This window comes from Rattus norvegicus, chromosome 2 (assembly GCF_036323735.1).
Source record: "Rattus norvegicus strain BN/NHsdMcwi chromosome 2, GRCr8, whole genome shotgun sequence".
NCBI lineage: Eukaryota > Metazoa > Chordata > Mammalia > Rodentia > Muridae > Rattus > Rattus norvegicus.
In genome coordinates this window covers 46,877,721-46,949,809 of record NC_086020.1, presented here as the reverse complement: position 1 = coordinate 46,949,809, position 72,089 = coordinate 46,877,721, and the positions used below count along the sequence as shown (strand labels likewise).

The window sequence follows — 72,089 nt, the reverse complement described above, 5'->3', positions numbered from 1 at the left end:
GGAAGTCTCCTAACCCTGCCTCAGTGGGAGGTTCTGTGTGTCTCCTATTGCAAAGGTGGAGGACTGAGGATCGGGAAGTTTCAGGAAGATCCCCTACATCCCCCCTCTCCTCTATTCTGCTTCTTTGCTCTTTGTTTTCTAGTGTTTAACACCGTTCCTGGCACATTGATTTAAGAAATAAAGAGTGTGCTTAAAGACCTTTTCACCCTTAGGTTCTAATTGCCATGTAGTCCCAAGCAGAATGATTTAAAAGCTCAGTGGCCTTCTTCCTCTCTCCCTTCCAATTCAAATTTGTTGGCAAGACATAAGCCTCTCTCTCAGGCAAAGTACAGAGTCCTCAGCATCCATTGTCACAACACAGTGTTTTACCAGGCTCCTGCAGGTGGGGGTTCCAGCATCTGCTAGGGCTCAGATGTGACACGAGTATGCTGGAGGCTCGGTAGTGTTGAAGGTGGTATAGTACCTATAAGAGACGAGGCCTAGATGGGTAAATCATTGGGGATACCATCTCTGGAAAGGCATACTGTCATTCTTGGGAGTAGCTGGTTTTCATGACAGCAGTTAAGAAGAGAATGAACCCATCTCTAAGTCTTTCTCTGGCTGCTCGTCTCACATTCGACCTCCTCCACACATGTCCATGCCATCGTGATACCTGCTATCAGCAGTCTCTCCCAGGCAGCTGACCAGATGGGGTGGTAGTCTTTGTTAGGATGATAGGAAATTAACAGGTACTGTTGCTTACAGACTGTTGTTGCTGTTACAAAGGATGCTTCAGGGAACACCCTTACTCATTACATTAGCTGTCTGCTATTGTTAGAACAAACCATCACAAACTCAGTTACTCAGAAATGCATTACTTCATAGTTCTGGACGTCACAGTCCAAAATAAATAGCACAGAGGTCAAGGTGTCAACAGGATTGCCCTTTTCTTTGGAGACTACAAAAAAGGAGGTTTTTTTTTTTTTTTTTTTTTTTTTTTTTTTTTTTTTGCCTTTTCTAGCATCATGACAATGCCTTCATTTCCTGGCTCCAGGTCTCTCCCACCTTGACAGCCCACACACTGACGGAGTCTTTCCTAGTTTGAATCACTGTGACTCAGTTTCCTCTGCTGTCCTTATTCACATTTAGAAGAACCTTGGGACTACACCGGGCCCAACAGGTATAATCTAGGAGACTCTTAGTAAAGCAAGCTGATTGGCAACCTTTATGGAGGATGCAGCCTCTGTTGCCTCTTGTCATGAATGTAACAGAGTTACAGATCCTCAGATTTATGATGTAGACATCTCTGGGGACAGCCTTATTTAGTTTACCATAATCATCTATCTTTGAATGTTTGTTTGATGATCTCTGTAAAATAAACTACCTAGAAATGAACTTGCAGAATTGGGGAAGATTTGCACACTTCATTTGCCTTCATGAAGGTCTAGAGTTTTACCCCCTATACATGCGAGTCCCAGGCCTGTCACCCTCCAGCCCGAACATTTTTAGAGCACTGATTCATTGTCAGCTTTACTGGTAAAAGTGATTTAGTACTGCAGAATATGAGAACTAGTAAAATCTGACACGTCTATTTCCCTACAAGCTGATGTAGCGCAGATGTATCCAGAATCCAAAAGCCAGTTGTGTTAGCCTTTCAGAGGATTGTATTTTGCTTAAGTTGTCACTCATGTAAGTTCACATGGTCTGAGTACCAACAGTCAGTGACGTACAGGGTCAAGAATTAGGGAATACTTACGATAATTTTCTGGCTAAGAATACATACTAGGATTTGAATCCACTGATTTATTAATGTATTGATTTGTGCATTCATATTCAACACACACCTTATAACTGCCAGGCATTCCCAATTTCCAGGAACTTACAAATCCTTAAAGGGGCTAAGATACAAAGGCCAGTACACAGCAAGTGATTGACACTTGATGATTATATTTGTATAAAACCCATCCATTTGGATGTGTACTGTCCTGTTACAATGGACCACTTTTATTCTGAACATTTCTATGCTGTTAGGCAAATGGCTACACAATTATGTAATATGAAGAATAGTGGCCCAAACTTTTGTCTAGAACAAACGTTTGTCAAATATCAAAAGGGTAGTCTCAAAAATAGACTCTCGGAAATAAGCCAATCACACAGTTTCAGCAGGTAGCACAAGGTGCCTAGAACAGTCAAATCCACAGACACAGAAAGTAAGATCATAGTTGCTGGGGTTGGAGGACAGAATGGGAGTGAATGGTGGATGGGCAGAGAGCTTTAGGGTTTTAGTTTTACAAGAGGTTGGGTGTCAGTTGCTTGACAGTGTTAACTCTCTTAGTGCTAGTTAACTCTAGACTCAAAGAAGACTGAGAAAGTAAAAATTGCATGTCATGTGTTCTACCATTTAAACCCTTTCAAAAATGCTATCTTCCAAGCAGTCTTGGGAGCAAGTTACTGTAAGCACTCAAGGGACATGTCTGTTAGCTACGTCTATTCCTTGCCTGGGTAGTACTTACCCAAACCTCTCCAGTTAGATATTGACTGATCTATGTGGCAGATGAAGAAAGCTCCATAACTCTGTAGTCATAAACTAGAATTTGAGCCCAATTTGCTTTTCTCCTCTCTACTCATGCTTTATAACTAAAGGAGCCCAACTGATTTGCACAGAATATCACCCTTTATAGTCTCTAAGCCAGAAAGACCCATATTAAAATTGAGCTGGTCCTGTTGGTGGGAGCCTGTAACCTAGGTACTTAAGAGGTAAGAGATGTGTCGGAGGGTCAGAAGCTTAAGGACACCGTTGGCTACGTAGTGAGTTTGAGCCCAGCCTGGGATAAATGGGCCTTGTCTTAAGAAAGACCAGGATAAAAAGATGATTCCCACAATAGGGCACAGTAATTCACACGTGTCTAGCTTCAGTAGTCATGAGGCTGAGGTAGGAGGTTGGAAGATTGTGAGTTTCAATCCAGACTGGGCTATTTCATCAGAACTGTTTTCAAAACAACAACAAAAATCCTACCAAAACCATGAAAAGACCCCCCCTCTCCCACACAAGCACAAACCACCACAAGCTTATTTATTCAGAATGTCAAGGCCTTGGAAATATTCAGCATCGACAAGTTGCTGTTACTAAAAAAGTTCTTCCTTCCTCCTCTCTTCCTTTCCTTTCCCCCTGCCCTTCTTGCTGGCAGTGTTAGCGTCCTGCCAAACAGCAGGGCCACCAGCATCCAGGTGACCTGTAACTACACTATCTTCACCAGGGCTCTTTTGTTCAGAAGGCTAGGGCAGACCTGTTAGAGATCACACAAGGGACATGCCCCGCCCACTTCTCCTCCTACTCCCGGCCTGGATGACGTCGTATAAGAAGTCATTTCCTGCTTGATCCTTATCTCTAATGCTCACTAAATTAATGAGAATGAAAGTACAATAACTTCCTAATGAGGTTTATGCTTATGACCCTGAAAGGTCATGCATTCGGTTGGTTTTCTCCTCTCAAACGAACAAACACCAAAACAAAAACAAAAAAAAAACAAAAAAAATACCAACAACAACAACAAAAAAAAAACCCAGAAACAATAGTTTGGTAGAACAAACGCTGCTGAAATCCAGTGAGCACTACGGTTGGATGTATTTCCGACCCACAAAATTTGCTGAAGATGGGAAACAAGGCCTGACAGACAGTAAGAAGCTTTACAGCTGGTTGAAAAGGGGGGGCGGTTATTAAAAATATCACTGCGAGATGCTCTGAAGCTGATTGTCCTGTACGGGAAGGGACGATGAAAACAGCAGCAGAACGATGTTCCCACCTCGCCACCAGAATCCACAGTTGCCCGTTGCAGAGGGAAACTGGATATCAAGTGAGAAACTGTCAGATTCCTTCAGGGCGATTCAGGTGACTAAGAGGAGCCAGCTGTAAACTGCAGCCATCACCAGGGCTGAGGTGGTTATGAATAGTTATTACGAATGTTCGCGTTTAGACGACTCCACTCCGGAGTCAGGCTGGCTGACCAAACTCACTGAAGACTGACACGCCTCACCACTGTTAATTATCACAAACGTTTCCTTCTGTGCCCCAGAGGTTTCGGGGTATCCTCTTTTTTTTTTCCTTTTTTTCTTTATTTTTGGAGCTGGGGACCGAACCCAGGGCCTTGCGCTTCCCAGGCAAGCGCTCTACCACTGAGCTAAATCCCCAACCCCGGGGGTATCCTTTCGTTGTCAAGTCTTGACCAGGTGCTCTCTAATGCAGCAGAGTGACAGGATGTTTACTTTATACGTGTGTTAGTGGTTTGAAAGTGAAATGATTCTGGGCCTCGGGACTCCTGCCTTTAACGTGAGGGTTATGCTTCTTTCTTAGTCCTATCAACAGGAAGCAGGTATATGGCTGACAGAAACGGACAGAAGGCAATGAGTTCTAAAATTTGAAATTGTTTCATTCGATCGTGATTATTTTGTTCAGAGGGGCAAAGTTAACAAGCTGTTTGGATTGTTCTCAATGGAGGCGTTTGGGTTATTTTTTTATTTATTTATTTATTTATTTATTTATTTATTTATTTATTTATTTATTTATTTATTTATTGTTCTTTTTTTCGGAGCTGGGGACCGAACCCAGGGCCTTGCGCTTCCCAGGCAAGCGCTCTACCACTGAGCTAAATCCCCAGCCCCGGGTTATTTTTTTTTTAATGAGAAAATTAATACATGGCAAATGACTTGGAAAGTTTAGGAAGGGGGAGGGAAAACAATCACTATGGTTTTAAGCTATTTTGTTTTGTGACCCCTGACCCCTGCTGAGTCCGTGGCTACCAATCTCTTTCGAGCCTCAGATACCCATGTCACTCTCTGCTGTTGGGTACTAAGAACAAATTTACAGAAGGTCATATTAGAAAGAAGTGAGACAGACATGGGTTTTCTGAAGCTAAACTCTGATTAGCAGGTTACACATATATGCAATATTTGTACATTGTATATGTGCGATTATATATGTATATATATTTATATGCATGTTTGGTCTTTAATTTTCCTCATAACCATTCCACAAATTTAAAACTCAAGCATCTTATTTACTCGTATAAATGTGACATTAACCACTCTCTATTCTGTTGTTATTGAATGCTTACATTTTTCCATATTTATACTTGTAGAGATGAGTACCTTTTTTGATACAGAATATTAGCTTTTAATTTCCCTTGTAGCAAATTACTACATACTCGGTGGCTTAAAACATCATATACATGTTGCTTTCTAGTTTTAGAGGACAGAAGTCAGGACTGGGTCTCACTGGACTAGAAGGAAGGTGTTGATAGGGAAAATTAATCCCCTTCCGCTTTCCGGCTGGGCTCATGGCTACCTTCCATCTTCATAGCCGGTACGGGCTGATGAAGCGCCCCTCACAGTGCATTCCTCTCATTGACTCTCCTGACCTCTTTTCCTACCAATAAGCTCCTTGGTGACTCTGTTTGGTCTACTTGGGTAATCCAGGATGAGCACCAAATTTCAAACTCACTTGCTTTGCAACTTCAAATCCATGTAACCTAGTTCCCTCTCACTCTTTAATATAGCACGATCATAGGAATCATCATTTTGGGGACCCCTGGGGAGAGACATCATTCTGCCCCACATGCAGTATTCTTCTAGAAGTCTATCCAGCAGAAAGAATCAGAGGAGAAGACACAGAGAAAGCTTAAAGGCTACCATGTCAATTAAAACTCTCAACTTATATCGCACTTGGGAGTTTAAGGGTTCCCAACTTCATCATACTACTGCAAGGCACTGAGGAATACTGATTCTCAGTATCCTCCAGGTTGGCAAGATTATCAATGCTATATCTGTGTGTGATAGGAAATTCAGAACATGAAACTGTACGTGGTGGAAACTGTACACGGTAGGCTTCTTCCTGACCTGTATACTCCAAGTTCCTCTACGATGACTCTGGGCTGACAGTAGACATGTTCCGTGTACGTAGAAGCCCGTATGTGATTGTGTAGCTCCTTTGATATAAATGGTATATACACATTGTTCTGATAGCTTTTGAGGCTTTTACAGTTAATGTGGGAAACACAAAGACCATTTTGGATCTAGAAGTTCTATGCAAGACTGCCACAGTGAATTAACATTTATTTGCTTTAGGCATTTTGACTATATAGAGACTTCTTATCTCTTACTTAGAGGACTGGATGTGAAGAAACTCTACTTAGTATGGCTATAGCATTGCAGTATGTGGAGGCACAATGGGACAGTTCAATTCCAGAAGAGGCATATATGTTTTCCTCCTCAGAGCTCAGCGTTGTTCTTACATGCTGAAAACTGAATAATACACTATGTGATAAGAAGACTAGCTATTGCTGGCTGAGAAAAAAATGTTGGTGTAATATGGAAATATGCAAATATAGCACTTTGAATTCATGCTTTTACACAGAATACATGATCACTATATTTAAGAATCACTTTATGAAACTGTAGTGCTCTGAAACTGGTTTGGAAGATAAATAGATGTGATGGGAAAAAAACTATGATGAAATCGATTCCACCCAGCTTTCCTACAGCCAATCAATAAGCAGGGTGGGTCTTCCAACCTCATTTAAACAATCAAGGTAAGTCCCCACGTGCATGCCTAGGGACCTGTCTCCCAAGTGCTTCTAGATTCCATCAAAGCAGCAATTAACACTAGCAATCACATGGTCTAATACAGTTGTGATGACAGAAGTCATGTCTCAGTGTCAAAAGACTGGACACAGTACGGGGAAGATACTCTGCAAAAGAGTAAAGCTCTGATTGGCTCCGTGGCACCATGTAAAAATGTAGTGTACACCTGTACCCCAGTGCTGAGGGGTACACAGTGGATTTTGGGGGCTCACTGGCCACCAAGCCTCACTGGAATGGTAAACTGCAGGATCAGAGAGAGATCTTGCCTCAAAACCTGATGCAGAGCAATAAAGAAAGCCATTTAGGCATCAGCCATTGACCTCCGCACATACCCACACAGGCCAGTGTACCTGCGTGTATATATGCACATCTGTGTAACACACACACACACACACACACACACACACGTGTGCATGCTCACACACACACTACTCACTGAGAGTTTTGACAGCTCTAAGCAATAAAGTCATAGACTGTTTATAGGAATATAAATTCAGAAGCTATCAATTTGTTTTACTTCAAATGTCAGCACATGAAATTTACAAGCCCCTTTCACGTTTGCACGGGTATTTCTCTAAGCTATTTGGTTAAAAACAAGAACTGCTAGACTAAAGATAGCCATAAATGACACCTATCTCGGTGTTCTTTGTAATTTCGAAGCATTTGATGGTAAAATGAAACTACATGTAAAGCTTGGAATACTATAAAACAATTTTTAAAAAAGAAAAGCATATAATTTTATATAAAAATGTCCATCCTAATATTCTACAATACCCTGTATATCTAAAACTGTATAAACCTTAAAAAAAACGGTCATGTATGAGATTGTAGGGATTTGGATTTGTCAACAGTGGAGTGGGGAAGTTGGGGTCAGGCACAGCAAGGAACGGCTTTATACATATACGATCCACGTCTGTTCGAAACTTTACTCACCCAATGAGCTGCAAAATTATTATTAAAATTAGCAATAAACATGACTGGTTCAGGGTACATTGGCAGCTTCCTTTGTTCCACGAGGTCACTCAGTTCCAGATTTCCTCCTCCTCTTGTCACAGATCGAAGATTGAGGTTAAGGACCAGATTCCTGGGAAGGGGAGATTAAGAATCACATGTGCATTGTCTTTAAGGGTAAGGCATGAATTGACATATTTCCTCACTTTCCATGGAGGACCACACACACACACACACAGAGCTATACCTCGGTGGAGAGGTGCCTGAAAATGGAGGCTCTGCTCCCCCAGAACCCAGCCAGTGACTCATTATTATTGTGGAAGGAGGAAAGATGTGGTGTTGGTCAGCAGCTGCCTTCTTCTCCCCACCTGGTCTTGCTACAGAAGTAGAAGTGTTCCACAGCTATCTCCACTTCCGGGAAGGGCTTGCCGTGTCACTGAAGCTCCCACAGCACCTGTAGTCACTCAGACAGTCTTCAGTCTACTTCTCTTGTTCTCATCTTTTCTGGGAATTGAGATGGTGTCAGTCTACCTCATACTTTTGTTAGGTTTATCAAATCTGTGCTGTCACAACCAATCCTTGCTAGCTCCAGAGCAAAGATAACTTTACTTGTAGAACTGAATATAGTCATTTGGAGCAGAGGCATAATTCCTGGGTGTGTGTATGTGTTGTGTCTATATGTGCATATGTGTGTGCATGTGTAAGCATGTTTGTGTTTGCATCAGCATTTATGTGTATTTGTGCATGCATGTAAGCGTATGTCTGTATGTGTGTGCATGTGTAAGCATGTTTGTGTGTACATGTGTGTCTATGTGTGTACACATGTGTATGTCTTTATATGGGAACATGTATGTTTGTTTGTGTCTGTGCATGTGTGTATGTCTTTGTATGTGTGTGCATGTGTGTTTATGTGTATCTGTGCATTGTGTAAGTGTATGCATATATGTATGTGTGTGCATGTGTAAGTATGCTTGTATGTGCATGTATGTATCATATATAGATAGTTCTTATCATATATAGATATGTCTGTATGTACATATATGTATAAGCATGTTCATATGTGCATGTGTGTTTATGGTGTCTGTGCATGTGAGTATGTATATATGTGTGTATGCACATGCAGATATGTGTGTGTGTGTATGTGTGTGTGTGTGTGTTTGTGTGTGAAGAAAGGTGTGCTTAGAACCTCAGGAACTGGATATGAAAGTCAATATGACATATGTTAAGAGTCAGGCATTTTTCTGGCCCAGAAAATGCTGGTGAGATGTGAAACATGAAGAAAGGAAAGAGACTGAGCACACGCAAAGGTGAAGCAGAGGGACCTGGACCAGGCACAGGGATGCTTTGGTGTCTGAGAACTGATGCTTTATTCTAGGATTGGAAGAATGCAGGCATTGGCTGGAGGGAATTATGATTTCATCTGTTCATCTTACAGCCTTAGAAAAGTGAGACCTGGGTACAAAGTACATTTCTAATTAGCAGGGGGTCTGCTCAGCAGACATGGCTGAGAGATGTTTAAGAACTAGAGTGACTTGTGCCTCAGCAGACACTCAGAAAGCTCTCACCTCCACTCAGTGTGGCCCAGAGGACTGGCACACCCCTTCCTGCCTGATCTCTGAGTCTCCTGCCACCTTCCCAGTGCCCACTGTGCCTGGGCTTTTGCTCCGGAATGTTCTTGTAGAAGTGGGCAGTTACTGCTACAGGGGAAGCACTGGCTGCATGGCTGGCACTGTCCTCCCTGCTTAACGAGGGCCTCCCTCCTTCACTGATGCACTATTTGCTTTCAAAGTTTCCATAGAAACCATGTCTATAGTGCTGGACTCAGCCTTGGCCCCATTCAAACTTTTGTGTGTGTGTGTGTGTGTGTGTGTGTGTGTGTGTGTGTGTGTGTGTGTGTGAAAGTCACAAGGTTTGGTCCTTTTGGTTGAGCCCTCTTCACGTGTCCCTGATTTCCCTCTGCTTCTAACATGTGGTTATTCACTCGGGCCAAGGCTGCCTTAGTCACACCAACATTTGTGCCTATGCTCTTGGCAGGACTGCATCTGAGGAAAAAGATGTGCTCTGTGACTCGCTTCCTGTCAGCATCTTTACTAGTCACTGGATGACATCAGAGCTCACACACCTGACCTTGTGGTGCAGAGGGAGCCTCCATTAACCACATAGGGATGCACATACTAGATATTGCCCTGTTGCCAGAAAGATGTTCTCTGGCAGTCACTCCTACATCCTTCCTTGCCTTTTCAATCATCTCCCCACCCCGTGTTGACACACAACCACTGCCCACTTCCAAGTCCAGAGGGATGGTGGTGAGCCCAGACCATCTCCCTTTCAACCAGGTCTCAGCCATCATTAGAAGCCCTTGGCTTGCATCTGGAATCACAACCATCATCTTTCAGTGTGACCTCCTGCGAGTGGCTTCTATTCTTTATTCACTTAAGCAGTACGAACTCACTGTAGAAAGTTCAGAAAACAAAGAAAGAAATAAAGGAGAACATTAACTTTGCCTCACGTCCGGAGTAATCCCTGCTCACTGCTAATACTTCTTGTCTGCTGGACTGTTCTGTGCACGCATACACATCCGTACTTTTAAAAATGTAACTGTGTTGTTCATGACACTTGTCAAATATCAATCCATTATCTATTCCCGTGCAAAATCAGACTTCAACTTAGAAGGGTGATATCACAACGGTTTCTTATACCTCGTGAATCCTGTGTGTGTGAGGCGAGTTGAAGAAATGGAGCATGGCACGTAATTGCTCCGTGAGGTCTGGGGTCTCATCTAGGGAAAAAAATGGCTGGAGATGATTGCATTGTTCAAGATCTGGAGACAACTGGAGGTTGGCACTCAGATTCCTGGATTCATTTGCAGCTGTTGGCTATGGTGTCTTCTTATAGCTTCCCTTTTGTGGTTTCTTCCTAACTTAGTTGCCTAAGGGTAGTTGGATTTACATGGTGGTTCAAGGCTCTAGAAATGGGTGAACAAGTTCAAATTTATGTAATGCCTTGTGTGACCCAACCTTGTATGTCTCTGATCAAAGGAGTAACGAATCATTATGGATTGGGCATGAATGTTAATCTCCAGCTGGTGGTGCTCTTTAGGGAGGCTCTGGGAACTTTGAGAGTCACAAACTGGCTGCAGGAAGCAAGGTCGCACTGGTGGGGAGTCCTTGGGGGAGTTCTTATCTCTAGCCCCTTCCTGCTCACATTCTGTCTCCTATTGTGATACGAACAGCCAACCTCCACCACACACCTCTGTACGTCCCATGACATGTCCAACTACAGAAGCCAAGTGACCATAGACTAGTCTTAGATAGACCTGAGAGACCTGTGATTAGCATGATATCTTATCACCACTATGATTAGCATGAGACTATGCAGAGGCATGGGAGACTCACGATTTCCCAGAGACCCCAGTAGTTTCTTCCACAGGGCTGAGCACAGCAGTGGAGTTTGCCTTCAGTAAATATTGGCCTACTTGTTACCAGACGCAAACGATTCTTAGACAACACAAAAGTCTTGCTTAAAGGACTTCCAGAGAACGTTAAAACCTTTATCCTGAAAGAGAATTCCTTACAGCAATCAACCATTTTAAATACATGGGGAGTGGGGGTGGGGGTTCATAGTATTAAAAGGCTAAACTTTATGTCTTATAGGTATAATCCTTCCAGATCTCCAGGTACAAACACACACACACACACACACACACACACACACACACACACAACTCCCCCCCCCAAAAAAAACCAAAACCAAAACCAAAACCAAACCAAAAAAAGTTTTAAATATCCAAACCTCTTTTCCAAGTTATTAAATGACTCAGAAATGTCAGAGAATGTCAGAAACACACTTCTGTGGTATAGGCCTGTGCCTTTTAGGCTTCTCCTAATGTTCTTATTGTTTTTGAGTTGGATGAGGCCCCTTGGTTTTTCCTTCTCCAGGGCAAGTCTCTCTTTCCTTGGCCCCATCTGTGCCTTTTCTATGCAGAAGGAGGGGGAGAGGCAGCCCTGGAGAAGAAGCACGGAGCCCCTCCCAGTCCCTTGGGTGGGGATGTCAGAGCAGTCTGCAAGCTGTTCTCTCCGCTGCCACTGCGAAAGTGTCTGTAGGAGAAACACAGCGAGCTTGAATCTAAGATACTTGGGCCTGGCTTTGGCCATTTACAGGGGATTATTACCTGCTCCGAAATAACTGTCTAGACAACTGTTGAGAATGTGGCTAGAGGGCATTCTCAGTTCCTCTTTCAGTCTGATTAAGCGCTGACGGAGGCTAACTGGTGGACTGGTGGAGCTTTTCATGTTTTCTGGGTATTGGGAAGCTTGGGTCCTTGAGACTTCTCTGAAACCTGCCCTTTCTGTAGGGTGGTGAGTGGAAGTGGGTTTTGCATCTGATGGAGAGCTTCTTGGCCATTCTCTGAGCTAGCTCTGAGCTTGGATGGGCATAAGCATTCCGATGCTTCTGCTTCCCACAGAATGGGAGGACCCTTCCTAGAGACTGAGTAGAGGTCCTTGGCTTCCTAGAGACTGTGTGCACTACACTGCACCATTCCCAGTGTTGCTCCCCAACAAATGACAAGCAATTCTTTACTGGGTCCTTACTGTGTGTCAGCTGTAAGATTAACCAAAAGATAAAGCTGGCAAATAGGAAGGATAGCATCATAGTCTTTTCTCAGGATCTAGTCCTTTACTTCTGTTACCAAGACCCTGGAATATTTTTTCTTTTAAAGGTGGAGATGTTGGCAGGAGTGGAGGCGGGTGTTATGGGGGGGGGGACCAAAGGCTATTGGCTCAGTCCTGGGTGATTGATTTACTCATGATGATCTCCTTTTCACTAAAGGTGACAATGTGTCAGCTATGAGAATTAATGACTGTTACCCTGGGGGCAAAGAAGGCTTGCACTTTGCCTAATAAAAATGTAATATATGAGAGTAATAAGATGGCTTCTTCTCCTTCTCCTCCTCCCCCTCTTTTTCCTTCTCCTTTTCCTCTCCCCCTCCCCCTCCTTCTTCATTTGCCTGGAACACAGACTTGAGATCTGGAGTTATAGCAACTATTTTCTGATAGATAGGAATATGGAGAAAATGCCTACGGCATCTCACAATGACAGGCTCTGATGTCTGAAGCCCTCAATCAACAGTAGTCAACTCCCTAACTTCTCATTTGTTGTTGTTTAAGTTACTCTTGACCCTTGATCACCAAAAGTTGGCTATAATCCTCAGCAGTAAGTGCCTGCTTCCCAAATTCTACACTGAAGTCCATTGCCAGACGTGTAGTTAGCTGTAGCCCTGGAGTATGACTGCTTTTGTTTTGCTTTCTATTCTAGTATGTATGTATGTATGTATGTATGTATGTATGTATGTATGTATGTATGTATGTATATATATATATGGTCTGTGTGTGCATGCATGCTTGTCTGCGTGTGTGTGTGTGTGTGTGTGTGTGTGTGTGTGTGTGTGTGTGTGTACACTTCTGTGTGGAGACCCAGGGTTTGTGGGAATCATCCTCAATGTTCTACTTCATTCATTGACAAAGTCTCTCAGTCAAAACTACAGCTTGCAGATATAATCTTGTTGATCAGCCTGCTCTGGCATTCCCCTGTCCCTGCCTTATGAAACTACCATGCCTACCTGGCATTTAAATGGGCTCTGGGGATCTGAACTCTGGCCTTTACACTCACTAGGCAAGAGCTTTAGCCAGTGAGTCATCTCCCCAGACCTTAAAAACGAACTTTTACCAGCAAGACCTGATCTATAATTCATCTGACATATGCTCCTACATATATGTATGTGAGTTAAATTTTATTTCACAGTATGTTAGTGTTTGTAACAACATATAAAATGTTTAAATGCTATTAAGAAAAATGTTAAGCCTCCTCCCCCTGCCTACCTTATAGACATGATACTCTGAAATGAAGCAGTGTCTTTACTCTGGGGCCTGAATATCCCTGTGCTCATGTTTCCTGTATGGACCTCCAGAAGAGCAAATGGTATGATTTGAGAAGGACCAATGGAAAAAGTAGCAAAGACAAAGATAAAAAGATAGAGCTGGGGTCATGATACTGGGAGGATGTCAAGATAAGAAACTGGGCTAAGCCAGGCTTGGTAGCACAAGCCTTTAATTCCAGCACTTGGGGACAGATGCAGGCTGATGTCTGATTTGGAGACCGCCTTAGTTGACAGATCGAGTTCCAGGACAGTCAGGGCTACACTGGGAATCCCTGTCTGGAAAAAACAAAAAAAAAAAAAAACAAAACACAATGAAAGAAAGGAAGGAAGGAAGGAAGGAAGGAAGAAAGAAAGGAAGGAAGGAAGAAAGAAAAAAGAAAAAAGAAAGAAAGAAATTAATTGGTATAAAACTCCTTCAGAAGAAGTGAGACACTATAGAAGACAGAATTTCGGGGAAACCCACAAGGCCAACTTTTCCTGCTGGCTACCAGTGTACTGTTAGAGCTCAGCATGCTCACACATTTCCTGCAACTTCTAGCACGGCCTGGGATGGCACCGGATGTATTTTAGCCAAGCTATGTCACCACAGTTCCATAGTGAAACAGCAAAAATGAATATAAAAATAAGGAACCATTCCGTTTGGTCCCCCTTCATCATTCTTTGTGTTTGGTCTCTGGTTTACTTGGCCAGCTGAAGGGAACATAAGGGTCTAGAAAGCGGAAGTGCAGAATGCAGGGCCCACAGGAGGCTTTTCTGAATCAGCCCAGCCACAGCTGCCATTGTGGGTGCCATCTGAAGGAAAGTGAATCAAAGATGGGACAGAACTTTCCTGTGTCCCCAAGAGGATGCTCCCTGCAAGGTCCTGGGAGGCTTTGGCAGTAAAATGCATCCTCTCCCCTTTCAAGGAACTTATCTTCATGAAAAAGGCTGGTTTCTCAGAATAAGAACCAAAGGAAAGAAATCCATTTTACTGAGGAATAAAATAGGTGTCTGCATTTCACAGAAAAGCCCAAGTGGATCTATATACCCCAGCAAAGGTTACAGTGGCTGAGGCAGAGAGTTTTTGAGCAAAATGGAGAAAGACGGAGAGAGAATTCTTAGTCAGGCCCTTGCCCGGTGAGGCTTGTAAAACTGACCAATAAAACCCAGTTACAGAGCAGCTTTGTAGAGGTCTGCCACAGAGAACACTGGCCTCTGTCACCTTCCCTCCCATCCTCCAGCTCATGTTGTCTTTCGTGCTCTTGTAGGCTGGTAGCATTTAGCAGAATGCCTTGAAAAGTGTGTTTTGATGATGCTTTTTTGAGCTTTTGCAAAAGAAGTGATTCCTCCCTCTTCTCTGGTTCTTTTTCTCTTCTCAATCATTTTGTTTTGGTTTTGTTAGGTGCTTTCTTTTCACAGTTTGCTCTTTTACTCGTATTTTTTCCCCGAGTTCCATAACTGCAAGCAGTTGTGATTTTTAAATTAGTTTAGTAATTTGATGGCCAATTAAATTTAGCTAGACTAGAAATGAATATCTATCTATATCTCTATCTATCTATCTATATATCACATACTACACATATATGTTCATTTTTTTTCTTTTCAGAAGTGCTGTTAATGCTCATGTATGCCTTTCACTTTGAAATTGTGAAAAGATTTCAACTTGTTTCTGTATCATTTGCAGGGGTCCTCTGCAGGCACACATAAGGAGATTTATACACAGATTACAAACAATGAATTGGAAAATAGGGCACCTTTTTGATTGCTTTCCCTAAAGACATTCATTGAAAACATCCTGAGTAGTAAATAATCTGTCAAAGAAAAGAATGAGAAGCGGTCTGACAGCAAGGCTCTGTCTGCCAGAGGTGTTCCTGCCCAGGATGGAAAACTTGGGCTTGGTAAACTAAAAACAATCAAATAAAAACTTACATGTCATATATAGTAAGAGATAGTCTAGATAGTTTCACCTCTGTTGTGGGGGAACTTTTGAGGAAGCACTGACAGTAGTTGTCTTGGATTCCACTTCTGTGATAAAATCATAAACCACGACTATAAGCAATTCGGAGAGGAAAGGGTTTATTTCAGCTTACACTTCCAGGTAATAGTCCATCACTGAGGGAAGTCAGAGCAAGAACTCAGGCAGGGGCAGGAACCTGAAGGCAGGAACTGAAGCAAAACGCACAGAAGGATGCTGCTTACTTGCTTACTCCTTGCGTCTAGCTCACTTTGCTTTCTTATATACCCCAGGGCCATCTGTACAGGGTGACAGTCCTTATACTGGGCTGGGCTCTCCTACATCAATCATTAATCAAGCAAATGCCTTGAGCCAAGCATGATGGTACAAGCCTTTGATCCCAGCACTTGGGAAGTAGAGACTGGTGGTTCTCTGTCGGTTCAAAACCAGCCTGGTCTATGACTCCAGTTCCAGGACAGCCAGGGCTTGTCTACAGATAAACCTGGTCTCAAAACAAACAAACAAGCAAATAAAAAAGAAGCATGTCTACAGACAGAGGTAATTCCTCAATTGAGATTCACCTTCCCACATAACTAGCTTGTGTCGTGTTGACGAAACCCAACCAGAACAGTGGTAAAGAATGTGAAGCTATGGCTGACTTGGTGGTTCCCCAGGAAAAGGTAATATAATACCTCTGCCTGAGGGAGCCAAACTGGATGCTGATACTGAGGATGACTTGGTTTTAAAAAGACTGAGAGGAGTAAAGCTGACCCCACAGCAGCAGAAGGTGAGGGCAAGGGCCTTGTGGGAAACCAGACTGAAGAGTCCGTGTGGCCAAGCTGTTGTATACCACTGGATGACACGTTAGTCCCCTGTGTTCGCTCTGTGTCAGGGGTAACATGAACAGATCCTTTATAAATATTGTTGTGTCATGTTATATTTGGGAAGATTAATTTGGTTTCACTGTGTGGGAACGATCAGAAAAGGGAAGAAGCTAGGGGCGGTGGCAGGCCAAGTTAGGACATGATTGTCCAGGAAGGGAATGAGTATTTTAGGAATTTAGCTGGGGTTGTTATTGCTCTGAGGCTAAATATTCCAAAGCAACATACTGCTGAAAGGAAACTTTTAAAAATGTGATAAATTATGTATATTATATATTTATATATACACATATACACATATATAAATTATAAAACCATGCCTGGGTTTTACTTGGGAGTGAGTCAGGATGTCTGATCTCTCTTGGACTAACTTGTTCCTCCCACTCCCCCCTGCACCCACTCACAGGTTTCCTTCTCTTCTCCTCCCTTCGTTTGGGCTCCGGAACTTAGAACTTAGCACTAACCATCAGCCAGCGGAGCAATGGCTTAGTAAGACGAGTTGGCAGCATGGTTTTCTGGATCGCCTGTGCAGATGGAGTCTTCCTAAACCGATGTTCCTTATCACAGTCAGAGGGGAAGCTGTTTCCTTGAACCTGATGTCCGGTCAGCTAATGTTGCAATTTGCAAAAAGCATCTCATTGTTAGTGTGTGTTTCCATCTAGCTGTGCTAAAACTCACTGTGTTGGGGCGGGGGAGGGCAGACACACGAGCATCTGCACCCATCTGGAGCTGACACACATCCACCACACTGAGTTCTGGTAGTCACAGCCAGCCCTTTGCAGAGTGTCATTTGGGGACCTGAACGCCAACATACTCAGGTTGGATGTCAGACTATGTCTCTTTGTCCTGGCCCAGCTCTTCACTGAGAGCACGGCTAGAAGTGGCACATGGAGAACTTTGTCATCTACAGGTCAAACTCAATGGGAAGATGACGGGTTCTGGTTTGCTCTCGGTAGAGCCTCTATCTGGACCCTTTCCTTTCTTCGATTTCTAACGACCTCTCAGGTGGGGGTAGACGACTGCATCCTAAAGGAACTCTGACCCTGACAGAGCACAAACTGGAAGTCAGGGCAAGTCCCCCGAGTACTGCCTGGGGATACATTCAGTGACAACATGTTTTTACTTTTTTTTTTTTCTGTTTATATAATTTTTGCCTAAATATAGAATCTGTTTGGAATGAAGGGAGGAAAAAAGAAAAGAAAAAACCAAAGCTCAGCGAATAACTCATTACCACTGACTTTGAGAAAAATCAACCAACCACAGTAATTTCATTTCAGGAGGGGCTCTTCGTAAGTATGGAGTCTCTTCATTATTCCCCCCCCCCTCCTCGTTCTTGAACATTTGAACAGGATCAAATCTGTTCTTTATAAAGCTTTTGCTGTGTGGGCTCGACCCGCATCCTCCTCCTCCCTAACTTCTATGAAGGTTATGGACAGTACCTGGAGTGGTTTGAATGAGAAATGTCCCCCACAGGTATGGGAATTTGAACACTAGGTCCCTAGTTGGTGGTGCTATCTGGGGAGGTCTAGGCCTTGATGGAGGAAGTACGTCATGGGGGAGAGGCGGTGGGATCACATGGTTCTCCCCACTTCCGGTTTGCCCCTCTGCTTTGTGCTTGAGGTGAAGGATGTAAGTGCTTAGCTTCCTGCTCTTGCCGCCATGCCTGCCTGTGTGCTGTGATGCTGGCCTCGCCACCATTGACTGTAACCCTCCAATTCCACAAGACAAAAGAAACTCCTCTTATACGTTGCCTTGGTCAAGGTGCTTTAGTACAGGCACCGGGAAGTGCCACAGTTCTGTGTCATTTATCCCTCACTTTGCGCTGCCTTGCTGCACCGCTCACCGTTATGTGTTTGTCAGACGATGGTGACACATTTTAGAAAGTGGGTTCCTGGGTTGGGGATTTAGCTCAGTGGTAGAGCGCTTGCCTAGGAAGCTCAAGGCCCTGGGTTCGGTCCCCAGCTCCGAAAAAGAAGAACCAAAAAAAAAAAAAAAAAAAAAAAAAAGCAAGTGGGTTCCAGACTGGAGAGATGGCTTGGTGGTTAAGAGCACTGACTGCTCTTCCACAGGTCCTGAGTTCAAATCCCAGCAACCACACGGTGGCTCCCAACCATCGGTAATGGGATCTGATGCCCTCTTCTGGTGTGTCCAAAGACAGTGACAGTGTACTCATATCCATAAAATAAATCTTAAAAAAGATTTAGAAAGTGGGTTCCCTAATCGTCTTTTGGTGAGCACCCCAGAGGCTGAGCATGTAGATGAGAACTTGACAATGACATCATTGTGTAGCTACTTGGGGGCTCATTTCAGGAGCCAGATCCCGCTCTGGCCTTCACTTTACTGCAGGGTTGGCACGATTCAGTGGTTATCATGAAAAACAGCTGTGCCGTGGTGGAATTCCTCCCTCGTTAAAAGACACAAAAGAGCTGGGTGGTGGTGGTAGCCCACGACGTTAATGCCAGCACTCAGGAGGCAGAGGTAGGTGGATCTCTGAGTTCGAGGCCAGCTTGGTCTACTGAGTGAGTTCCAGGACAGTCAGGTCTACACAGAGAAATTCTGTCTCACAAAAACCAAACTAAACAACAGCAACAAAAAAAGCCACAAACAGCTATGGCACAAGAAGCAGGCATAGGCTTTTGGGTCAGTAAAGTCCAGGACTTGCTTTCCCGGGCAGCATTAGACAAATATTTTTACCAGAGTATAACTTTCCAAGTGTATAAAATGGGAATCAACTTCCTTACTTAACTTCCCGGGATTTGTTGGCTAAATAAAATAAATTATATAGAACTGTAGATCCTAGGAGCTCTGTCAGGTATGTAAGGAATGTAATTTCTTTGGTCAACTTAAATATGCTACTTAGGAGCTGGGATTAGGAGGCCCAGGATAAGTTCCTTCCACATGGATCTTCTGTGATGGAGATTTCAGAGAGTTTACTTCAAGGGTCAAGGGTCAAGGGTCAAGTCTTTGGTCATTGCTATGCGCTCCAGTCTGCCGTTGTGCTACTGCCAAGACCTGCTGCTGCTAATTCATCACAGATAGGAAGCAGAGCCCTGGCCATTATCAAGGTCACAGTAGTTCTGGTCATTTTTAGAGAGAGCTTCCATGAAGTGTTTATGTTTGTCTTGCATCGAGAGGGCCGTAAGTGTATATGTCGTCCTAATGTGTTGATGGAGATGGATAGGGAGGGCACTTCAACTGAAATATAGTCTGATGCAAGAATTTTTAACCAGGCTTCATGTAGCTGGGGCATGACTGTCAGTGTCCTTGTAACAGGACTGATTTGTATTTACCCAAGACATGGAGTGGCTGTGAACTCGGAAATAAACGCAGAAGGACGGGGCTCTCCTCTCTGTGCATTGAGAGTGCAGCGTTTTGAGAATGCAGAGTTTTGGCAGGATGTTTCTCAGCCTCCAAACTGGGAGGGTGTGCCTGTTCTAACGCCAACCACCAGGAGAATGGAGACGAAGAGCCCGACCTCACACTGATGGGTGGTCTTGGAAGAAGGCCAAAGCCAGCGAGCGTTTGAAGGCCGATCCTAGGGAGCCCAGAGGAATGTGTTATTCTAGACTGAAGTTTTGAGACCAACACATACATACCTTGGACCATGTGCCTGAAGCCTTTGCCGTTTGCTCAGTGGATAAAATGTAAAAAGAAAGACAAATATATATGTTACTGTGATTTGCACATCTGACAAACTCCTTGGGTCAGCTGAATGGATCAACAGTGTATCCAGAGAACTGGGCTGTGCTGTAGCATGCTGGGTTGGTAGGGTATGTGGAACACGCCCCAACTGGCTTGACTCCCTGGCTTTTAAGAACTTGGATAAAGAGCAAGGATTTCCCAGGGATTAGATGCCTTGAAGCTGAGATTGTCTTGCCTGATTTGTGTGCACTTGGTAGAAAAAAGGAGACTGACTGACCCTATGCAGTATGGTGGTGGCTGGGGTAGGAGCTCAGATAGGGAAACTGTCTTAGTAAGGGTTTCATTCCTGAGCAGGGACAGCATGAGCAGGGCAACTCTGATAAATGAAAATGTTTCATCATGGTTGGCTTGCAGTTTCAGAGGTTTAGTCCATTATCATCATGATGGGAAGCACGGCAGCGTGCAGGCAGACATGGGGCTGGAGGAGCCAAGAGTTCTGCATCTTCTTGATCCGAAGGCAGCAGAAGGGGACTGGATTCCTCAGATAGCCAGAAGTAGGCTCTGATTCCACACTGGGTGGAGCGTGAGAGAAAGAGACTTCACAGCCAGCCTACGCAGCGATGCATTTCCTCCAACAAGGCCATACCTCCTCCAACAAGGCCACACCTCCTAATAATGTCTCTCTTTAAGACCAAGCACTAAAACACATGAATCTATGAAAGCCAAACCTATTCAAACCACCACAGAAAACATAAGGAAGCTTCTAGTGGACACCTGGTGGGCCAGATGCTCCTTCCTGCCTGCCTCTCACACTGCACAATCAACAGGTTCCTGTAGCATACAGATGTGTTTTTAAGGTCTAAGGGAGGTTAAGAAAAGATGAGTCTTCTTAAGGGCCGACCTGTCTGTCTGATGCTCCCTTTCTAGGAGAAAAATGGAGATCAGCCCTCAAGACAGGAAGCAGGATGGGGAACCAGGGAGCACGTTATCTTTTATTTGGTCTTCCTCTCCAGTGGTCTCTGACAATGGCCAAATAAAATCCCAGGTTTTAAATGTCTCTCCTTCACAGTAATTCCTGTATGAAATCAACTAAATTCTTTACTAACAAATATTTATAAGTACAGCCTCAATGAGATGTCTTGCCTGATGTCTTGCTCTAGAGGAGTAAGGGACAGAGGTGGTCCTCGTGGCACAGCTGGTCCTTGTCACCTCTTTGGGAAACCAGCCAAGTAAGTTAAGACACTAGAGACAATATGATACAGAGGAATGAGGCCAGACTGGTAAGAGGTACACACATCACAGACAATAAAGGAAGGGTGCCAGGCTGTGAGTCTGCCCTCACCGCTGGGATGCCTGAGTACCACTGGCGATCCACTTAGGGGAGGCAGAGCACACAGTCTGTAAGAGGGGGTCCTATACTGTGTTTTCCCAAGTGAGAACCAGCAGAATCTGAGATGGATGTTGTGGTTCCTGGTCTCTTGTGTACCCAGACGCTGTTGGAGTACGCTGGGAGTTGGAAACGGGTATTGTTGGATTTGAGAATCCGTGCTTCTCCTCGGGATGTCTACACACCAGGCAGGAAGGGGAAGGCCGAGCCTGGGTTGCGAGCAAAATCAGGTTTGGTTTCGAGGGAAGTCTCCCTTTTCCCATCTATAGCATTTCTTGATGAAGGAGAGGGTCCTTACTTGTTCAAACTGTTTTATTTGATGGCGAATGCGGATGCATACATCTGACTCAGGGTGAACCAGGGGCTAAATACCTTTTGTGGGAAGGAGTTCCCTGGGAAGGAAGCTGATTGGCTGAACACGTAGGGCCGATCTAGCATGGAGAACTCCGGGTTTTTTATGCTATGTGATCTATTGTCATGGTCCTCTCAGTGAGGTGTCGTGGTTACATGTTCTAGATCACGCAGTTTGCAAGGAAGCTGTCTCCATGCCTGCTATTCTCACCTCTGAGATTCCCGGGGTTCTGAGCCTGCTCAGCCTTACCAGGGCTTCTGTCTGGTGGCACGATCCACTTGCCGAAAAGGGATACTTGCTGAAGGAAAGGATGTGTTTTCTGTAAGTTTAGTGACAGATTTCTAATCTCTCAGCTTCTGGAGATAGTCCCTTACTGTCACCCTGAGAGAGCAGAGTTGAAAACTCCTTGGTTGATAGGATGCCCCCTTGGGTTTCCAACTTCTGGTGAACAGGCCAGTCAAGGGTCTAGTCAGTCTTGACTCTCAGAGTGAACTGCATCTGAAAAGTCTTTACCTTCCTATCATTCTCTTTTGTTTTGGGTACTGTGGTAGTTTGAATGAAAATGTCCCAATAGGTTCATAGGAAATAGCACTACTGGGAGACCCGCCTTGCTGGGGTAGGTGTGGCTTTGTTGGAGGAAGTGTGTTACTGCACGGGGCTTTGAGATCTCAGAAGCTCAAGCCTGGCCAAGTGGCTCAATGTCTCTTCTGGCTGCCTGCCAGTCCAGACGTGGAACTCTCAGTTCCTTCTCCAGCACCGTGTCTCCTGTATACCACCATGCTTCCCACCGTGATGATAATGGACTAAACGTCTGAAACTGCAAGCCAGTCTGAATTTAATGTTTTCCTTTATAAGAGCTACATTGTAAAGAGAATAGCTTGTGTGTTGAATGGATGTTTCACCTGTCAACTAGAAAGCCTACGGCCTATGGCTTAGATAGGAAGTAGAGGTGGGACATCCAGGAGAGAGAATGAATTCTGGGATAGAGCCAGGCAGAAGATTCTCAAAAAAAGATGTGAGGACATGGACTTGAGATAGCAGAGTACCCGAGCACAGGTAATCAGCCACATGGCAGAAAGCAAGTTAAAATAGATGGGTTATCTTAAGTTAGGATCTAGTCAGAGAAGAGCCTAGCTATATGGCCAGGGTATTCATAAATATATTTTTAGCCTAAATCTTATTTCTGGGAGCATGGGTCTGGGAGGTAAAGCTAGGATTAATTTCAATATTGCATGGCCTTGGTGTCTCTTCACAGCCATAGAAACCCTAAGACAGGTACCTTAATTCACTCAGTATTTTTCAACAATTTTCGAATCTTTACATTTAAAAAGATTGGCATATAAACAAGTGGTTAAGTAGACACATCAGTAAAGTATAAATAAATAAGCCTTGGCCAAGTTGAAGAGAGACAATCTATTAATCCATTATTTTGTTCTTTTGCAATTGAGAATAGCATTTAACCGGAACAAAAGGCTATGCTCCAGGGTAAATTACTATTTTCAACTTCTGTAGGCTGGAAACTATCAACAACCATGGAAAGGCAAGAAACAAAGCAAAAACAAAAGCCTTCATGCTCCATTGTAATGTGGTACCCAAGCCCATGAACTGCATCCTACATGCCCTTCTTGTTGGGCTTGCCAAGGTTGCTGCTTCCCACTGGACCCACTGAACTAGAACCACTGTTGCTCTGAGAGCCTGCTGGTGTTCAGGTAGGGCTCACTGTATCCTTGCCCACAATACCAAATGCAAGTAAGCAATGAGAGCTATTGTTGGTCTTCGCATATGGCCTGCAGTAGGGCTACAAGTTGACCCTCTATTCACTATCCCACTTTGTGCACTTTAACAATTCCCCCAAGAATTTTCTGGGCATGTGGCCATTGAGGACACAGTGTGAACTCCCATGGCCCCCTTGCAGTGATGCATGGCCATCTGGCCAATGGATTGTGAACAGATGCGACGAGTCCGTCTTCTAGGTTGTATCTGTAAACGGGAGAGTGCCCTGTTCCCTGTCTCTTTTCATAAAAACAGGGAAGGGTTGCAAGAGAGCTGTCCTCTAGTGAAGCCGGGCAGCAAGATCAAAAAAAAAAAAATTGGTTTCTGGTGCCAGTGCCCAGAGGCAGAAGTTCTCAGATGTTTCTCTTGCACAGCACAGTAAATATTCATAATGAAACATTTTCACATTGTCTTCAGGCCAAAAGCAATGCATAAAAACTATGTTTCTTAAGTAGTTGTGTTCAAATGTGTTTTTAAAGAAATATTCTAATCACTTCAAAACTATTGGAAAAGGAATACAAATAAATTGAAAGTAAAATTACTGATGTCCATTCTTTAATAACCGCATCACTTATGAGTGGGGGGTGTGTGTCCGTTGAGAACTGAACAACTTCTGAGACCACTAGTTCACCCTGGAAGGCACTACGGACGTTTGCTCTCAGGTTATCCATTGAACTGAGCTTTGCGAATGCATGAAGAACTGTGAGAAAGAAGATCATGAGAATCTAAAGCTTAAACTCCAAGTTGCCTGAAGCCATAGTCCTTTCAACATCCGGCAAATGTCAAGTATCACAGTGTTTTCTTCAAATGTCTTCAATGTTTAGCAGTTCCTGTGGCACCCTGTTGGGCACTTGAGCATTGTAGGGAGCCATTGCCATAGGGCAAACTGCATCACCCTTGGATTGCTTATTCCTCCTCTGTTTATTTTTTAATTTATTTTATTAATATTATTCATTATTAAAATAAACAGATTATAGATTTTCATTTTATTAAAGACAACTTCTGTTGTTCTTATGCCATTGTAACTTAAAATCTCTAAGAGCAGACAGATGTTTGTCCTACTTAACAGTTCAAACTCTTTTAAAAAGGAGTAAAATTATAGCCAGAGGGCTAAGAGTATAGCTCATTGGTAGAGTACTTGCCTAGTAGGCATGAAGTCCTGAGTTCAATCGCTAGCACCTCCTGAACTGGGTATGTAGGCACAGGCCTGTAATCCAAGTTCTCCGGAGATAAAAACAGGAGAACTAAGTTCAAATTCATCCTTGGTTACATAGCAAATTTGAGGCCAGCTATTTGAGACTCTGAAAGAAATTACTAAATTGCTTCACTTGAATGTCCCTCAGACCTATAGTTATTTCCTGCCCCCCTCCCATGAAGTTGTTGTTTACCCTTTGGCCTAGAACATCTCTTTAAACTGTTTTCCTTTTCTTCTCTGTCTTTTGTCCCACTTGCCATTTTACTAGCTGCGAGCTGAGGGCCCACAAACCTCCATGACTCTAGATACCTTCCCCTCCAGAATGCTGCTTTCACATCAATGGGACCTCAATGGGACCCTCAAGAGTAGTCACCTCCTCCATTAAGACCATCCAGACCACACCTCCTAATCTTCTCAAACCATCTGCCAAATGGGAAACCAACATTCAAATGCTGAGCTTCTGTGGGTCGTTCTCATTCAAACCATCACAGTCTGTTTCATCTTCGTGCTCAGCTAATTCTTCTTTGATTTTGAAATGTGCCTCTTTGCACCGCTTAGGTAATGAAGGCTGTTCATAATCACCAACCTTCATCACCTGAGTGATGATAGAAGCTCTCAGCTACTGTCTCAGCGCCATTCCTGCCTGCCTGCTGCTGTGCTCTCCACCATGATGATCAAGGACTAGCAGCCCTCTAAAACTGCAAGCAAGTGCCCATTAAACACTGCTTCTATAGGATGCCTTAGTCATGGTATCTCTTCATAATTATGCAATAGTAACTAAGAAGTTGATATCTGGCTACTGTTGTGACAGAACTGAAAATGCTGCTTGTTGGCAGAATGGGGACTTGGATTAGGAACATGGTTGAATGATGTAAATGGGGCTCAATGGGCCATCCTACTAGGAGTATGGGAGACTTTAGGGCTGAGATCAAAGTGAACTATAGAGGCCCAGCTCAGGAGGTTTCTAAGGGAAGAACAGGACAGCTGGGGCAAAGGGAATTCATGTGATAATTTTAGCAAAGAATGTGACCGTTTTCTGCCCGTGTCCAAATAATCTTTCAGAGGTTAAGTTGCAGAGTTTTAGACTAATGTCGATGACAGAGGAGATTTTAAGACAATCTAGTACTGACTGTGTCATGTGGTTATTAATGGTCATTCTTTTGCAGACCTACAAAGAAAAGGAGCAAGTGGGCCATAAAGAAATACAGTGTACAATTTGAGGAGAAAAAGAACCTCAGAGAAAGTAATGTTAGAGCCAAGTCTTTGCTCAAAGAGATGAGAATTTAAGGAATTTTCTTATTCCTTAAATAAGAATTTGAGGAATTTAGTTCCCTTAAATAGAACAAAGAGAGGTGTGCCCTCAGGGTAAGACCCTTCCCAGCTAAGCTTCCAACTTGTGAAAAGCAAAGCTCATTCAACAAAAGACATCACCGGGCTTTATCAGGAAAGATACACGTGCAAGGGTTTGTGGAAACTTCCTCTGCTGCTAAGCGCAGGGGTGTGGCAAAGGAGTCCCTGCATGGAGTCCTGGAAAAGCCATTGCTGGAAGCTGTGAAAGTGAAGCCTGACTTGCAATGGAACCCTCAAGATGGTTGAGATGCCAGAGCCTTGGGTTAGGTGCCTAGGAGAGCTGCAAACAGGGTGAACCAACCTATGAAGAAGTGTGTTGTAGTCAGCAAAACTGGAAGGAACAGGAGAAATGAGGAGCCATTTAATAAGTCCTTTGGGAAGGATTAGGAAGTATAACCTTACCAGAGGAGGTGTGCCACTGGGAGTGGGCTTTGAAGTTTCCAAAGCCCATGGCAGTCCCAGTTTCTCTCTGTCTCTGCCATGTTGGAAATGGAATCACCCTCTGAAATTGTAAACAAGTCCCAAGTCAAATGCTTCTTCTATAGGCTATCTTGGTCATGGTGACTCATTTGCAGCAATAGGACCGTTACTAAGACAAGACACTTAAAGCCCAACATCTTCAAGCTTAGAAACAAAGTTCCGTTTTCCCCAGGTCAGCCTGTCTAAAGGAAGATGTTGGTCTTCCTATTTGGCTCAGAGGAGCAAGATATGCCTATTTAGTGGATTCTCCCATTAAATTAAGGCAGCACTCCTATATGAATGTCCCTCCAGAGAGGCTCTCTCCAGTTCTTAAGGCAAATCACAGTGACTGTTATGTTCTTTTGAGGTCCAATAGATCTGATCTTTTCTGGTTGACTTCTTCTGTGTATATGTTAAGAAATTTAATGAGATAGCAACACATTTCCATGGATCATGACCATAGACTTGTGACTGAGGTGTGTGAGTGTCTGTGCAGGCTCTAGTTAGAAGCAGGGAAACTCTAGTGACTAAAGCAGTTGAGAACCTTCATCTGATTCTATTGAAGCCTCCAGTTTTAGCCTGTAAAAATGAAAGAATGAACCTTTTCCCTCCTCCCATCTGAGCTGCCTTCGCCTTGCTAGACTGTCCTCAGTGGGATAAAAAAAGACAGAGCTATTTACCTGGAGGTGGACAAGTTAACTCCCTTCACTTAGTCAATGAACAAACTGCTCTATCTTGTACACATGTCTTTCCTGAGTCCTGGTCCTTGTTTGTCACTGGCAAACTTAGACCAAGAGCCAATTTCATTAGTAAAATGATCAAGGTGGTACTTTGTTGCTGTAAAATTCTAAAAAAAAAAAAAATGCTGTATTTTACCTTGCACAAGATCTGGCACTGTAGTGCCCCAAGGTACCTGGTAGACATCTTCATCTCAGTCAGCAAAGCCTCTCACCTGCTTTGCTCATGTCCCATATCTGCCACTGCCGATGGCTTCTCTACCCATCTAGTTCCCAAGGCAGGTTGCCACCATGCCAGAAATATACATCCCAATTCTGTGGCGGCCCAGTGTCTCCAGCCACCCCATACTTTCTTGAACTTAAATCGCCACATGAAAGAATACACAACACACTAACTTCTGATCCAGTTGATAAGATATAATTGCCCTCCTGGACATGCAAAACCCTGTACACATCTATCCCTTAAGAATTCATAACGACCTGTAAATGTGCAGAGAGGAACCTTAACATCCGCCTCCATGTTCTCTTGGCTGCCCCTCTCTTTTTTCTCTGGTTCCAGTCTCCTCCTCTCTCTAAAACTTTTTTCCTGCTCATCCTTCCTTCTCATCCAATGACAGACCTTGTTCTATCTTGTACCTGCCTCCACCTGTATGACATCGTCCTACAGTACTTATAGATCTCAGTCAATAAAAGATGACCCAATTAATTTGTGAGTAGTTAACAATTCAACCTTCAATCTGCTCTGGGAAGGGTTTTAATTGCTAGAATTATAATTTACTTTATATCATCAATACTTTGTCCTTTTAGTCAGGACAGGAGGGATCTTCCTTTACTGATACTGGCGGTTGGAGTGCAAAGATAACACAATAAGACTTTAAAGGGTCTGCTTGCAACTTGGATTTAAGGATTTTCTGAAACTTGGATTTTTTTTAACATAAAAACTAACCATGATTAACTTTAATCTATACTATTTAGGTTAGAACACAGTTCTACGACAAACTCTGTGGGTCCTTCCAGCTAATCTCCAAATGTGTAAATGGCCTTGCCTCTCCTTTACTCTAATTCACCTTATAATTGGAAATTCTATTCATGCATAAGTTATACTTGAGTAATTTCAATAGAGGAAGACGGTAAATGGGACAAGGAGTCCAAAAGTGTGTCCCTCCTGGTAGTTTTTGAACATAGATTACCTAAACCCTTGCTTAACACCTTGGCTCCAGTCTGTGTCATAGGGTTTCCAACATTCTGCTTTTCACTCCTGGCTAGTCGCTATAAAATCACATTTTACTATTCTGTTGCTTTATATCATTTAACACTACAATTTCACGATCTATGACAGCATAGAAGACACAAACAGCGTTTGTCTTATTTTGGTGATTGGGCAAGAAAAGTCTGAAATGCAGAAGAAATCCGCAGGCAGACCGGCCACACTCCTGGGCTTCTTTGAAATCAAGGTTATTCTTGGACACAGCCCACTTGGGTACTCAAGGGTGTCTCCAAGAATTATGTCTTCTTAACTCCTGAAGATAAGTGGGTCAGTTCTTCAACTTGGCAAATTAGCTACCTTTGGGAACTAGACAGTCGTAATAAAAAGCTCTGGTTGAAACTTAATGACGTAGACTAAGCTACGAGCCAACTTTATGCCAGTGAAATATTTATCCCTGTCTTGTATTTGTTGGCAGCACATAGTGCTGAGATCACAGCAAATTCAATAACAAATCCTACAAGGCAGCTTGAAGCAAGCAAAAAATATTGGCTCATGGAGCAGGCAGCAAGAGGCTTCCATGCTAACCACTGGCATGAGGGACTGGTAATTGTTTCTCAGGCTGGGGGGGGCAGTGGGCGGGGAGACAGGAAGCATCCCAGTACTTGTGTCTGTCTAGAAGGAATTGTTCTCTGTAGTGAGACAGGACTTTACCCAGCAAAATGTGTCCCACCCTGCCTGCTCAGGACGCAGAACTGTGAAAATAAACCAGTCACTGAATGTGCAGAGAAGAGCTGGGGCACACTCAAAGAGTCATAGAAGAAGAGCAGATGGGGAAAGGATTGTGACTTAATCCAGAAGAACGGAGTTACTCATAGCCACGGGCATCTGTTTTCTCTCTGAAGTGGATGTTATCAACTTTGTTTTCAAGTCCAGAAAACATAATAGACTTTGGGGATATGGGGTGTAGTTCAGTTAATAGAGTGCTTGCCTAGCATGGATTTGACCTGAAGTCATGGGTTTGATTTCTAATGGTGCATAAACTAGGTATGGTGGTATATGCCTATAGTCTCAGGACTGGGTATATGGAGGCAGGGATATCAGAAGTTGGATTACTTAGCAAGTCCAGGGCCAAGATAGGATATAAGAGAATCTTATCTCACAAAACATAGCAAAACAAAATCCCAGGACAAGAAAAATACTTCAACAGATCCTCTGATTCTCTCGAACTGTTTCTACTCTTCCACCCATCTACTTTACTAGCAAGGATCCCAACAACAAATCCAGACAGGGATTTTCTCAAGGATGTAGTGACATGATAACAGTCCCCAAAGATCCAGGCCTCCCTCCCTTTCCTGCCTATAATATCTTATCCTGGTACTAGACTGGCTGTACAGTCAGATTGAATGACTGTAGTTTCCACCAGATGGAAAGAAGTCTCTTCTCATGGCAGTGACCCCAATAGCACCGTTATGGGAGCCAGCCACTGAGAATCTTGCCTTGTTCTGTCCCACCCCACTAAATTCAAATACCCGTGAAAAGGAAGATAAAATCATTCACTCTCTATGACCAGTAAAGAGCTTCTTACTCAGTGGGAGTCTGTTCAACTATCAGTGACAGGACTCAAGAACAAAGAAGTGAAGTACCATCTCTTCAGTCTTCCCTCCATTAATTTTTGGACAGTTAGGGTACTGGAGTATAAGTGAGGTTAGTGACCAGGAAGCTCCTAGACTAGATGCAGGTGAGTAGGTTCGTCCGTCCGTCCATCTATCCGTCCGTCCATCTATCCATCCATCCATCCATCCATCCATCCATCCATCCATCCATCCATCTATCTATCTATCTATCTATCTATCTATCTATCTATCTATCTATCTATCTATCATCTGCTTACTTCTCTGGTTATACATCCCCTCAACATGTATGAATTAGGCATCCTGGATATCCCAAGCATTCTGATGTTCTTCACATTTCATTCTGGGGCCTACATGTCTGCCAGAACATGAGAATGGTTTTATCAATTCCTTCATGACATCCCAGGAGCTGTTTCTGTCCCAGTCTTGAGACAGAACTATTTGGATCCTGGCACATGGAGCAGCCCAGCCTGCACAGGAGAGCCTGGCCACTTTTCCTGATTTTCACATTAAACTTTGCTCCAGGACAACTGGTACCCAGCAGTAGTGTGAAAAGATAGGGGTGGGTTGGGGTACAATCATCATGGTCTGTTGAGAAGGGAGGTCAGTCCATGTTCCTCCTTAGTTAGCTTCCTTTTCTCCCTTTGACTCTTCTTTACGCATGTCGCCTACTCTGCCACACCCCTCTACGTTGATTGTGTTGGCTCACCCCTTTCTCATTTTTATTTACACGCTCTACTCCATGAGGTAATAAGAATATCACATGGCTGAGAAAAACTGCAAGCTATTTTTAAAGAAAAAAATTACATTGTAAGCTGAGAATTTGGTGATCGGGGGTGTGACTTGAAGGCCGGTCTGGAGTTTCCCACAATTCTCTATTCTTTCTGTTGATCTGCTTGCGAAATTTCCGAAACCAGCATTTCCTTTTGATAGGCAGAACTCTCACACAGCCTTGTCACACCCAAGCATCAGATAGGATTTCTTAACTGAGGAAAGTCCCTGCACAAGTTGTTGCTATAGAGGGATGGTTATCATGTAAGGCATAGTCGTGGGAGTGACTAAGTCTTTGAAAGTTTCTAAATGTAGAATTTAAGGGAGATTGGGCTCCATAATCAAACATTGAAGAAGAAAGGCTGCCTGTTTGGAGATTGCATGGTAGCTGAATGTAGCTGTGGGAGTTGGGTAGAGGCCGGTGGTCCTCAGTAAGGGAGGATGGCGAGTTGTTAGAAAAATGAATGACAGGTGTCAATCTGTATGTGGTCTGGCAGGCTTTTGGTCCTTGCCTATGTTTGGATTCTAGGAGATTCTTCTTATTCATCTTGCCTCAAACCTTGCTAGCCGAAGTAATATTTCAAAAGAATGTTTTCCAGATTGTTAAAGGAAACTAATAGAAAAGTCTTGGAAATTGTGCTGGGTACCATTGGGCATGTTTTATCTGTTCTCCATCTTCATCCAGCAGCCAATTACTACTGCACTTAATCAATAGGTAATGTGTATATAATTTATCATGTATTAGCTAGGATGGGAAACATTATTATGAGGTCAATACAATCACAATATATAATCATAATCTCATTAACCCAAGGACTACTGATTCGAAATTTTAAGTAGACATGAGAAATTAGAAGTTATAATTTATCTGAACCCAAGGTACAAATTCAATTCTTTTTCACTCAGACCCAGACAGCATATTTCAACTCCCAGAGGCAGATGATATAATTAATTTAAAAGATTTTTCTAGCGGGATATCCTTCTTTCAGTGTTGCTTCTAGAAAATTCTAGACACCCAAAACCAACAGGAAAAGAGAGAAACAGGCCCAGGAGGGATTATAACTGTCCTGTGGGTTTCATGAGCATTTTCTTTTGATTACTAAATACCCAGAGTCCTTTGTCTCTCCTACGGAACATTGTTAGCACCAATCTCAGTCCAAGGAAGCAAACTACAAAGGAGGAGGAGTTTCTTCAGTGCAAGAACTGAGTACTTTGAATGTGCCAAGTACTGGGTTTACACAGGTGAATGGGACCTTGTCTGACCTCCAGGAATTAAGAATCTATTTAAGGAAAACAAAGTGTAAAATTGAAGGAACATTAACAATGCTCAAATACCTATTTTATTCCTTCACCTAAGAACTTTTTGAGTCTTTATTTGGTGCCCAATATTGTTTTACATGCTGGGGATTTAGGGACAGGAAAGACAGATGTGGCATCTTCTTATGAATGTCCCATTCTAGTGGAACAAAGACATTATAACAGAACTGCTCTCGGCTGGAAAGATGGCTCAGAGGTTAAGAGCACTTCCTCTTGTTTCTGAGGTCCTGAGTTCAGTTCCCAGCTATACTTGTCAGTGTTCTATCGCTGTGAAAAGACCCCACGACCATGCAGATTCTTATAGAAGAAAGCATTTAATTGTGACTTGCTTACAGTTTGAGGTTTGGTTCTTTGTCATCATGGCGGGACCATGTCAGCAGTCAGACTTACATGGTACTAGAGAAAGTAACTGAGAGGTCTACAACTGGATCTGCAGGCAGCAGGAAGAGAGAGAGTCTGGACTTGGAATGGGCTTATTGAAAACTCCAAGAGCACTTCCAGTAACACACTTCCTCCAACAAGGCCACACCTCCTAAACCGTTCAGATAGTGCCACTCTCTCTGGTGACCAAGTATTCTAATCTATGAGCCTGTGGAGGGCGTTCTCGTTCAAACCAACACACTAACACAGTCCGCAATACCAAGTAAAGCCAGCTCCAGGGGATCCAATGTCTCTGTCCTCCAAGGATACCTCCAGCAGTGTGTGCACACTCACACACATACCCACACACATAAATAAAAATAGATAATAAACACACCCTCACCCACCTTATGCTGACAGTATGATGCGTCCTCAACAAGTTAAACATAGAACTACATTAGGCTCCAGACATCGCATTTCCAGGAATAGAACCAAAAGATCCAAAGAGGGATAGCTGTGAACTAATGTTCATAGCAGCAGCATTAGACAGGTTAGCTAGAAGGCAGAGACCATTGTCTCTTAACTAACACATGAGCTGGTACGTAAAATGTGCCATGTTCAAACAATGGAATACTGCGTCATTGACTTAAAAGGGTAGAGGCGTTGATGGAGGCCAAGGCCTCACACATGCTAGGCATGTGCTCGCCACAGAGTTGCACCCACAGCCCGTGTAGTAAACTTCATCTCGATGCAGAATCGCACTAAGTTGCTGAGCGTGGCATTGATTTTCCTATCTTCTAACTGTAGTCCCCTAGGTACCTGAGGTAGCAAGTGTGCGTCACCGTGTCTGTCAGTTCCAAGTTCTTTACCAAGCTTTCCCCCAAACCACACGTAAGTTATAAACAAGACACTGACCTTGTGGCAATCCGTGCATCCTGTTTTCAGCTCTCCCGTTTAAACTGGACATGTGTGTAGATGTGTGTGCGTGCACATGTGTTATGCTCTCTTGGACATGTGTGTACATGTGTGTGCGTGCATGTGTGTTATGCTCTATATATGTTGTTGCTATGTAGGTTTTTGTATCACAGGATGACAGTGAGGATCTTAAGTTGCCAGTTCATAGGCACCCCACCTCCCGCACTGCTCTCCTATCCCATCCCTGCCCTATAGCAGCCGCTAACTAATATGTCCTTGGTTAAGTGTTCCATAAATGGATGCATACAGCTTATCCTTCTGGAAACGCCACTGCACTCAGCAGAGCCAAGGGAGCCCAGCTCTATTGTCTGCTTTTGCTAAGAACTTTGCAGCCGTACTCTTTTCTCTTTGTCTTTTGTTCTTACATGGGGAAGCTGACGAGGACGCACACATTCTCCTTCCTCAACCACATGAACCCCATCCCCTAATCACCATAAAAAAATCTGAAGCTATTTCCTTTTCCCAACTTTCAAGCCATTTTGCGGTTTACTTGAGAAGCCTGTCCAGTTGTCTGCTGAGAACCATAAACCTTCCTCTTCCTTCCTGACAGAGGCAAGGCACCACCAAGCATGGGCATTTGAGCTAACCCGTATGTGGGAGACGAGCCTGCATTAGTAGGACGGCTGCAGGGTAGCTTGGCTCCCTGAGTTTCCAACCAAGCTGCTGCACATTTCAGTTCTGAGTGGATTTCGTGGTATGTGTAACCATTTGCCTGCGGAAGGACACTCTCTTCTCTTAGGGTTTTTAACATTTGCAATCAAAGCAGCTGAGAGCCTCCAGCACAGTTTTTGCTATTGTTGTTGTTTTGTTTTTATAAGAACATGGGGGTAAATAGGTAAGAGCACAGTGCCTTTTAAAATGCAGAGCCATCTAGTTGGCCTAATGTGTCTTTTTAAATGCATGTATTTTAATAAATCACAGTGCTATTTTACAGGGCAGCACAATTCATCTCCCCTTTGGTGATGGACGAGGGATTTGCTTCTCTGTTTCTCACCAGCATTTGGGCTGTGTTCTTTCTCTGTTTCAGTCTGTCTGAAGGCACATGTAATATCTCAGTTTAAGCCATCTTTCTCCAATGACTGATGGGATTGAACACATCTTCATGTGCTTACTTGTCCTCTGTGTATCTTCTTCAGTAAACTCTTTATATTTTGAACCATGTTTTCTTGTCTCCCCTCCATGCAACTATGTTTTTTCCTTTCAGGTGCTGGACACTGAAGCTAGAGCATACTAAGTAAGCATCCAATCACTGAGCTGTGCCTTCCGCCGGAGCCAGGCTGTAACCTGTTTATGAATTTGCCAGTGCTCACTAGAATGTGGAAATAGTCTACACTGTTTAAATTCCCCTTGCTTGCTATGAAGTTGGTGTGGAAACAAGATCATTGAAGAAGGAGAAATTGCTGGTACGTGTGTGCAGATGTACTTGTTTATGAATGTAGCATACAATGTATACTTGCATATGAGTGTATTAATATTAATCTTAGTTCCCTTTATCCAAGTATGCAAGGATAATGACATTTTAAGTTCATCTGAATGACTCTTCTAAAGTAATGGGAAATTCAGACTCAGCCACTGGTGTCTACTTTCTGTTCTCCTACTTGTATAACAACCCCGGAGTCTTATTAAGTCCTGCAGCTTTTAAGGGAGGTCACTCTAGTCACCCAATGTGGGTCCATATTGTTTTCCATTAAAGCACTAGCCAGTGGTTAGCACCCAAGTGCTTCATATACTGGGCAGCTCAGCTGTAAATTCCCCATTCTTTAGAGAAGAGAGCCTTGAGGGAAGTTGGGAGGAGCCTGCTTCTCTGTAACCAAAAGCCTGTGAACTCTTACAGAATTCTCAGTGCATTGGAACTTATTGTCTTTATAGTAACATGCTGTAGCAGACCAATCCAAAATGGTAACCTGAAGTCGTAAGTGGCTATTTGGGTGCTTGAACTGTGGCTAGTACCAAAAGGAATTTAGCTTTATTTTCCTTTTGGGACAGGCTTTTACTATGTAGACCAGGCCTATTTCACAGGAACTCACCTGCCTCTGCCTCCCAAGTGCTGGGATTAAAGGCATGTGCCACGGTGCCTGTCTAGGAATTGATGTTTTAATTGCTCTGAATTTGAGGTTTAAGAGCAACTATTGCAATGAGCAGTACATCTCAGGGTGGGGACTGCCACATACCTGTTCGTAGATGTCCTTCTTTTTTGGTTCTCTGGTCAACTAGAAGGCATCTCTTTTCCTTTATTAAAATACATTCTATCTCTTAAGATAGGAATTATCGCTATGATGATATTAATTTCCAAAAGACTAAGATTCTCAAATCTATTGTTTGCTGCATTCTCCCAAACTACTTAAATGTCAAGGGGGAAGGCTACCAACATTAAACTGAGAAAAAGAAAAAGGAAAAAGAAAAGAAACAAGCACCAGTTAATAGTTTAAAACATCGGCACATTACAGTGATATAGGCTTAGTGTGTGCCAACCCTTCATATAAGCTTTCCTCTAGAGCAAGAGTAGTACTCTGCAGTTTGCCAAAACATTGACTAGCTCACATGGCTGACTATGCTGCTTCCTTGCTCTGGAAGCAGTCAGGCAAAGCTTGAGAAAGTGATCCAGTGGGACCTGAGGGTGGGTCACAGTTTGTTTTGTTGAATGCTCTACAAGGCAATGCAATGTGGTTTACAGACATTGCTTATGTCTTGGCCAAGAGCAGAGCTTCTGATAGTTTCTTTCTTGGTCATGTTTTTAAGCATGCATAGAAGAATATCCAAATGAGTCATTTGCATATGGTCACTTTGGTATATTATCAGAGTATATTAATTAGAATTGCTTTATAGTTAGCTTTTTATCTACTAATAGAAGAACTCAACCTTCAAGGCACATTAGCATTCTAAATTGCAGAGTGGGTAATGGGCAGACATTAATAGAGGAAAATTAATCCCTTGATAAAACTGATCTCAATACTTCAGCAGCTACCTTATCAGATGTACAAGCGTCTACATTGCCTGGTCTTTTCTTTGAAGAACAATTGAATTAACAGCTGTTGTGGTTGATTTCCAGGCCACCTTCTACTCTAATTCAGAATGAAATAGATGAATTATTGGAACCATCCTGTATATATCTGACTCCTTCAGATTTAGCCTTTCTTTTGTCTTCTACTTGAGGATGGTCCCATAACTTTTTTTCTTTCTGGGTGCTGAGAAGTCTCTAAGTCTCAGCCTGCTTTTCTTCTCTCGATTACAATTGCTTCCCCAGGCTTGTTATAAGTAAATGCATCTCGGTTAGTTTGTAATGTCTTTAGGCTACCCTCTGCCCATCCTCTAGTAGTCTTAAATCTAATGCCTTGGCCTCCCCAGTAGAACACACCACTCCTATGTTCCTCTCTAGACTTAGAGAGAACAGTTACCATTTCCTGACCGATGGCTTGGATCCTTCCATCCAAAACCCTGCGTGGTTTGCCTTCTGAATCCCCTGCAGGTTATTAACAGTGCAGCCCACTGTTATTTTCCAGTTACTCCTGGTAACTTAATTTTAGATTACTCCAAGTTTCTGAGATGTTGCTTTTAGACGATGATATTTTGTTTTAATTTTATGTACTTTTTAAGGGTATACTAACTCTATACAATAGCTTGGTGTTTTTGAACATTTTATGGCCACAAAGATCCATTCTGATTATAGGCCTCCCCTCTACATTACTCTCTCATTCCAGCTCTCTCCTCTCTGTTTTTTGTCCATTTCTCAAATAGTCCCTTTCTATTCTCTTGTCTTTCCTTTTCAAATCTAGATTACACGTTTGAAAGGAAACATGAGATATCAGTTTCTCCGAGTCTTGCTTATTCTGTCCAACATAGATGATCTCCATGTCTTTCATCTTCTTGAAAATGACGTATTTTTGTTCTTATTTATGGATGAATAACACTCCCAGAACATTTTCCTTATCTACTCATCTGTTGGGAGGTAGACTGATTCCACCTCTTGACTAATGTGAATATGTAAAAAACACAGCTGAGTAGCAATCTCTGTGGTAGGCTGACCTAGATCCCTCAGGGAATGTACCCAGGAGTGCCGTATCTGGATCATGATCTCGGTGGCTAGTGCTGTCAACTTGACAAATCTGGAGTCTCTTGGGAGGGAGACTTACTTTGAATGTGCCTGGAGGGTGTTACCTTGCTTATCTTAATTGCTGTGAGGAGATATGCCCACTGTGTGTGTCACCAGTTCCTGTCCTGGGCAGAGAATCCCGAATGTAAGAGTGAAGAAACTGAAGTGAGCACTTGTATGTATGCATTCATTCACTTCTCGCTGCTCTCAACCATGGCTGTGATGCACCCCGCTGCTTCAGTCCCTGCTGTGTTGACTTCCCCACAATGATGGATTGCACCCTGGAACTGTGAGCCAAGTAAACCATTTCTATCTTTAGTTGCTTTTGTCGGGGGTTTTTAATCATGGCAATCAGAAACAGAACTAAAACAGGAAGAGACACTTAGAGTCTTGGCTTAATAATTCCTCCATGGCTGTCATTTGCATAGGCCACCTCCGCGACAAGTCACAGGTTGAGACCCTCTAGAGTGGGTATTTGTGGGATCACTGCAGGTGGCATGCACTACGAGACAGGGTTTGAGTGTTGAAATGCCAGACTTTCGGGAGGATTGAACATAGCACACCTGAAGTCAGAAAACATGATCCATGACTGTCACAGTTCTCGGGGTGCTGTCACTCAAGAGCCTATGCCAACATGAGCAGTCTCCACAGAACATAGCCATAAATCCACACCATGAATGTCCGTGAAGGCCTCTTTCCTGAGCTGTGGAAGACTGAAGTTGGGTCACCTGTTCTGACTTGGAGTGCTCATGTCCAGTGCAAACTCCTCATGACATTCAGGCCTCTCACAGTGTGGCACCTGATCTTATGGGATCCAGGTGTCTGTATGGTTGACAGGTTTTCTAAGATTTTTATTTTTAGCTGGTTAATAACTAACTAGTTGACTGATAAAAAACTATTATGTAACTAGTCACGCTGATTATAAACCACATTTCGACTGCAGAAACATGGAAACACTGTGGAAATGCAGCATCACATTTTTCTAGAAAGCGTACTCAGAATTTAGCCAGGCCCTGGCTGCCCCAGGGGAAATGCCAGGATCTCTTTCTGTTCTGGGATGAGCCAATTAAGCTATCTGATAGAAGAGTCTTTCCAAGGCCCTTCAAATGACATTGTGTTGGTTTTTATCTCCCAGTCTCAGATGTAAGTAAGCCTTTTCCCCCAAGTTCCTTAGAGACTAACATGATCTCTTCACATTGAGAGCTAAATATGGAGTCGCAGAATGGAGTAACGTACCCTGCCAAAGCGGCCTTCTAAGAAGTTCAGCAGCAAGGACAACCCACAGCAGTGCTTAGCCTCTGCTCTCCTTCGATGGACTCATGGGTCACGGGCTTCCTCCCCACCCTCCCGCTCTGAGCCTTCCCACAGATGCAGCCCTGAACCAGACAATTGCTTTCCTTTGAAGCACATAAAGTCCCGATGAACACAGCCATGTGAAGTCTCCAGTGTAGATAAATTTGTCACTAGCAGCTCTTACGTCTCCCATCCAGTTCCTTGGGGGAAAACAGCAAGGTAAACAGGCCTTTTGTTATTTTTCTAGAAAATAGTTCTTTGGAAAAAATATCACACATCCCTATCCCGCTCATCTCCCTGTCCCTTCATATCAGCCCTCTACCCTCGTACTCCCAACCCCCGAAAAGAAAATAAAAAGCAAAAAATGGAAAGATAAACAAAACACTAAAAACATCTCGTTGTGGAAGCTGTAGTATGTGCGCCCCTCAGTACATCCTTTTGTCCACACTTCTTTACCTGCAAATGTTCATTGCAACGACTCCTTGGTCTGCTTCAAGCCCTCTGGCTTCTGCTATAGCATCTCTTGGATATCTCGTTGTTGCACTGCGTCATGGAGATCCTGCAGCAGGATCCCTTTCACACACTCTAGCAATTCATGGGTGAGGTAGATGTTGGGGTGGGCCAACTCAAAACCCTGAATCTTGGCCTGAGGGGTAGCTGAATTGATCCGCCCAGCAGCCCTCCCACACCCACGAAGGCAAAGTGAGATCTCCAGCACTACCCTGGCTCGCTCACCCAGTGCTGTGGCTGACAAGGGGGCGGGCAGGCTCTCCCTTGGTCCCATCCTCGCTCCCCTGAGCTTCTGCTACCAGGGCTGCGTCTACTGGGCTGCCCAGGTGAGGTGGCAGCCCTGACACTTGATACTCCAGTTGTGGCCCGCTCTCCAGAATGCCACAGCAGGTGAGGGGCAGGGCCAGCTTGTCACAGCTCTTGGACATCACCATGGTCCCAGGGGGCAACCCAGACCAGGGATGTCCACATGGTCTTCAGCGGCAATATCCCCACGGACATCGACCCAGACCCCTGCTGCTGCATGACCACGGACTCAGACGTGGTCCTCAGCAGTAGCGTGTGGCAGTACAGGCTACTCAAAACAGGCTGTGCTTCTCCACTCTCGAATCTCCATCTCTGTCTTCATAATGCTCAAACTGTTCCACTTCTCCTTCTCTGCCCTGTGCCCACCACATATTTAGACACTGTAGTGGCTCCAGCTATGGGTGGGCCAAGTTACTGCTGGGACTCTGAGTGTCTTCCTCGACCTGAACCTTGTCGTTTTGTCATTGTGAATGTCTTTGAAGGCAAAACCGCCCATGGTTCCAGTCACTGGCTTCCTGAAGATGCCCTCCTCAAACCCCCCACAAAGATTCTGGGGGCAGAGATCTCAGGGACATAGAAAATAGGGTTCCCTCTCTCCAAAGTTCTAGTCTAGGAGACAAAAGTTTATCACAAACGAGCCCATGACACCCCACAGGAAAACTCAGAAGACATTGGTTCACATTCTGTCTTACTATTAATAGCTGTGACTCCAGTTGGGTTGAGTCTACCATGAGAAAAGAGAACTCATTCACGGAAGTGGAGGATCATGGGTAGCACTTCAGGGTTAGCGTCTGGATCCAGGTAAAGACAGCAATGGGAGAAACTTCGTCCAGTATGGCAGGCAGCCGCAGAGGACTGTTGGCTGGACTGTTATCTTAGAGATAATGTCTTAAACCTTCTTTACCTCTTAGTTAGTATATCATGCTCCACCTCACCACTGAGACAAGTTGCTTTCTCTGGCTTCTCAAATGGAATCGTGAGTGCTGCTTCTTCCCACGAGGCTGAAAATAAAATAATGTAAACCCACTTGGTGTCAGTTCCCCCTCTGGAATAGAGCGAATGAATGTAGGCTTGTAGAGAGAAGGGATGGAGGTCCACTCATCGCAGGAATGAGAACATCAAATGTTTGAAATTTGCACTGCTTCTCCAGGAGATTAATTCATACCACCACACAGAAACTTCTGGGGATGGAACACATCAGAAGAAACACCCTCACTTACAATTTAGAATATGTCTGAAGGATAATACGTCAACGGGCATGCATGCTAGTGGCTACCAAAGGACATAACATCTTATGTAACTCCCTCTTTAAGCAAAGCATTCTGAATTCAAATTCAGTGTCAAAAGAGCGAAACATCTCTTAATTTGCAACATGGTGGCCCACTGCCCATCGCGGTACAGATCCTAACCCTGAGTAGTGAAAGGGCTCGGGCCCAGATAAGTTTCAGTTAATTGGGCCACGATGGCAAATGATCTCAAACCTTCCAAGAAAAACAAATGAAGAAGTAGCAGAGATGAAAGGCCACCCCAAAGGTGATATAATTGTCTATAAAGCCATTGTTATGTAGGTGATTTTTAATGTCAGCCATTAAAATGTAACCAACTCTCCTGTGACAAGTGCTTTATGTGTCGGGGTGCAATAGACTTTGTATAACCCACTTGTTAAATTTCTGTTTTTCTAGATAAAGAGCAGAAGAAATGTTTTTCCTTCATTTGTCCTCACCTGTCTCATAGAATAAGGTACTTTTGGTCAGGGAAGCAGTTGTCACAGTCAAAAAGTCGGCCAAGGTACATTCACCGAGTAACAATGTCCTGGACCAATAGAGACTGATGTGGAAGCTTCCCAGAGGGAGAATGGGCTTCAGCCAGCAGCCTCAGTCGGCTTTATAGGAAATGAGTCAGGGGAATAAATATACCAATAGCACTTTCTCTTTTCCTCTGGCCAAATCCATCCAGAAGGAAGGGGCTGGGTAGCTCACTGCCGTCTCATCCTCCCAGACAGAGAGCAATGCAGACAGACAGCCTAGAGAACAAAAAGCAGACATCTGACATGAGAAGAGTGATGGCGCTCTACTTCCTGTTCTGCCAAAATGTGAGGCCAGGCGTACCATCTGCACACATCTGCCACCTCGGAGCAGCTTGCTGCCGTACCTACCCCTGCATAAGGGACTGTGTCCCCTCAAACAGGGCTCACAATTAAGAAATGGCCTTGAGTATCAGAAGACACACTGCGATTTTTAAGTGATGGGACAATTTTTAACAAAGGACACAGTGGAATTTTTAAACTCTGGTAAAGAACATAGACTTTTGAAGTTGAATTGCACGTATTGGCATCCTAAGATAGCTTTGAGTCTGTGGGCATGGGAGGTGAATGTTATGGTTTGAATGTGAGATGTCCTGTTAAGGTTCATGCGCTTAAACACTCTGGTCCTGAGTGTCTCGGGTGGGTCTGTTTTGGAAAGTTGTGGAACCTTTAAAAGGTGAAGCCTCACCAGAGGAAGTGAATCACTGGGCACAGGCCTTGAGATTTTATAATCACCCCCCACTTCCTGTCCATTTTAGGCTTCCTATTTTGTAATGGTGTGAGGCGAAGTGTCCTAGCTGCACACTTCTGTTACCATGGAGATGCCTGCAGCCATGCCTTTCCCAACAATAAGCTATGGCTCCTGTAAGTCAAAATTAAACTCTTCTACTTCTTGAAAACGAACAACAACCCCCCCCCCAATTGTCCTGAGGTAGGAGAAAAAGAGGTAGCCTGGGCACATCTGTAACCCTAGCGCTTGAGAGGCTGCAAGACAGTGTCTCAGGGCTGCATAGTGAGTTCTAGGCCAGTCAGGGACTCACGGGGAAACTCTCTTTAAAAAAGCTAGAAGTGGGTTAATGTGTTACCGGCTTGGGCACACATAATGACATAACACAACCTGTGTGGCTTTAGAAATAGAAATTTTATTTTTTCAGAGTTCTGGACGTTAGAAGAGCAGGACCCAGGTGTCAGTAGCCTTGGTTTGCCTTCCTGACTGTGTCTGCGGGTGGGTACCCCTCTATGAGCATGCACCCCTGAGATCCAGTCATACTGAATTGGGGCCTCACTCTTTTTTTATTACCTCATCGAATTAAAATTACCTTTTCCAAGGTCCTCGCTCCGGAGACAGTCGCATTGGAATTTGGAGAGAGGCTGTATATATAATTCAGTCCATAGGAACAGTTGGCTGGAGGGTTTATACCGCTAATGAGCTCTTTAAATACCCGCAGTGTGTAGGCAATTGGAGTAGCCCACAGAACTCCCCAAAGCTCCCCTTATTTTACTTGATTGCTACAACAATATTCCACCCAACCTCCTCTTCCTGGCACTGCATGTCTATTCCTGTCTATCTGTCTCCAGAGACCCCGAGACCCAGGCTCTGACCTTGGTCATTGATTTGCCGACACCCTATCCTGAGAACTTGACTCTAACCTGGCCCTTTGCTCAGTGCGGTGAGTAACGGAGTTCTTTCCGGCATCATGAAGTCACAGTCTCTGTTTCGAATCTGGGGAGTTTGATTTCTACCATTTGTCCTGAGTAGAGCTAGTAGGGATTTATTTGTGGGAGTTTTGATCTAGTGACGTAGTCGTGGGAAAACAGTTTTAAATGCCATTCTTAGTTGAGACTCGAGCTTACCTTTCTAAAATAGAAGTTAGCAGTCATCCATAGTAAATGCGTCTAACCCGGGGAAGTTCTAGGGAGGCAGGGAAAGGACACAGCATCCTGTGTTAAGAATCAGCAAGCAATTGTTATGCGACTTAACAGGGTCAATGAGAAAGAAATCAAGAACAACGCCACCGTTCAGAAAGAAAAGAAAAAAAGATGTAGAAGGTTCACCGGCTGTTCAGGTATCAGAGAAGGGATAATAGCAGAGACCTTCGGCTTCTCATTAAGTCATCCTCCTCATTCCCAATAAGAGGGGTGGGCTGAAGCCAGGCTGCTTGGGAGACAGGAGCTGCTTAGCGTAGCCTCTAATAAAACGCCTTGACCATGCTGCCTCAGAGGCTGTACACAGCTACTGTGCTAAGCTACTCATCCTGACTTTTACTGCGTACCTTCCTTCCATTTCAATTGCTTGGGGTTTTTATAGGAAAAAAAAATTGCCTGTGGGAATTTGACCCCTCCAACTGCCTGGTAATAATCTGACTTGAATAGCAAACACAGCATGGGTTGGTTCTGGGGCAAGCCAGAGAGCATTCTCAGGAGGCTATGGGAGGGGCTGCTCTGGGATGCACAGACAGCGAGAAATTTATCTCCGAAAAAATGACGCTATTTGTGAGAATTTGTGCTATTTATGTCGTAGTGGGAAAACTTAGAAATGTCACTCATACCAAGGTTTGAAGCCAATTTGTTTAAAATAGCAGTCGGCTTTGATATAAAGGCTTTTACCATCAACCAGTGGGCGTATGGAGGTGCTGTTGAACATCTGTATCGAAATATAAATAAGTATCTTTTGAAGGAGGGTCTTCTAATGAATAAATCTAACGTGATTCACTAGCTCGAGCCACTGGAGTGCTAGGATGGCAGATGGAGAAGTCATGCTGTGTATATGCATAAAGTCAGAGGCCCAGCAGATCCGTTCTCTGTTCAGGGTACCGTGCACTATTTACCTGCATTATTTCATGTAATGTTGACAGTCATTTGGGAGGGAAGCATCTACAGAATTTGCAAATGAGAAAACTAGTTCTAAGGGACTGAGTGGCTCTGGAAATTCACATGACTTGTAAATGGTGATCTTATTCCACAGCCTGAGGCTTCATTCCAACTGCAGGACTTGATTTCGTTTTTAAAGTATTTCAGAGGGGTTGGGGATTTAGCTCAGTGGTAGAGCGCTTGCCTAGCAAGCGCAAGGCCCTGGGTCCGGTCCCCAGCTCCAAAAAAAAGAAAAAAGAAAAAATCAAAGTATTTCAGAGAGAGAGAGAGAGAGAGAGAGAGAGAGAGAGAGAGAGTGTTAGGTCCAGGAGTTGGTTCATTCTTTTTCCATCTTGTGGGTCCTAGGGACTGAACTCGGGTTATCAGCCTTGGCTGCTGGTTCCTTTAACAGCTGACCATTTGTCCAGCGCCTGCAGATGACAGTACTTTGAGGTTAAGCTATGTTTGAAGGAGATCAGAATAAGTCTGCTATGCTTTTGCTCAAGCTATAACTAGAATCTTGACTGTCCCCATAAAGGACTTAGTGTTAAAGTCGTAGTCCCTAGTCTATGACAGTGTTGGAAGGTGGAGGACTCTTTACATGGTGGGACTTCCTACAAGTTAGGAAACGGAGGACATGCCCTTGAAAGAGACCGTGGAGATCCGGCCGCTTCTCTCTCTTTTTGCTTCTTAGGACTCCAGGGGGCTCATGTTGCCCCATAATGTCCCACATACAACGATGCAATTGCCTCACAGGGACACAGCAACAGTGGCAGTTGATGGCATGAACCAAAATAAACCTCTGATACTATGAGCTAAAATAAACCTTTTCTATTTATAAATCGAGTATTTCAGGTATTTTGTTATAGTTCTGCAATGCTGACTAACATGGTTTGCTGATGTTCCATTGCCAATGCAAATAATCGCCTTTCTTAATCTCAGTGAAACCCACAAACATACGGGCATTGCTTTTGCTTCTCCCACTGTATTGCGTTTTACATTATAGTTGCAGGCTTACTCCATTTCTAGCAAGAGAATCCTTTCCTGATAGGTGACCTGGGAGTATCTAAGCTGAGGCCTAGGTTACATACCCTTGTTTTCAGGCATGTCTGGTGGCCAGCGAGGCAACAAGATTCACCCAGAAAGCATGAAGAATTCTTTGCTCAAATTTAGGTGGAGTAGAATTCTTGGGCACTGTTCTTTTTTTCACAACACCCTAGAGCACATGCCATCCACTGCAGAGATGAGGTATTGAAACTACGGCAGGGGCCTTTGTGTGGCTCTCAGTGATGGAGAGTTGTAGTGTCATTCCTCATTGCTATACTTAACTGACGGCACGTCTGGGACAAGAGGTCAGCACGGCTCTGAACAGGCAGGCAGGGAAGGACAGGCGGTCCACCTCAAATCTTCTGCGAGGCATCAGTTGGTCTCTAAGGTGACAAGGAGGGAGGACCTAGAAGGGACCACATGGAGGTGACAAGAAAAGATGGTGCTCTTTGTTCACCGAGTGTCATCTGTGTTCCCATATGCAGTTACACAGCCAGGAGTTCCTCAGGAGCTTAGGAGGACCCTGGGAGGCATCTCAAGACTTCCAACACATGACTGGGATTGGGATTTTAAGCCAGATAAATACTGTGATTTTTCTACCAGTGCGCTTTTGATGGGGAAACACAGACAAATCTAAATTTTGAAGGAAGAACCTCATTTTTAGCTTTTGAAGATTTGGAGGAGAAATATGCAAAGCCCAGTAAGGTTCTCTCCAACCTGAGCCTGGGGTGGGGCTTTCAAAGCCTTGGCTCTTCCAGATCTCCTCAGAGGCAATGTTCTTCCTCCCCATGCCTGGAACATTCAGTCAGAACTAACTACTTAGCCTAGGAAAGGAACAGAAAGATCCTTTTAGCCGAGTTATGAGTAAGCAGATCTTTAGAAATGTGCCCACTTCACTGTGAAGAATGTGGCTAGAGAGGACCACAGTGACATAGAAGATCACAGGCAGACAGAAGTCCACGGAGGAGCTGTTAATCTGAAATCTACACGTGTACCTGAATCCACACGTATCAGTCAGCATTTCTCTAAACCAAGCCAACCCAGAGATAAAGAACTCAAATGCAAGTTGGTTCTACCCATCACATGCTGTAGTACAGAGTAGCTACATATCATAACCTACATGCTGTGGTCCTCAGCAGAAGTATCCACGGTGATCACATTTCTTGATTTTCAAGTCATTTCCTATGTCTCTGCTTTATGGCTTTTCATGGCTCATTTGGAGAGACTCGGGCTCCAGTGTGCTGTTAGCAACCCACTGTCTTGGGACTTACTTGAACTCTTGCTCTTTCTAGGGATCAAATACCTCACAGAGGCTCCGTGAGCCAGGCATAATAAATGGATACAGCACGAGTGAACAAAAGAGAAAGCCAGACCCCTGTTCTGTATACTCTGGAGAACCCTGTATACCCTGGAGCAATGCAGAGTCTACACGTTCCTTAGTTTACTACTTCGAGGATATTTTGAAGAGTTTTTTTTTTTTTTTTTTTTACTTCATAACCTCAAGGCCAATGTTTCAGAATTGAACTGCAACTGTGTTGTGCTGTAGCAAGAGATTCATGGATATTTCAGTTACTTCTTAGGCTGTTCAATTTCCTGTTTCATTGACCATCCTTGTCTACCCAGGAACTGCAAGGTTTTTCTAGTAATAGGAACTAAAACAGCAAGAATACTTCCCCTTGATCTTCGTTGAAGTCCCTCTGTCAGGAGGTAAGCAGAAGATACAACCACTGTCTGAATTAGATTCTCACTCCTTACAGCCCATTATGGCTTTACAAAGAGAGGTCCACAGGAAGCCTGAAATAGGCTTTACAGAAAGCAGGGACGTGGCTGTAATTGGGCTTTAGTCCCAGGGAGTTTAGCTTAAGATTTAGGTGAATACAGCCCTGAGTTAAACTCATAGGCTGGAAAGGAGTGTGAGTTGGGGTTTTAGTCTCCACATGTACCGTACCTCAAGTGCCCCTCAGCTGCATGGGATAGGTTTTTCACTCTGTGTGGCATGTTCATGAGCAAGTTTCCATATACCCACAGTCTAGGGTCAGGAAAAGTCTATATCAATTCAGCAAGATTCCGTTGAGTTCTGTTACCTAATTGTTAACAAACAAATGAATCAGCAGTCATTGAGTCAGAGATGAATTTCATGGGCAGTGTGTAAAGGACATGTGCCAGTGTCTTCTCCTTGTCATTGTATCGTCTTTATGTTTTGCCATGGAATTATGACATTGGAAAATCGATGCACCCTTAAGGTCTTCCAAGGGAAGGGAATTTATGAGTGTTTTGTTAAGGGACTGTCTGTCAACTTGGACTCATCAATGTTTCTTCCCTTCTCTACCTGTTTTCTGTTTAGACATCACTGCCTTAGTCTGGCCGTCACCACATATGGCCTGGCCTATAACAGTGGCTGTATCTGGGTCTCCAATCTCTCCTCCAAGCAGCTGCTCCAGGGAAAATGAGAGCACAAGTCTGACCATGTTCTTTTCCTGGCCACGTTGGTCCCTGCCCAGGCTTCTTGCTCAGTGAGACACACTCCTCCAGTTTGACAGTGAAGATGTGTCACAGTTTTCAGAATAAGCCAGGCATCTAACAGCTAATGGCTCTGTGGGGAGGCCCAAGAGATAACCAGTGTTGACCAGAGAGCGGTAACTCAGAGGTTGTTGCAAAGTATGTATCCATCCCCTCCCCAACCCCATTCTTTCTCTTCCATGTAATTCCTTTGCCCCTTTGTCTCAACCTGTTCTCCCTCTACTTAGATGGATGAGTATGTGGGGTTTATGTCTCTTCCTGAGTTGCTCACTTGCTGCTGTACCCTGAGTTGATTTCCTTAGCCCATCTGGGTTACCTACACTGAAGACTTTCTGATCTTGGAGGAGCAACCAGTCTACGGTTTCCAACATGGCCCCTGGGGCTAGTCATTTCTTCTTCAATGGTGGTGGATTGCCTGCACACTTCTTCATATTCCACTACTCTCAAATACTCACTTGAAAGTGTTTGTTTTTTTGTCTTTTCCCCCCACACCCACCTCCTGAGACTTGCATATTGGTTCTCGGGAAAGTCTATTCACAGTACCTCGGTGTCCTCGTCTCTCGGGCGGTCATCGTATGTATTTGTGGCTGTGTTTTCCTACCTTCCTATCCTATGCAACAGATGTTACAAGATGGTAAGCAAGAGATTCTTTAGATGTACATTTAAAATTCCATCTTCCACTTTTTCTATCCTTTTGGATTTTGATGCTGTTTGTGTAGAGAATAAGAAAGAATTTAAAGATAGTCAAAATAAGACATTTCTGTCTTACTTAGGATTTCTATTGCTGTGATAAAGCACCATGACCAAAAGTAACTTTGGGAGGAAAGGGTTTATTTTATCTTATATCTTGTAATCTGTGATACAAGGACAGGAAATCAAGGCAGACACCTAGATGCAGAACTGTTTACAGAAGCTGTGGCAGAGTGATACTTGCTCCTCATGGCTTGTTTTCATATACGCTCAAGGACCACCTGCCTTGGGGAAGCACCACCCATCAATTATTAATCAAGAAAATACCCCACTGGCTTGCCAATAGGTGAACCTGATGGGAGAGTTTTTCTCAATTGAGGTTCCCTCTTCTCAAATGACTAGATTGTGTCAAGTTGACAAAAGAACTGACCAGGATAATTTATAATAATTTAATAAACCAAGGGACAATTGAATTCTAATCATGGTCAAATCAACCATGACATGATTATTATAAGCCATTTGGTAGATTGCTACTTTTGCTTCTAAGGAATCTCTTTCCTGTTGAAGCCAGGGAATAATTTATTCAAAACATGGATTAAGGGTTTATTACATATTTTCCACAGTAAAGAACATATTGCTTTACTATCCGAGTTACAGAAAACTTGGCTCTCTCTGAAGAGTTTTTAAACACTTCATTCCCCTCGTAAAGTAGAGATAAAATGTTAGCACATCTGAGATAATTATTGAATGTGAGATCAAGGACTGAATAGCCCCAAGATCACTCCCAGCTGAGAGTGACCCTCATGTTAAACTGTCTTTTAAGACCAAGTAAGCTGACATTTATTAAACTCTTATCATATTAAATATATTACAAGTATTATTTTACTTAATACTTAAGGAAATTCCTGAAGTTGAGGTGTATTTTCACATTATAAGCACGAAGAAGACAGTGACGCCCAGGGTGGTAGAATCCAGGAATGAGCAGCCAGAGTGAAATGCAGAGAATGGTTTTAAATTCTGTTTGCTTCATCTCTTGTCCACAGGACACTAGGCAGCATGGGATATCCATATGAGGCATCAACGCTGCAAATGGATGGTTGACAGATATGCCCCAACGTTGTTGGGGTTCACGACCCCCCCAAACCTGTACCACATGGGAAGATTGATGCAAGAGACTAGATTACCTTTCCCTCCAAAGGCAAATTTACACAACCCGTATATGATAGCTTCAGGTCTTAGCAACAGGAAATACTATTGGTTGCTGTGTCTTGGGAAGAGGGGAGCAGAGAAGGACAGGCCTTGGATGACCCTTGAGAGAGTCTTTCTGGAACTTCTCATCTTGAAAACGGCCCCGTATCTCAGGGGAAAATAATTACTATTTCCGCTCTGGATCTATCAACTTTCCTGAATGCAAAGTTCAGCTTCTAAATTATCCTTGAATTTAGGACTTTATAGACTCTGGGAAGACATCTCAGCAACATTTAGTACAGGAAGCAGGGCTCAGACTATATTTTTGCTGCTGGACAGTCAATGTTGATTGTCTGGTTTCTAAGACATTCAGCGATCATGGGCAAAGAATTCTATCACCTACAAGGGCAAAGTTATTCTGAGAAAGCTATGGAAATCCAAGGCAGAACAAAACAACTTTTCCCCCTAAGGAGATCTGAACTTAGGTTTTGATGAAAATAAGGCCTTTCCAGTGACATCATTGTTTGTCTCTTCATGCTATCTCTTTTGGAGATAGTTCCGGGTTTATCCCCAGCCAAAACTAACAGCTGGACCTCTTTTCAGAATGTAAAAAGCCGTGCTTTTATTTAGTCTTGAGAAATCTCCCGTTAAGGGTGTTTCATGGGGACTTTGTTGAGCATCCGGCCTAGAGTAGGAAAACAAATCCAGGATGACTTTCTAGATAATCTGCCATCAAAGGGTCGAAGTTCACATCCCTGAGACAGGACATTGGTCCATTGGCTGTTTCGCTTAGAACTCCCTTAAGCGAGGCTCTGCATTCAATAACTGGTTAATTGCTTTTCACCTTTCTTCCTGTCAATAAGTAAATGGTAGGCAGTGGAGCCCATGCAGCCGAGCTCATGCTCCTTGACACAAAGTTATTAAAGTGAGCAACTTCTTCTGAGCACCTAATATGTGGAAGCCTCTATTCTGGACGACACAGTAAATGTCAGATGTTTGAAATGATCTGCTTTTCCAGATGAGTTTGAGGAGATGCAAGCATGTACAAACATCTAAGCAACCTTCAGCAAACCTTTAACTGAAGGATCCACTAGAAGGGCTGGGGTAGCTATATAATTTAGTGGAGTGCTTTCCTCACATGCACAAGGCCATGTATTGATCCTCACCACTGCATAAGCCAGGCATGGTGACGGCTGTGATCTCAACATTTGGGAGATGGACACAGGAGGGTCAGAAACTCAAAGTCTTCTTCAACTAAAGAGCTATTTCTAGGATAGCCTGGGCTATATGAGACTCTGTCTCATTAAAACAGTAGTAACAAGATCTCTGTAAAAGCAAATTTAAAGAAAACCATTGTAAGGAAGTCAGGAGGTAGAATATTAGATGAAAGGAATTTGAATTGTATGCAAAATTATTGGCAATAATTCCCTATCTAGATTTGAGGATCCAAGAATAAGCATGATTAATTTATACATGTGATTGGGACAAGGACCCCATTTACTATAGCCACTGTGTGTAAACTCATTGTATCCAAAACTCACGATGAAATTTTATCCCAATGTGAGGTGCTGAGAGCCTTACATCAGTAACAACCAAGTGGGACTTTTAAGACATGATTAGATTATGAAGGTTTTGCTCTCAAGAATGGATTATTTGTTCAGAAGTTTATAGATATATACATGTATAAAACAAATGGGTTTACTTGAGTATGAGTGTTATAAAATTGAATTTTGCTCTATTGCTTGTATGTGTCCTTCTTAAACAGTGTCCTGTACCATCAGTACCTACACAGTCCTGAGTAGAAAGGAAACCATCACTGATAAAGCTCCTAGACCCTAGTGTCCCAGTCTCTAGAACCATGAGCTGAATAAGACTTTGTCCTTTATAAATCACCTAGTCTGTGGCATTGAGCTATAAAAACAGAACATAGACTAAGACACATTCATTGTCTATGAGTGCTGCTGTCTGGATGTTTCAGCTCTACTATAATAGACCCAGGACAGATTCTACTGTACATTGAGCCTCATTGACAAAGAGATCCTTCTTGCCCCCTTTCCTCCCATCTTTCTGCTGCATAGAAATGAATTAAATAGGGATTCTAAGGAGGCTGGCATGTCCTTGGACCTGCTAAAAGACGGATTTATAAGGAGATTGAGAGATTGCTATTGGTCTTAGAAAGATACTGGCCACTAGTCCACTGTGACCCACCCCCCTGGATCCCCTTTTTTTGTGGAGTCCTGTGCTCAAACTCTGTCTCCTTCTCTACCACTTGGGCCCTGTTATGCTCAGTGTGGCTTCCCTGAGATGTAAGAGGTCCAGCCAGTGGATCCAGACAAAATAATGTCCTTGGCAGAGATGCCAGTCGGAGTTTTGGAAAACAGAGGAAGTCTAGCAGATAACTCACTTCCTCTGAAGGAACTGGGGGAATTTTTATTGACCACAGAGAATTGTTGGCACCAGCAGGGGATGGAAATCAGACCTGGGTTTCCACTTGACTGTATATCCTGGCAGACTTGATAGGGAACCACACCAGGCAGGGTGACTAAAGGGAGCAGCGGCCTGTGAGGTCCCCCTCTCTATAGAGTTTCTAGAAAGCCAGCTGAGCCCTTGAGAAGAGAGTCGAGCCACACATATAGGGAACTATGGACTCCACATCAGAAAGGCCTGCTTTAGATGAGGGATGAACACATGCTGACCAACAGTTCAACCAGCACCATTTGTTGAAAATGCTGGGGGTTTTTCCTACTGGATGGTTTTAGCTCCTTTGTCAAAGATCAAGTGATCATAGGTGTGTGGGTTCATTTCTGGGTCTTCAATTCTATTCACTGGTCTACTTGTCTGTCTCTGTACCAATACTATACAGGTGTTTGTTTGTTTGTTTGTTTGTTTGTTTGTTTGTTTTATCACTATTGCTCTGTAATACATCTTGAGGTCAGGGATAGTGATTCCCCCAGAAGTTCTTTTTATTGTTGAGAATAGTTTTTGCTATACTGGGTTTTTTGTTATTCCAAATGAATTTGCAAATGTTCATTCCAACTCTATGAAGAATTGAGTTGGGATTTTGATGGTGATTGCATTGAATCTGTAGATTGCTTTTGGCAAGATGGCCATTTTTACAATATTAATCTGCTAATCCATGAGCATGTGAGGTCTATCCATCTTCTGAGAGATCTTCAATTTCTTCCTTCAGAGATTTGAAGTTCTTGCCATACAGATCTTTTACTTGTTTGGTTAGAGTCACACCAAGATATTTTATTTGGGACTATTGTAAAGGGAGTCATTTCCCTAATTTCTTTCTCAGCCTGTTTATCCTTTGAGTAGAGGAAGGCTACTGATTTGTTTGAGCTAATTTTATTTCCAGCCACTTTGCTGAAGTTGTTTATCAGCTGTAGGATTTCCCTGGTGGAATTTTGGGGGTTACTTAAGTATACTATCATACTATCATCTGCAAATAGTGACTCAGAATATTGGACACAGTACTACCTGAGGATGCAACTATGCCACTCCTGAGCATATACCCAAAAGATTCTCCAACATATAACCAGGACACATGCTCCACCATGTTCATAACAGTCTTATTTATAATAGCCAGAACCTGGAAAGAACCCAGATGCCCTTCAACAGAGGAATACACATTCTCTGTATCCATTTACACAATGGAGTACTACTCAGCTATTAAAAACAATGACTTCATGAAATTCATAGGCAAATGGGTGGAACTTGAAAATATCATCCTGAATGAGGTAACCCAATCACAAAAGAACACACATGGTATGCACTCACTGATAAGTGGATATTAGCCCAAAAGCTTGGAATACCCAAGATGCAATTCACCGACCACATGAAGCTTAAGCAGAAGGAAGACCAATGTGTGAATGCTTCAGTCTTTCTTAGAAGGGGGAACATATTCATAGGAGGAAACACGGAGACAAAATATGGAGCAGAGACAAAGGCAAAGGCCATCCAGACTGTCCCTCCTGGGGATCCATCCCATATGCAGATACCCAGACACTACTGTGGATGCTAAGAAGTGCTTGCTGACAGTGATATAGCTGTCTCCTGAGTTGCTCTGCCAGAGTCTGACAAACACAGAGAGGGATGCTCACAGCCAACCATTGGACTGAGCATAGGGTCCCCAATGGAAGAGTAAGAGAAAGGACTGAAGGAGCTGAAGGGATTTGCAGCCCCATAGGAAGAACAATATCAACCAGAGCTCCCAGAGCTCCCAGGGACTAAACCACCAACCAAAGAGTACACATGGAGGAACCCATGGCTCTAGCTCCTTATGTAGCAGAGGCTGGCCTTGTCATCAATGGGAAGAGAGGCCCTTGTTCCTGTGAAGGCTTGATGCCCCAGGGTAGGAAAATGCCAGAGTGGGGAGGCAGGAGTAGGTAGGTGGTTAGGGAGCACCCTCATAGAAGCAGGGGGAGGGAGCATGAGATAAGGGGTTTCTAGAGTGGAAACCTGGAAAGGGGCTAATATTTGAAATGTAAAAAATAAAATATCTACTAAAAATTATGGGGCTGGGGATTTAGCTCAGTGGTAGAGCACTTACCTAGGAAGCGCAAGGCCCTGGGTTCGGTCCCCAGCTCCGATAAAAAGAACCAAAAAAAAAAATTAAAAATACATTGTATGAAATTCTCAAAGAGCAATAAAAATATTGCTTTTTGAAAAAGAAAATACAGGTTATATTCATCTAGACCCTAGGTATATTGGCAATATTCCTCCCAAAATAGTAGTGTTTGATACCAGAATCATACAGTTTGTTAGACAGGAAAAGATTCCTGGTCTCCATCATAGACCAGGTGAGCCTGAGTAGTGGAGGAGCCTAAGAATTTGCATAGTTTACCAAATGTGCCTTCGTGAGCCATCTTGCCATAAGTTGTAATCAGAGGGACCAAAAAGCTTGTGCTTCACCTTGCAAGGGGTTGGCGACTTTATAGAGGACTTCAATATAACTCAAGATGTTCAAAACCATACTGAGGTCCAGAAAAGGAGACACTTAGATGGTTTAGAAACTCCAGTAGAATCTCATACAAGATGCTGACCTTCCCAAGCAGGATAGAATTGGATAATTGGTAAAAATGGAACCACGGTTTGTCTGGAGTTGTGGATAAGACTTTGCAAAGGGAATAGACTCCAGGAACCAGTTATACATGGGACGGAGTGGTTGTCCTCTGATTTTACCCCTGTCCCAGTTGAATCCAGTCCTCTGATCCTATTTGAACTGAAGGTTGAATACTTTGTGACATTGGGACTTTGGCCAAGTTACTTAGTACCTCTTCGGAGCCCAATAGTGAGTAGAGTAATAATAACTCACCCACCATGGGTACTGCAATCACTGAGAGATGTGCTGCCTGACTTCTGAGCACCTAGAACCTTCCTAGTGATCCTCTGGAGACGACCACCTTCACCATGAAAAACGCCCTTTCGATTGGAATATGCATTTAACTGCACAGGGTAGGACAGCATTTTCCGAGGCCCTACCTGTGCAAAGGCTCAGAGCGAAGGAGACCCTGAGCTGTCACAGAGCTTAACAACCTGTGAGAAGAGACTCATTTATGCATAGTTCACCCATCCAAAGCACTATGTGGAGGTAAGGGACAGTGCACAATCCAAAATGGCCACTCTGTGCGGTCAAGGGAAAAGTTTCTCCCAAACTGCCAGGGATGCCTTTCCAGACAGCAGAGAGGAGAGGGGGACAAATCTGCAGGGCTCTAAGGGAATAGGAACTTGGGAGGCAGTGAGCGGAAATCAAGCCTTGAAGTTTATAACAAATACTTGGAGTAGAGATTGAGAGAGCTAGAGGCTATCTAGAACCCTAATATATATCTGCATATATATGTAGATAGGCACTACAAACATGTGTTAGTAGAGAACCTATATCCCTCTTGCTAGAGATAAGGAGAATTATTACTTTTGACAAGTGAGAACCGGTTTTACAATTCCTAGGGAATACTGGCTTTTGTCTAACTGCTAGAATTCAGGAAAAGGGAATTTCCTCTGGACTTGACATGGTCAGTGAGGCAGGTATCTGTCTAGCAGTGCACGCAATCATACAACCCTTTCTGTTTTGCATTCACAGTTGGAATCCCATCTGAATCTGATAACAGCCCACTGCAAAGGGGGCTGTACTTAGTCAACAGGTTCTCCCTGTAGCTGTCTGTAGAGTATTCTTTGGAGCTCCTTGGCTGCCAGTGAGGGTAAGAAGTGGAAGGATTTAAGAGCATCTATTCCAGCTTGTACACATCTTCTCCAGTTAGAATTAAGCAGGTATTTAGCAGTTTGTGCCAGATGGTCGGTCCCTTACAGAGATGGCAGATTTTCCGAGTCCAGCCAGAACCTGCAGTCTTCTTTCCCTTTCAAAATGGAGTCTCCTGAGTTAATACACAGCCCGAGAAACTAGATTTATAGACTATGGAGTCATAGAGTACAGCATACATAGCCTGCTCTCAACAGAGTCTCCCACTAAACCCGATGCTCACTGGTTGGACAGTCTGTCTGGTTGGTGTCCTTTGGGTAACATTCCTCCATGACACCCCTTGGCCCCAGACCTAGGGTTACAGATGTGTGCCACCACACCCAGCTTCATCGCTTATGTGCATTTGGGATATAAACTTAGGGGCCCAATCTGGAGAGGCAGGTGCTTTCTCTAATCATCTCCTCTGATACTGAAATTTGCAATTTTAAAGCAGCCCCAAACTGATCTTATAATAATTCATTTCTGATCTTTGAGTTCAGAGCACCCTTTCCCTCTTTACTAGTAGACATAAACACAACTTGTGTTTCCTAAATTCTCGAAAGGTATTTGTGTTGACCTGGGGTGGGCATTTGGTACAGAATATCACCACCACAGTGCCTATGGCAGGCGTAATTCTTCATTATTGTTGATCACAATATAGTGTTATCCCAAGTACAAGAAGGACTTTTGCATCCCTTATCTCAGAAATCTTAGTCCTGGAATGTGAAGTAGATTCAAGTCTGGGCAATCCAGAGAGTGGCTCCTTGATTTGAATGAGACAGAGCCTGCAGGGTTGAGTCTAAGGTCTCGACCTTTGGGTCTAAGGTCAGCAGTTACTGTTTCCTTTTGGCTATGTCAGGTCCAAATAAACCTGGAACAAGTCTCACTCAGTACCTGTGGCTCCTCCCACATTTCTCACCCCGCCCTCTACCCTAAACCACTCCCTCCCAGGGGTGGAGTTCAGCTTCTCTTCCCCCAGCTTCTCTTTCCTATATAAACTCCACCATTTTGGCTACTTGCCTTCTTGGTTCCCATTCGTTCTCATGGCCTCTTGGCTCCTGGTTCCCTCTTGCCCTGTCTCCTCTCTTTCCCTATCATGCCTCCCCATCCCCATGGCCTGGTTCAGTCTACTGGCCTGCCTCAGTCTGGACTGTTCCAGATGTCTCTGACTGTTCTCTTCCTCGTATCGACAATAAACCTCCTCAACCATACTTCATTATTTTTTCCCCATCCAGACTGTGCCCCTGACCCTAGGGGTCTCCAATTTTAGGCTATCCACCATTCCCTGCCTGCCCTGTAAGACCCCCTGGTCCTCTCTGGAGTTCATCATGGGCAAAATGTTGGTTTAGACTTCATCTTGAAAACGCCAGCTTTGTGGTAAAAAGTGGAAATAAAAGAAAATGTATCCAGTCAAAAACACTAGAAAATAAACCACCTTTCTGTGGCACCTACTAGGCTCTCTGCCAAGTTTCGGTCTCTGTCTGAGTCTTCTGCCCTGGGTCTAGCACATTTCCTGTGATTCTCTTTCTTTGCTATTTGTCTTGTTTATTAAGGTGACCTTGTCACACTGGTCTGGGTAGGCCAGTCAACTGCCAACTCTTTTAGAAATTGAAAATAACTTCAACAATGGATGAAGTGGGATGCAGAGTAAATGCTATGGTGCTCAGCCCAGACCTCCTTGGTTGGAAAGACACTCATATCCCCAGTATTGGAAATTACGGGAGATGAAGTGCTGGTCTGGGTCTCCCTAGGAATAGCCCTTGGCTAATGACCTCTCCTTTTCTCAAAGACATGCCCTGCCTCCGGACAGCCAATGATTGTTGTAAGTGCAAAGTGGTGGGTGGGAAACTTAAATCATGACCTGTTTGGAATCCATTGTAGTCTCTGCTGCTACAGCTCATTCCCTAGATTGACCCGGATTTCCTCACCTCCTTACTGGTATTTCCTAGTGAGCCTCCTGTGTGCCAGCTTTTGAGACTGTCTCCCAGGCTCTATCTGGTCAATGGCAGGGATGGCCCACTCAAGGGTTTATGAACTCTGCACATACACTTGGCTGTCCACTAGAAATTCTCAACAATGTTTGAACACTGGCTCCCACATTCTCATCTTACTCTGGGCCCTCCAATGATGGCCCTAGTCCTAGTGACAGCACTCGGGATAAAACTCACCTGGAACATCTCAGGCAGGAAAGAGTTGCTATCCCTTGCATCCCGCAGGAATGAGCACGCTGATTCAACAGCCGTCTATCAGTCAGAGGAAGGCCCAGAACTTTCTATCCACCCCTGACTGACTGAGCCAGATGCTGGCTCTGCAGCAGGGGCTTAGCTGGGTGGCTCAGTCCTCCCGACTTCCTGACTTCTGGCCTAAGGAACACCCAGCCACAGCCCTGCTTAGTTTAAGAAGTTTTCCAGGGTGGCTCATTCGGGAGCACACGGTCCTCCCACCTCCCTTCCCCCAGCAGTCACACTCAGAGGCCACACTGAACCGGATACCAGCTTTCACTTGTTAACATTCAAAATGAAACAATGCTTGCCTGCCAGATAATTAGGCACATGACATTTTGATGCGGTCTTCTTGGTACAGCCACTTTAACAATAGAACATTTTGTCATGGAAAGTTAAGTTTGGCAATAAAACTTTCAGTGTGTGGGGGTGGTGGTGTCTTGATAAAACACAAAACTAAAGATTCATCACATTTTTCCCTAAGCATTTGACAAAGCAATGAGGAAACACGTGCATGGTTTACACTAAACCACGCTCAATCAATACCGTCCCCATCCTCCGATCTGTTTTTGTTCTCAACCTCAATTCTTTCTCAGTAAGGTATGTTTTTTATTAAATATTGAGCATTTCAATGATGCATACAGTGAATGTATTTTAATATTTACCTTTGTTTCTCCACATAACTCCTCCCAGATCCAGTCCCCAAGACCCCTTCAAACTTTATGACCCCTTCCCCCCCATAACTCACTGACTTTTGTTGCCTATCTACTCATAGGCAACTTCCCTTTCTGCAGCAGTTACACTCAGAGTCTACCCTGAACTGGATGAGATGTGTGGATGTGCAGTCCCTGAGTAAAGCGTGGTTGGCCTACCAGGAGCCACACTCTTAAAAAAAAAAAAAAACCAATTCAATTCTCCCTACCTTAGTAGCTGTCAACTGTTCATGGTTCCTTAGCTGGGGGTGGGGGCTAGAGAGTCCCTGCCCTCTCCCATGTCCAACGACAGTTCTGACTTGTAGGCTTATATCATGTGTCAATAAGCTGTCGGTTACGTGACGAAATACTTGATAAAGTCAAACTATAGAGAGGAAAATTTTATCTTGGTTCATGGTTTCAGAGGTTTCCAGTCATCATCCATTGGCCCCACTGCTTTTGGATTTGTGCTGAGGCAGCATAGCATAAGGAACACACGGTAGAAGAAAGGATTCCCCTAATGGCCATGGGAAACCAAGAGAGAAGAGGTGGCTAGGGTCTTAATGTCTCTTGCAAGAGCATGTATACAATGATTTAACTCCCTCTTAATAAGAAACACCTCCTACAAGTTCTCCCACCTCCTGGCAGTACCAAGGGATGGGAAGAAGCCTTCGAGATGTGGCCTTTGGAGGAGATTTAAGACCCAGATGACGCTGCATCCAAAATTGCATTAAAAAAATAACCTGCTGCTTGCTTATAACTAAGGGAAATAAATGTAAATAGACAGTGGTGTGTATTTTCAATTGGTAGAAATAATCGCAAACATAAACACCCTACAACTATTAACTCAGCCTTCACAGAGGCACAGAGAGGCTAAGTGAACGTGACTTTATTACACAAATACACGGGCTCCAAATCAATCAGTCCCTGTTCCTTTTTAACCACTACACCATCTGTCCTTGTGTCCTGACTGAATACACTATGGGTACATTACAAATTATCTTAAGCCTACAGTTGAAGATAGACTAATGAAAAGAAATAGCCAACTATACTCATTGATCAAAGGTCCTCACCAACATATTCAACTGTAATCCAGTGTGGAAGAGTGGATGTGTGGCATTCAGAAATAAGTATTTATTCTACCTGGAAAATAATCTGAGCAGAACATCTAAGAGAAAGAACCATCATAGAAGTACTTGCCTATCTGAGAACTGAGGCGAGAATTCTGAGAATTTTGAACCTGAAAAAAAGAACATAAAACAGAACCATTGGCACATTTCAAAGTTCAGTTTCTCATGGGTTTCTTATGGTTAATCACAAATAAGATATCATCTATAAATCTCTTCTACAATTGAATAAGTGTTCGCGTCAGAATTCACTTCCACCAAATGTCCCTTGAGTTGGAAGAGTGGGTTTTCAGATATTTCACTAGTGCTGGATTTCTTGAAGGAAACTTTCTAATAATATAGACCTCTCCAGATAATATCAACATTAGGGTTGAGAGGAGGGTGGGTAGACTAGCTTCAGTGACAGGTGGTAAGACAGGGAGAGATGGAAAATTAATAAAACAACGTGATCTCTAACAGACTTCAATACAAATAACAGTTAAAGAGGAAATGTGTTAACTTTAATAATCTAAAAATGGCCTGTGATTTTGCCCTTTCTAAAGGGTCACAAGCTGGTCAAACTCAGTTCTTAGGAGAAGATGGAGACCCCTGTGTTCAAGACAGTGATGTTGTCCCCTATCACAGCATAGCATGTAGCCCAAGCTTCATATTCCCACCTATCTCCATTGCTCCTCAAGTCTCACAGGTGTGGTGACTTTCCCAGTAGATGCTGTGCATAGAGCTGTGTTTGCCACACAGCTGAGAGATACCAAGGTTCAGAAACTCAAATATTTTTAATAAGCAGCTGGCAGACTTGCCTACCTTTGTCCTAGGGGGAAGCATTATCTTATTAGCATTATCTTATTATCTCTGTTAGGGAGAGCCTTGGCTTCCAAGGCTATTTGCTCTACAAACATCTTTGCAATGATGTGCTAGGTCAGAGTCCTCCAGTGCACATGTCTACAGGATATGCAGAAAAAAACTTGAAAGGATCATGAAAAACTCTTTCCAAGCCAAGAACCTCAGAGCTTTCCTTAGTGAGCCAAAAATACTTAACATATCGTAGGTCCAGAATAAATACTGGATAATTCTCTACCCTGTGATGCTCCCATAATGGAAACAGCGGAGGAGAGAAAGAAATGCCACTGGGGTCCCTTTTACCAAATCTGGCATGGTGATTCTGTTGTGAGGGGATAGAGGCAGGTCCTTAGAAATGATCTGCCCAAATGAAGAGCATTTTGGTTCCTTCCATAGAGAGACTTCAAGTGCTGGCAGTGAAGGCATCAAAGACTGCCTCCAGAGGCCATTCTGTTAAAATGTCTAGAAAGGGTAATGCGAGAACTGTGGACTTTGTAAGAGTCACTGGGAGCAAAGAGAATGTAGAGTGTGGTTCTTTTGGGGAGGGACCTACTGCTTGTCCTTAGGGACTGGTTCTGTCTCCCTAGGGCCTTCCCCAGGGTCCATGCCCTAAGAGTACATGTTGACGATAGTGAGGAAGAAGGAAAGAAACAGAGGCAGCCTCAGATGCTTCTGGGGTGACAGCAGGGATGGGAAGCCAGAATGGCACCGATGTAAAATGAGTCAGCTAGGAGGTGAGGAAAGCTGTTTCATTGTCTTCCTGTTCGCTTCCTTTCCATTGTAGATGATGGGTGAGCTGATGCTCAGTTAATAGGCTGGTTATATATGCATGAATTTCTTGCTGATCATCAAGCCTCCTGCCCCAGAACCAGCTATTTGTCCCATTAAGCCTGTTCTTGGAACCCCTGTAGAGAGTCTCCATAGAATTCAATGTGAGATGTGCTTTCTACACGATTCTGAAGAAATTCCCAAGATCCTCACTTAATTTTATTAAAATAAAATGGTCTGGGGGCTGGAGAGATGGCTCAGCTATTAAAAGCACTGGCTGCTCTTCCAGAGGTCCTGAGTTCAATTCCAAGCAACCACATGGCAGCTCACAACCATCTGTAATGGGATCTGATGCCCTCTTTTGGCATGCAGGTGTACATGCAGATAGAACACTCACATACATGAAATAAAAATAAAAATGAATCTGTCATTAAAAAAAAACAAATTAAAACTACAAAGCTTCTGTAAGGCAAAGGACACTGTTGTTAGGACAAAACAGCAACCAACAGATTGGGAAAAGATCTTTACCAATCCTACAACTGATAGAGGGCTTATATCCAACATATACAAAGAACTCAAGAAGTTAGACTGCAAGGAGACAAATAACCCTATTAAAAATGGGGTTCAGAGCTAAACAAGGAATTCACAGCTGAGGAATGCCGAATGGCTGAGAAACACCTAAAGAAATGTTCAACATCTTTAGTCATAAGGGAAATGCAAATCAAAAAACAACCCACACACCTCACACCAGTCAGAATGGCTAAAATAAAAAACTCCGGTGACAGCAGATGCTGGCAAGGATGTGGAGAAAGAGGAACACTCCTCCATTGTTGGTGGGATTGCAGACTGGTACTACCATTCTGGAAATCAGTCTGGAGGTTCCTCAGAAAATTGGACATTGAACTACCTGATGACCCAGCTATACCTCTGTTGGGCATATACCCAAAAGATGCCCCAACATATAACAAAGACATATGCTCCACTATGTTCATAGCAGCCTTATTTATAATAGCCAGAAGCTGGAAAGAACCCAGATGCCCTTCAACAGAGGAATGGATACAGAAACTGTGGTATATCTACACAATGGAATATTACTCAGCTATCAAAAAACAATGACTTTATGAAATTCATAAGCAAATGGATGAAACTGGAAAATATCCTGAGTGAGGTAACCCAATCACAGAAAAACATACATGGTATGCACTCATTGATAAGTGGATATTAGCCCAAATGCTCAAATTACCCTAGATGCACAGAACACATGAAACTCAAGAAGGATGACCAAAATGCGAATGCTTCACTCCTTCTTTGAAATGGGAACAAGAATACCCTTGGGAGGGAATAGGGAGGCAAAGTTTAGAACAGAGGCTGAAGAAACGCCCATTCAGAGCCTGCCCCACATGTGGCCCAATACAGTCACCAAACTAGATAAGATGGATGAAGCAAAGAAGTGCAGGCTGACAGGAACCGGATGTAGATCTCTCCTGAGAGACACAGCCAGAATATGGCAAATACATAGGCGAATGCCATCATTAAACTACTGAACTGAGAACGGGACCCCGTTGAAGGAATCAGAGAAAGGACTGAAAGAGCTTGAAGGGGCTTGAGACCCCATATGAACAACAGTGCCAACCAAGCAGAGCTTCCAGGGACTAAGCCACTACCTAAAGACTATACATGGACTGACCCTGGACTCTGACCTCATAGGTAGCAATGAATAGCCTAATAAGAGCACCAGTGGAAGGGGAAGCCCTGGGTCCTGCTAAGACTGAACCCCCGGTGAACGGAATTGTAGGGGGGAGGGCGGTAATGGGGGGAGGGTAGGGAGGGGAACACCCATATAGAAAGGGAGGGGGAGGGGCTAGGGGGATGTTGGCCTGGAAACTGGGAAAGGTAACAACAATTAAAATGTAAATAAGAAATACCCAATTTAATAAAGATGGAGAAAAAAAGAATACAAAAAAAAAATGAAATTGTCTGTTTAAAGTTCCAGAGATGAATTTTTCTTTTTTATTGTTGTTGTTGTTGCAATTATTAACAGTGTTTTGGCAGTAAATTTCCTTCTGTGCTGTCTAAGGTCATTCTGGGAGAAGAGTGAGATTTGCAGTAATTGTAGGTATTCAGCTTGTCCTGCTGTTTGTTGAGAGAGAACTGAACAAGGACAAGGGCAGGCTATGGCATTAAGACATGCTGCAGTTTAGCCATAGGGCCCTGTAACCCCTCAGTTATTTAGGATTAGGCTACTTTCATCTTACTGCCAAAGTTGGAGTGGGGAGTTAGCTGGAATCACCATACGGGGCGAGTTGAGCTAGCATTTTCATTCTCTTACCAAGTCATCAGAAAGACTATAAGCAGTGGATGTATAAATATATTTGTCCCCTTCCTTTGCTGCTGAATCTGGACATCTGGAAGAGAGCTTAGCAAATAACACAAGCTTAGTAACTAACTTCTAATTGAATGAAGCACCTGCAACTCCTTTGTGAAACTAGGGTCTGTAGGGTTGTCTCAGTTATGGTTTTACTGCTGAGAACAGACACCATGACCAAGGCAACTCTTGTAAAGACACCATTTAGTTGGGACTGGTTTACAGGTTCAGAGGTGCAGTAAATTCTCATCAGGGCAGGAGCATGGCAACATCCAGGCACGCATGGTACAGGAGGAACTGAGAGTTCTACATCTTCCTCTGAAGGCCACTAGAAGGCTGGCTCTCACATGATTGGGAGGAGGCTCTCATTGTCCACTCCCACAGTGATGCACTTCCTCTAGCAAGGCCACACCAACTCCAACAAGGCCAAACCTCCTAATAGTGCCACTCCCTTGGGCAAGCATATTTAAGCCATCACAGGGGTCAAAGGAAGCCAGGTATCCCCTAGCCTTTAGATTTCTAAACTCAGTTTGTGGCAGGTATCTTTGTAGGTACCTTCTCACCAATGTATACTCTTGCTAGGCCAACATTTTGGGGGCGATGAATCAAAAAACAAAACAAAAAAAACAATAGGCCATGTTCTAGATCCAACTCAATACTCAAACCCCAATCCACTTTGTACAAGTATCATTGCTGTTCGAATCGAACAGTGAGTTCCAGTGTGTTTAAGGACAGGTTTTATATTTTTTTCAATATTCAAAGAAAACAAGGAATGGAGGTATAGCTCAGCCTGCATGCAAAAGACTCTAGATTCAATTCCAACAATCCTCCTGTGTGTGTGTGTGTGTGTGTGTGTGTGTGTGTGTGTGTGTGTGTGAGAGAGAGAGAGAGAGAGAGAGAGAGAGGGAGGCAGGGGCTGAAAGAGAGAATATGGTTATTATATTTTTAGTATCCAGTGATTACCTTTTGACACAGAATTTAATTATGTTTTAATATTAATTTATATTTAATAACTAGAAATCTACCTGTAAGGCTTGAAAATGGTATTAAATATATATTAAAAGCATTTAATCTATTTACTTTCATACTTAACAGTGTATATTCATGGTTACTTCTTTCCACACTAAAATCTGAGGGCTAAATTTGTACTGAAAGATCATATTGCCTTGCTTCTAAGAGTTACTTCAAGGGGGTTGGAGAGGTGGCTTAGTGATTAATATGGCTGTTCTAAAAGACCCAGGCTTGGTTCCCAGCACCCACATGACAATGCATATCCTTCTGTGGCTCCAGTTCCAGGGGGTCTCATCCCCTCCTCTGTCCTCCATAGGCACCAGGCATGTATGTGGTGCATAGACATACATACAAACAACACAGAAATAAATTTTAAGAACACGCTACATTAGGTTAATTTATACAAATTATTTTCAAGGAATGAAGTCCTAGTAATAAGGATTGACTATACTGAAGCACCAAAAACACCATCCACAAGCTGATTTTTGACTTTAGATGGACAATTTGGAGGACTAAATTCCTTGAGATGAGAAATGAAGGACTCTAATGATTGCCGTGTTGTCGGCTGATGTTTTTAGGCCGGCACATCCTCCACCTTTTACCTCTGAACTCAGGATCCATGGAGGAGATCCCACGGAGCATCTTGTCTGAGCTTTCTTTCATCACCCATGAGCCATAGGCAGAGCTATGATTCTTATCTCTCCAGAAGCCTCCCTCTCAGCAGTGTGGATCGCTTCTCATCCTCTTCCTGTTCCCCGGAAGTGCTGGGCAAAGATCCAATTGCTGGGATCCAGATCAATGGGCTGGATTGGATTCTGTACCTTGGATAACTCTTCCGCTGCTCAAGAACGAACTGACTGGCACCAAGAAAGGAAGACTTTTGGATTCATTTCCTTATTTATATACCATAACCTCAGGGACAATAATTTGGAGGCTATGTCAGCCTCCTTGAGCCAGAATCTTGGCCGGTGTGACAGTAACTGTTTCCCGGAGAACCCAAAGATGCAAACAATACTATGTATGCCATTCAAACAGCAGCAACAAGGTGAGAACTGGTTCTCTTAACTGCCAAGTTTTAGAGCCAAGAGCAATGATGGCCTTAGGCAGGAGGGAAAGTAAGGAAGCCAGCAATACAGCCTTGCCCCACTGATGGCTCCGCTAGCCTCCCCTGCGCTTTGGCAGAATAGCTGCTGCATTTTTGGAGTAGGGCGTGGTCCAGAGGACAAAGCCTGACTAATAGGGAGCCCGCGATTATCTCACGTGACCCACATGGCGCTAAAAACTCTACCTAGTTCCTTTGTTGCTCTTATTATTTTCCAAGTGAGCTTCAACCCCGCAGTGCCAACTGGAAAGGCCACATTTCCAATGCGTCCTTTAGTAGATGACTAAATTTTGAACAATGAGATGTAGCGGAAGGTTATTGGGTGGCACCCGCGACTGCTCCGTTAGGAGGGATTGACTTAGCCAGATACCTGCTTCCTCTGTTGCTGACTATGGAACGGAAGTGATAACAGCCATCATCTGGGACAGGAGGATGTCTAGGGAACTTTAAACCATACCCAGGAGAGCACAGCAGAAAGATAGGGGAACCTGGGCCCATGGCAACATGGAAGAGCCCTTACAACAGCCAATAATCAGGTCTTCCAATGGATCATCCCTGGATTATGCATGGCTTATAAATAAAGCAAAGCTAGCTTCCCGGCGCCATCAGTTGACTTAAGTTTCTGGAGACACAACTACATCCTGTCTGGTCTGAGCCACTATTTGCAGACCAAAGAGCACTAGAGCAGGAATGTGTTCAAAGGGAAGCCCCTTGGGCCTCTCCACAGAGCAGCTAAATGAGAACCTGTTCTTTCAGAAGCCCTCACTGTGATCTGCAAGCTCATGTTTTCAAAAACCTGGTATTGATGTAATTAGGTTTCTGTTTATAAAATGGCGGATGGGCACGACGGCTCTGCATTTAGTCCTTGACACGGAAACCTGACCACTCGAATTGATCCTTGGAACCCATGGACACGTGGGAGGAGAGAACTCACGTCATAAAATTGTCCTCTCACGCCACACGTGTATCACAGCATGGCTGCACCGCTACCCCCACCCAAGAATAACACAATTTTAAACATTTAAAAATTGCTCACTGCTATATCCTAGGGAGAAATACACTGTTAATACTAAACCGTGGTAAAGATCACACAGTCCTAAATTAGAATAACAAAGGAGAACTGAGTTCTTCGGATTCAAAAGAATGAAGTTAAAGTACTCACGTATGTGAGGTAAACCTCCTCCAGCCTGAATGCTCAGTAAAGGAAAAAAAAAAGAGAATCTTGCTTTAAAATTCAGTCTCAGGAAGGGACGGAAGCATAAGTGTATTGTATTCTATTTCATATTTTAAAGGGATACGCTCAGGTGTTTTGGAAACAACAACATTGTACTGTAGGATATGAAAGGAGTCTATGCATTTTCTCCTAGAATGAGACCTGGATAGAGAAAACTTAGCAGGAAAGATGTCACGAAAGACATAGACACCCCTGTTTTTCCTCCCGGCTTTACGAATACAGAGGCCATCCCACACAGGTTAAATGCAGTTTGCTGGCCTTCCCACTTGATGTGCATGTTCTAAGACTCAGTGCTTAGAACACAGGCCATAACACGGTGCCTTTGCCGTCTGCCATCTTTAGTTTCTTGCTCTGCAGTCTGAGTTCAGGGGATCCATTTTTGTAGACGATGGGAGCGGAAGAGCAAGTGCTCAGGCCGAGGGTACATTGCGCATGCTCAGTTCGAGTGTTCCTTGTGCTCGCTCAATTCTAGCGTTCATTGATTGCTAGCACCCCATATAACACTTTGTCAGCGCTAGCTTCTGATGTCATCCTTGATCAGCAACTGTCTTGTCATCAAATAACCCACCATTGGAAATCTTTCTGACAGAGGTTTACAATAAATGAAAATTTCATCCCTTTATGTTTCCACTTGATAGTCTTTGTCTCATTATGTGATTAAAAATGAAATCCTATCTTTGGATGCTTGTGGGTTGGCTGGCTGGCTGGGAAATGGTTTTCTGGCAGTTATTAATGATTTTTTTCCTCTTTCCGTTTAAATAACATTTACTGGATTTGGTACTTGAGCGAAAATGCCAAAATAAGATGTAGGAGAGATAATAAACAAACTGCGCATGTTGAAACATCGGGAGGTTTTGGTTTTTTGGGTTTTTGTTTTTGTTTTTGTTTTTTGATCTGTTAGTGTTGGGCACAGAGAAACTGTTTTAAACTGAAGTCAAATTTCTAATACTCTTTTTTTTTAATAGCTGTTTGAGACAGGGTCTTATGTAGTTCGGGTTGGCCTCAAACTTACTATGTAACCTCGAATTCCTGGCTCCAGGAAGTGTGGGGATGTGGGGATGCCCCTCACCCATCTTTGATCGTATCTTTATTACCCATCCCGGATGCTCTTCTGAAATGTACAATATTCTTCTAGGGATTAACCGTCTCCTTCTTTACAATAGATGAAGACAGCCTGCTGGCGAATACCGTCATAGAAGTGAAACAGAGAAGGCTCTGTTTGCTTCAAACCTGTGCTCTGTCAGTTTCTTAACCAGTGCCCACTGCTTCTTGTTGCCCTGAGATAACCCAAGTGGAGTGGGGCAGAGAAGGTGGAGGAGGGAGGGCGAGAAGGAGAGGCTTGAAGTTTTTAATTTTTTTACTCTCTTCTAAAGACCATAACAAGTTATTCGACACCCAAGCAGCTCTAACTGGAGGGTCTGGCCAAGTACAACATACTACATAGAAATCAAAAAAGCCTTCCAACTACTACTGCATCTCGTGGCCTCGCAGCCGAAAACAATGTAGCAAAAAGTCCTCAGTCCCTGCCTGCAGCCAAGATGTGTGTCCCAAAAGTTCTTCAGTTCACATTTTCCTGCTCTGATCACAATTCTCACCATCCAGAATGTGATGCTTGGCTCTAACAAAAGCGAGAGGAAGTGCCCTTCCCCAGCAGAAATCTAAACAAAGAACAAGACCACAACTTGTTTCCAGTCAGCCTCCTGCTGTGAGGCCTCCACACTGTGCTTGCTACTTCCCCTAGCAGGCAGGGACTAGGGGTTGGAAGAATTATAAAAGACTGAGCATCGTCCTGAAGATGCCTTTAAGGAGGGTCTCAAGAGCAGTGAGTCATCCGATGGAGTCACTGACTTGATTCACTGAGCCAGAGCTTGCCTCATCAGATGTGAACGTCCTGACACACAGCTTGTTTATAAACTATGCCTTCAAAGAATACTCATATTTTTAACAGTACAGTTCTCGGAACTACTGTGAATTTACACTTTTGTTTATTAAGTAGTCGTCTTGTAAATACCCAGTGTTCGATCTAACAGTTTTAAGGCAGAAACGAGATAGTGTAGCTGTTTTTTTTTTCTTTTCTTTCATTTTTCTCAATACATCTGAACCACAGTTTCTCCTCCCTCCACTCCTCCACGTCCTCCCTCCCTTCCTTCTCCCCCAGATCCACTCCTCCTGTTTCCTTTCAGAAAAGAACAGGCCTCCCAGGGATATCAACTGAGCATGAGATAAAATTATACGATAAGATTAGGAACAAACCCTCATATCAAGGCTGGGCAAGGCAACCAAGTAGAAGGGAAAGGGTTCCAGGAGCAGGTGGAAGAGTCAGAGACACCCCCACTCCCACTGTTAGAAGTCCCACAAAAGCACCATGCTAACAACCTTAACATATATGCAGAGGACCTGGTGTAGACATTCAGGCTCCAGAATTGCTGCTTTAGTCTCTTTTGAGCTCCTAAGAGCCAGAAAGGCTAAGTAACAATGACGGTTCTAAGGGGACTCACGAATCTCTATAGGAAGGGGAAACAGAACATGTTCTTCCGGTAGACTGGGGGGGTGGTGGGAATGGGTGTTGGTATTCTGTCTAAGCTCCACCCCCACAACTACTTGGCAACAGCCAGGTATGCTCCGCCCCATAGTTGCTTGTCAACAGCCAGCTGTGCCTGACTATAAAGGGAGCTGCTTGCCCCCACCTCTCCTTCTCACTCCTCTCTTGCTCCCTCTTTCTCTTTGCTCTGCTCTGCTCTTGTGCCCTCTTTGTCCCTATCCCTTCTCTCCCCACCCCACCCCCCCTTTCCTCCACATGCCCATGGCCGGCTTCCTTTGTTCCTCCCCTCTTCTACTCTTCTCTCATTAAAACTCTCCACGTGGAAACATGTTGGTTTGGTGTGTCCTGTCTGGACGCGAGTCGAGATTTAAACCCCAACAATGGGAGCATGAGGAATTAGATAGACGGAGGGAGGGAGATATGGAGAGAGACAACTGAAATTGGAGGGTATGTGGGGTGGTAGTGATATGGAAACCTAGTGCAGTAGAGATAGTATAGCTCTTAATGGCCCGGGGATTCAAGTCTTACCCTGCCCTTCTTTCACCTAAAGGTAGTTCCACCAGTGGTTGCCTTGAACGTGAGGTATAGTAGGGGTGCAAAGGAGGAAGCATTAGCTCCTGTCTGGAGGAGCGTTGCAGCCAGTTCAGTACCTTTCTAAAAATGACGGAGAGGGCATTTGTTCTCAGCATGCTGACCCTTACGAATGGAGAGTGCGTCAGAGACCCCCACATTAGCCCCTAATCTGAGCAGTTTAAGAGGAGATGCTTGAACTCCATGTGGAAAGTTATACAGGTGTTTATTTAGAGCAGCAATTCTCAATCTGTGGGTTTTGATCCCTTTGGGGTCCTACATATCGGACATTCTATATATCATATATTTACATTATGATTCATAATAGTAGCAAGATCACAGTCGTGAAGTAGCAATGAAATAATTCTATGGTTGGGGTTCACCACAACATGAGGAACTGTATTAAAGGGTCACAGCAGTAAGTCGGTTGGGGACCACACTGGTTTAGAGAGTGGGAGGATCAAAACAATCTAGGTCTAGGATGGAAGGACTGTGTGTGTGTGTGTGTGTGTGTGTGTCCCAGAACATTCTGGAAATAAGAAGCAGTTGGACTTGGTGGAAGTATAGGTAGGACATGACTACATTTTGAGCCTGGAGGCTAAGTCTTCGTCCTGAAGGTTGTAGGGTAATACTAAGAATGGTTGAAAACCCAAGCAAGGATGTCATGTGAATGAGAAAGCCACATTTTTCATTACTATGATTTGAATGCTGGTATCTCTCTAAAATCCCTCTATTGAAACTTAACAAATTGAGATGGTGGCATTAGGAGATGAACTCCTAGGAGGTGATTAGAAGATGGGTCTTGAGAGAGTTGACTCCTGCTTGTTACTGTACTATGAAGAGATTAATACACCCTGTCTTGTGGCTGCGTCGACATGTACTGCACAGGTTAAATCAGAGTGACCTAAGTAGAAATAGATCTGTGGTTAGGAAATAGAGGTCTGAACCTTCGACAAGACCAGGTCAGAGAGACAAAGACAGAAGCGAAGCAAAATCAACTGAACTGCAGACTGACTTGATAGTGGGAGATAATCAAGATGGCGGTGCCAACGATGAATGCTAAAGGATGTGCCAAGGATGAAGGGCACCCATGTTTCTTGGGGCCCTAAATGAATGTTCAATGCTTTTTAATTAAAAAGGAGCGGGAAGAAGAGTAGCCTAGTGAGGAGAAGCCTAGAGAAGGATTCTGTGTGCTCACTGACTAATGGCTGCCATTTATTTTGGTATTGTTTTAGTGGCAGGCAAGGGATGGGGAGCTGTTCATTCCCAGTCTAATGGCATGGCAGACTTAAGAACTTCTGCCCAGATCAAACTCAGAACTAATGCCAACTGCTTGAACACTATATGGAGAAAAACATTCATCCAAAGCTACGTACCTGTTTGGAGAAACAGGTCTTTTTCTTTTTTTTTTTTTTTTTGACTCAGTGTAGAGACTTTTAAACCAGTATGGGAGTAGAAAAGTCAACATATGGCATCTCTCCATGTATCTATTAGCCAAATTATTAAGTCTTAGTCAAACTTTTTTCTTCTACCATTCCCCCCTAAAAATATTCCCCTGTGCTTCTCTGATTATTTTAAAGAAACTTTATTAGAACGCACGGGCAGA

The 72,089-nt window shown here is 43.7% G+C and overlaps 3 long non-coding RNA genes across 9 annotated transcripts; 1 reads left to right on the top strand and 2 right to left on the bottom strand.

Moving 5' to 3' along the window:
* Nucleotides 1–7,535: 7,535 nt before the first annotated feature.
* Nucleotides 7,536–11,326, bottom strand: LOC134485596 (uncharacterized). 2 transcript variants are annotated; one of them, XR_010063748.1, is made up of 2 exons: nt 7,814–11,326; nt 7,536–7,699 (listed from the first exon to the last, which is right to left on the bottom strand). It is a non-coding gene; the product is annotated as an uncharacterized LOC134485596 (long non-coding RNA). The 2 variants fall into 2 exon arrangements; XR_010063749.1 differs by having other exon boundaries at nt 7,935–11,326.
* Nucleotides 11,327–15,542: 4,216 nt separating this feature from the next.
* Nucleotides 15,543–17,893, bottom strand: LOC134485597 (uncharacterized). Its single transcript, XR_010063750.1, has 3 exons — nt 17,758–17,893; nt 16,783–16,926; nt 15,543–15,939 (listed from the first exon to the last, which is right to left on the bottom strand). It is a non-coding gene; the product is annotated as an uncharacterized LOC134485597 (long non-coding RNA).
* A 16,137-nt stretch (nt 17,894–34,030) lies between these two features.
* LOC120100712 (uncharacterized) lies at nt 34,031–62,104 on the top strand. 6 transcript variants are annotated; one of them, XR_005500659.2, is made up of 5 exons: nt 34,031–34,168; nt 34,679–42,341; nt 43,056–43,147; nt 46,667–47,081; nt 47,719–62,104. It is a non-coding gene; the product is annotated as an uncharacterized LOC120100712 (long non-coding RNA). The 6 variants fall into 6 exon arrangements; XR_005500660.2 differs by lacking the exon at nt 43,056–43,147 and having other exon boundaries at nt 34,679–34,877; XR_005500656.2 differs by having other exon boundaries at nt 43,056–47,081.
* The last annotated feature ends 9,985 nt before the right edge of the window (nt 62,105–72,089 follow it).